This window comes from Carex rostrata, chromosome 28 (genome assembly GCF_964058835.1).
Source record: "Carex rostrata chromosome 28, lpCarRost1.2, whole genome shotgun sequence".
In the NCBI taxonomy this organism is placed as follows: Eukaryota; Viridiplantae; Streptophyta; class Magnoliopsida; order Poales; family Cyperaceae; genus Carex; species Carex rostrata.
In genome coordinates, this window is record NC_135945.1 from 816,895 (window position 1) to 881,209 (window position 64,315).

Consider the following 64,315-nt stretch of genomic DNA (forward strand, 5'->3'; position numbering starts at 1 on the left):
CCTCTGTTCTAAGTTGCATTGTTTCTTTTCTGTGTGATTGTGTTACTGGCCGTAAGAAGAACCAACATTTGGTATCAGAGCCGTGTTGAAAAAGAAATGGCCGGTGATACAGGAGATCAATCAAAGACACTTGCAGTGGTCAAGCCGACGGCAAGAGGAGCCTCAATCCCGATTCATTATCCAACGTTAAGCGAAACGAACTACGGCATATGGGCTGTCAAGATGAAGATAATCTTGCGTTCGCTAGGAGTATGGTCAGTGATCGAAGGTGAAGACACAGACGACGACAAAGATCAAGGCGCCATGGTAGCCATTTCTCAAGCCGTGCCAGATGACGTGATGATGGCAATCGCGGAGAAGCAGACGGCAAAGGAGGCTTGGGACGCACTCAGGGAGATGCGAATTGGCGAAGATCGTGTCAAGAAGGCACGTGTACAAGTACTGAAACGACAATTGTACAAGGTGCATATGCAAGATTCAGAAACCGTAAATGAGTATTCGATGAAGTTGACTGCTTTGGTTGGTGAGATCCGATCACTTGGCGCGAAACTTGAAGAAAGCGAAGTTGTTGAAAAGCTGTTCAGTTCGGTTCCAGATCGATTTCTTTGTATTTAGTATTACAAATATATACAGTCATAGAGAGAGAAAGAGAGAAAGAGAGTGATCCTCATATATAGTATTTAGTATTACCAATGCCGGGTTCTTCCTTCGATAACTCCCACAACTGTTTCCCGCCAAATGTTTTCTCAAACAGGGTGCATGTACCAGTATCTGTTAACACTTCGCTGAGACGTTCCCAACTTTGGAGGAAGTCTACCTGTGTTAACATATGCACGTAGATGCCCATGTTGGAGCCCTCAACGAGAAGGAGCTCTGAGATGGGGGTGAGCAGGTAGCCAGCTTCGGATTGCGCAAAGATTCCTTGGTGAACAAGAAGTGCCATGATGCGGCCAAGTATTGAGTCCTTCTCTGGTGGGATCGGTATGGAACGAGCGAGTTCATGCAAAGGCATGGGTTGGCCGTACACTTTAATGCGCCCGGAGATGTCTAGGTTCACAATACACTTGAGAGCGAAACTACTGATGTAAGCTAGGCATGAGTTTCTTATTATCGTCATCTCCATTTGTATATATGTGCTATATACTGAATATATGGAGAAGCCAAGGTACCAGTTATCTGTTTATATAAGCGACTCGGTGAAATATTTGCCAACCTGTAACATATAATTAATTAATTATGAATTATTAAATGATAAGCACTATCATTGACAGACTGTCGGCTGGGCTAGCTTTTGAATAAATTTGACCATAGAAGGAAAAATCGGTAAGAATCTGTTGAATCGAATAAGAAATGAATAAAAATTAAAGAAGTGAATCAGAATCTGCTGATTCTCTTCCCAACTAAATCTCTCAAACAAACTCGCACTACAATTATCTTTGAAGGACCAATCAAACTACCTCGGAGACCATAAACATTTTTAGAGGTGAGTATTTTTCTCTGTTGAATGTCATTCATATTTGAACGATGTGTGAGTAATTTTGCGAATCTAAAACAACGAACATCTTCTACGCAATTTTCTCCTTTAAATGAGATCGATGATAATATAATTTCAAGCTCTTCATCACAAAAATATATATACCTTAACGTACAAGTATTTATACATATACTTACAAGTATAGTTTACATATGACAATTACTGACGTCTGAAAGTATTAATATCAAGTATTGCAAATATTTATACCTATCTGGTCAACTATTTAAGTTAGAGGAAGGTTAACGCAGTGATGATCGGTTAAGGTTGATACGTTGATACAGGGTCCCCACTACTGCAATAGAGGAAGGTTGACGCGAGTACAATTGGAAGACTGAAAAGGGATAATCATAACAAGTTACACATTAAAGTATTACTATCTTAGTTTCAAGTATTAATATCTTGTCATCCAAATACTTATATCTTAGTTTTAGAGGTACTAAATATTTCCGAGGCGCTGATAATTCCGAAATTTTCTTTTATAAAATGGTAGAGACAAAAATTGGTAGTTTCGATCTAAATAAAAGTTTTAACTAATTAATGTCTCGTTAATCAATAATCAATTATAACATTTTAAAACCGGACCACTTCTCAAACTTGCAGTTTTTTTCAATATAACCATGGAAATTATTCAAAATTAATTTTTTTTGCATCAACGTTAATTTTCTTGAATCCAAATATTTTTTGAATCAATTTTTTTTCCCAAAATTAAAATTAGTTTTAATTTTTTTTTATTCAATTATTAATATATATGCATCTATACAATGTAAATTAACACTACACATACTGTAAAACATACATATGCAAACTATAGAACTTTAATACTGTAAAATTATCAAATGTAAACTGTAGAATCTCAATATTGTAAAATTCTCAAATGTAAACTGTAGAACCTCAATACTCTAAAATTCTCAAATGTAAAAAATCTGTTAGCACATGTAGTTTTTACCCGATAAAGTCTGCAGTTCTGTAGTAGTGATTATTGCTGCGTGCCTTTGATAAATAAATCGTTACAATGGTGGATAAACTAAACATTTCTGGTCACACTAAACACATCCCTAAGAAGACACATCCCCTCATGTATGCCAAAGGACATCCATTCCTGGTCAAACTAAACATTTCCTCAAGGGCCCTACTTCCAGAGTGGAGGCAGTAATATAATAAGAGCGTTGAGAAACAAAGACATTAATTTATACATACTAGTTAAGTGCCGGCCACGCGTTGCCGTGGAAATTAAAAAGATGTTTGATTATAGGTGCTTTGTTAATTACTTCACATATGTGCTGTTTTTTTAACAAAGGATGTGTACTTTATAAATTTAGAAAATTTTAAAAGAAAATGCAATAAATTGGGTAAATTTGGTGAGTTTTTGATATCTAGAAGGGTAAATATGATATTACAAATTTAGAGGGGAAAATATGTATCCTTTTCTTTTACTTGTTTTGGTGATACGTAATTATATACCCTTTTCTTTTACTTTCTTCTATACTTATTTTATCAAGTTAAACTTGTAGAACTTTGAATAATCTTGGTTAAACTTTGTCTATAAAACTGTAGTCAAATACTAACCACAGGTAAGTGTATTTGATAATAATCTTGTCAATAACAGCTAAATCTAAGTATTGAAAGGACAAAATCAACCAAGCGTCAATCCATAATAAGTAGAAGAAAAAGACAGATTCTCACTGTGATTGGATAAAAACCCAAATAAATGTTAGACCCAACTAATTTTATCAAATAATTAATAACCATAGGTAAGTGTATCCGATAATAATCTTGATTCTGAATAAAGAACGCCAGCAGTAAAATAAAATGCATGAAGCAAACATTATCTTATATTTCTTCCTGTGCATGTTTGAGGTAGCAGCATGAGCCAAAAGGGTATTATGGACAACAATATATGGCACAGTAGCTGAGTTCCCTGTTTTACAAAATAAGCGGAAGAAACCGGGGCTTGAAGCCCCACATAGCCTTGTGTTGCAAATGTGTGTGGTTCGTTAGATGTTATCTAATGCTTCACCCAATCACCAACGCATCAATTTATACAATCCAACACAATCAGTACCCATGCCAGTAAATTCTGATTTAACACATCAATTGTACCAGTAAAACAAAATCATCAGAAAATCACAAGAGAGCAGTTTATAAAAATTATGATTTAACACAATCATTAGAGAATCACAAGCAATTTTCAAAATTCTGATTGTACCAGTAGAACAAATTCTGACCTGTTCACAATTTAACACTATCCGCCTAATAATTTTAAATTCTGATTTAACACAATCACAAGAGAGAAGTTTATAAAACCCACCCAAGCCAAAATCATCAGTTGTACCGGTAAAACAAAATGTACCAAACAAAACAACCCTAAATTCATGGAAACCAAATAAAATTATCCACAAGAGAGCAGTTTCGGGGTCAGCTCTCCGGTGATGTAGTCCAGTAGTCCCCATACATGAAAGGGGAGCATAATAGTGACATTTCTAAGCTTAGTCTCCTGCATTCAACAAAAGTCGAGTACTGAACACCGCTGAAAAAGAGAAAAAAAACCATTAATTCATGTATACCTATAGGAGTAAATAACAGCCAGCTATCTCACAGAACTTCAGATAATTGCTAATTCCATAAAAAAGATCTTCAGATAATTGCTGATCCATATTGCAGTTCCAGAACACTAAACCTAAAATCCCATATGCAAGTAACTGACAATTTAATCCACATGGTCACACTGCAACAGGGGAGGGGGTTACTTTTTGTTTCTGAATCGTATCAAAATTGTTCAACAGACACTAATTCTCTCAGGTGCTGTATCAACCTAAAGGTAAACGTCAGTAGGAACTCCCCACCACCCCCCCAAGAATTAACTTCCCATGTACCACACAGAAGAATTAAAAAAAAAAGTAAATGGCACAAAGAATGTACAATTTGATTGCGTACCTGAGAAACAGTGGACTGATTGATACCAAAGAAAGTACATACATTGACCAGAGAATCGTTAGAGCTGAGACCCCTGAGAGCAACAACAACTTAATCTTCATGGCCATGGCGGTGCCATACACAAAAAGGTAGTGCGTGGTTTTGGTCATGAGGATGTCTCGCACAAGAGATTAGATGAATTGAAGGTTCTTCTCAGCATTTTTATAGTACCGACTCAAACTCCGACTTCTCAATCAGTATCGACAACTGACAGTGTCACTAAAAAACAATCAATCCCAGAATCTGCAATAAGAATGCAAAAAAGTTGGTATAAAATATTTCTAGTTAGAAGCAAAAGGTTTTATTGCTTAACTTTAATAGCAAAAATATCTAAATTTTCAATTTGTAAAGTTCTTTTTGGCTTTAATTTGATAACTGTTATCAAAAGTGTCAATTTAATGATCCCTAGTCAATGTTATGAACCCTGCATTTCATACTGCATACTGCTATCAACAGATACTTTCCCTATTTGTTATGAATCAACAACGCTTTATTAGTCCAATTCGCTACAGGGATGCTAATACAAGAAATACTGCATACTGCTATCACAGTGACATAGTTGCCTCGCAACTAATTGGGCATATATTTTTTCTGAATTCTATATCCCTAGGAAATAGCCTGATTTAACCAAGGCATTTGCAAGCATAAGCTAGAAAATACCCCAGCTTTTGCGAGTTCATACAAATTAGAACAGAATAATGAACAAAAAATACTAAAAATTCACAGAGAAAATAGATAGATATACCTTTCGAGTTGTAATATTGGTTCACAATGTCAACATCCTGCTCTTCAGGTTCTTTTTCTGAGTACTCAAATCCATCACCCTCCATATCCAGATCTTCCATCAAAAGATAAAACACGAAATTAACAACAACGATGCCAACAGTTTAAGAAAACATCAACGAAATAAAAAAAGGATGAATTCGCGGAGAAAACACATACTTGTACAACAAGTATGCAATATAATTTAAAGTGATTAAGGATGACAAAAAGTGTCAAACTTACAACTGGACAAACCCAAATCCTCGGGGAGAGTGAGGAAGGCAAGGTGTTATTGGCCGTCGCTGTCATTGGCCACGTCACCTTTTTCATTTATCTTTCTTTTTTTTTTTCCATTTGAGAGTCGGGGAGAGGAAGGGAGGAAGGGAAGGTGTGGTTTACTGTAGGGTTTAACAGGTGGAATCGAGGAGCGAGGAGAAACGGGAGATGAGCGCTAGGGTTAACACTTCTGGGCACGGAGAGGAGAGGCGGGGAGCTAGGGTTCGCGTCGGGAGGCATAGAGAGGCAAAGAGAGGCAAAGAGGAAGCCAAGAAAAGAGTGGGCGTGGGGAAGTTAAAAATAAAAAGAAAATATGTGTCTGAATGCGTTGGGGAGCAGGTCATTAGGGAAAGGAGAGAAGAAAAGGCGAGTCGGTTTAGGGAAGGAAAGAAGAAAAGAAAAAAGTCGGAGCGGAAAAAACGCGTGCAAAAAGATACAATTTCTGTGTAGTTTTCTATGTGGCGAGTTAATGTATAACTAACTGTAGACTTATACACACATGGATACATAAAAAATATGTATAAAATCTCATATTCAACACAATAGTTTATAACTGTTAGATTTACTGGATGGGAGGTTGAGATCGCCTCTGGACAGATACACCATTCAGTCCTCTTTATATCAACGTGCTATTATAGGAGTTCTGATATACACCTTTCTGTATCTCTCAAATGCATGCTTCGCGTGACATTAATATCTCTCTCTCTCTCTCTCACCCCAATGCGTGCTTCACATGCATTGGTCTCTTACCCATCGACAGAAGAGGTGCTATATATGTTTTTTATATTATCTTCCATTGGTATGACTTAAAATTTCTTCTAAAAAAAATTGATTTTCATCTACCACTAAATATAAAGATTTAAATAATATATAACACAATTACATACATTATCGGTTCATACCATATGTGATTAAATTTAAACCATTATTTTGTAAGTTGTAGAGTCTAAATATTCAACAAATTTAACATTAGTTACAAATAAATAAGGTGTATTGATATTTAAATTGTGTTGATAATGTTGACAAATATTCAATGATTCTTAACTAAAATGTTATCCATTTTTTTTATAAAGTAAAAAAATAAAAATAAAAATAAAATGCTATCCATAATTTTGGTAGGTTGTATATATATTTAATATAATTTAAAACCATTGATTATATATCAATTAAGTCACTAACAATTTGTAAAAAATTATAAATAAGATGCTATAATATTTACAAATAACCTTATTTCAATAAGAAAACATATATATTTGAATTCAAAATGGAAAAAAGTAAATAATAAATTTAAAGTCTAAAATCGCAGGCTTCAATTAAAATGAATATCTATTACGTCTTTAGTTGAAATTTAATATTTTAGTGTCATTTCTCCAAAATTAATATGCCCGTATCGCTACCTACTAATCATCATTACAGTATTGTTTTGGTTTCATTCAGTTTGCATATGATTAATTTGTTTGCTTCAAAGAGAAAATAGAATGGATTGGAAACAGACAAAAAGTAACTAAATAGTATTTTAACACAGAATTAAATTATAATAAATCCCCACTTTTAGTCTTATTTGAAGTTTAATCTTTAAAGTGTCATCTCTAGAAATTAATTATCCCCTCATTGGGTATTAGATAATGAGTGATGAGCAAGAGATGATGAGAAATGGGAATCGAGACAATTAGTCAACGAAACACCACTTTTTTTATTATCAATAAAATAAGTCCCTCCATCCCTCCCTCCATTGCTCTTGCTATATATCCTTGTTAAAATTTATCAAATGCTACCAACTTGAAGACTGACCCTTGAAACCCCAGACCTTAGAAACCCTATAAATAGCTAGATAATTCCTCAACATGGAGAAAAAAGTGAAACCCAGAGCGATGAGACTGTTAAAACATGAAACTCCCTCCCTCCCTCTCTTTTGCTATCCTTGATAACATGCATTATTTTTTCTGTAATTTGAAAACCTCTACTCATTCATATATTTTTCTAGCTACCTGTTGAAGACTAATGATTTGTAAATTGAATTGAATTTTATACACAATTTATCTAAATTATGAAGAACATTTTATTCTAACAATCATCGGATTTGTTGTTGTTATTATCAAAACAATTTAATTAGTTATTTATCAATATGACATACTCTTTTCTCAACCTTTAATTAAATATTCGCTATATGTTATTTAAACCGTTATATTTTATATAGATGAAAACGTAGTATCGAATTTGTTTTTATAGGAAGAAATTTTGTGTCACCAATGCAAAATAATATAAAAATACAAACTATATATCCTAGTCGATTTCATATGTTGAAAGAAAACTACAAGAGACGTACCTCTCATCTGTTATGGGTGAGGACACATGCATCATCTGTACAGTTTGCGCTCCCTATTTAAATATGTGTTTAAACATGTGTTTGTCAATTAAGAAAAAAAAAAAGACTATAACTGTTAACATAAACGGCTACTTTCAAATTTATTTGTAACGGTTAGTTTTTTGGGAATAGTGTCTTGTAATTAGTAAACTAGGAAATAATGTTTGTAATTAAATAGAAGAGGGAATAGTCAACAGCTAGTTTTTTTTTTTATTTCTTTATAAATAGATACCCATGTAAAGCTATAAATAAGATTGAAATAATAAGTTATTTTCTTATTCTCTCTTCTCATCTTACAAAATAACATGGTATCAAAGCGAAAAATTCTGTGACCGAAAAAAAAAAAAAAAATTGCAACAAATTTCAGCAAAAGAAAATGGCTCAAGAAGAAGCAATAAAGTTCTCAAAGCTAACAAATACTTTGTTCAATGACAAAAATTAATTGTAAATAAGGAGATGAATTTTATGGATATTTATTTGAGTGTTTATGTTGCATGCACATGGTAACTTTTATATCGATTAATTAATTGTCACATGTTCATTACGACACTGCCGAAGACTTGGAATGAAAACATGATTTATTATTCAAAACATGTTTCATTAGTTGAAAGTTAGTTTGACCCATTTCTTTAACCTAACCAAGATAATTGATAATGATCTTATAAATTTAGTGTCTAATAAAATATAGTTAATTAATTAGTCAAATCAAAAGAAATTGTTGCATATATATGATGTGTTGTAATTGTAAATAAGAAGATGAATTCTATATATCGATGTTTATTTGAATGTTTATGTTGCATGCACATGGTAACTTTTATGTGAATTAATTGCACAATTAGATAAACTAGTGAATGTTGCTTGCATGTACAATTCGATCGGTGTCATCAAGCTCCACGTGTTGAATTACAAATGGTAAACTCCAATAGAATTGGCAAATCACTACGAAATATCAACAAAACATGTTCACATAATATATAATCTTCACACAATCTTTATGATTCATACATATATATATGTTGTTTACCCATTGCATGCACAACTAAGTAATTTTTATGCGGATTAATTGCACATTTTGATAAATTAGTGAATGTTACTTGCATGTACAATTCGATCGGTGTTGTCAAGTTTCTCGTATTGAATTAGTGAACTCCAATGTTATAATTGGCAAATCACTACGGAATATCAATTTATAAGAAATATCAACGAAACATGTTCATATAAGGAGGGATCCACTTACAATTAACATTTGTTTATAATTATTTACCTATTGCCTCAGAAATATCAATTTATAAGAAACATGCATCAACAAATGTTAATTGTAAGTGGTTCCCTCCTCATATATTGTTTACCAATATTAATTGCATGCGCAACTCGTTAGCTTTTATGTGGATTAATTACACAGTTACACAAATTAACAAGTAAATGTTGCTTGAATTTATGTGGATTAACTCGAATTTACATCCTCTTCAATACTACACAAGGGAATATTTTACAATTAATGGATCTAGACCATTCTTTCTAACTTGGCACGACTCACAAAGCCCAATAATACTGCTAGTCTGAATTCCAAAGCAATGAGATTAATCTCAAACCGTAAATGAGGCCCATCCTCTATGGTATCGGAGATGAGTTGAATCCGACATTGCTATATTAATAAATACACGCGTACTCTTTGCATTTATATATCCACCGTATTTATCCACATACCGTCATCGATGAGACTACTAACCATCACTACGTAGCCGATGGCATTACAATTAAAGGGGGAACTAGGGTTTCAAAATATATATATCCAACAACACAGAAGTGTTCTAAGTAGCTCGCTTTCTCCGCCGCTACTCCGTCTTGATAATAGCACTCATCGCCCGCCACCTCAACAACATTGATCGAGCGCTCTCCGTCGTAAGGTTCCTGCAACTGACAATCTGTCTATATCTTAATTTATAGGATTTTCTAGTTTGGAGGTTTTTAGGATGATATGGTTATAGGATTTAGTTTTAGATCTTTAATTTTTTTTAAACATTAATTTGTAGAAAAAAAATTGAAGCACATTCATAACTCCCACCGAACTAATTAATGATAGAATCCTCCAAAGTTGTCATTTTACTAGCATGCCAAAAATGCTCCTACATATGAAGAATGTAAAAGATTTTTAAAATATTATAAATTTTTTTAACAAAGTCTGAGAGAACAAATAATTAAAAGAAACATGTAGAAAAAATTTGAATTATCTCATAAAAATTAATTACACCAGTATCAGTCAATTCACCAAAAACATAAGTATACAAAATTTAATATCGTCATTGTATTTAACTATAATATGAATTTGTTATGACATAAAAAGTGATGAATAAAAGAGATTGATTAATGTTTCTTTACAAAAAAGTAATTACCGAAATTATGGTTTGAATTGGTCCTTCCTATGTTACCGAACCATATAGATTTGATCCCCCCTTACCTCACTGTATACACTAGATCACAGAAAATCCAAAAACAAAGGGATTGAACAAAGATTAAGTACCCATGGGTAGACCAAATTCGTTCGGTCCTCCTGTTTTCGTTTTTTAAAATGATTGTACAAAGTATGGACGTGTTATCGATATTTTTACAATTAAAAACAATGCACCACATGAAGAAGCAAGTCTATGAATCGATACTTGTATTTTCTGTGCAACAAATTAACGAAAAATCATTTTTTTTTAATTACAAAAAATAAAAGAGTTCCCCATATTTGGAGCGAGACTATGAGAGTCTGACAGAGAATCGAGGAGTAGAGAGAGAGAGAGATAGAGCGAGCGCTCCGTCAGTGACAAATTAATGATAAACCAGAGGAAACAAATTATGTGTTCCAACACGAGCATAGCAACTAGTTAATTTGTGATCTGAAAATAAATTGTATAAATAAATAGATATATTAAAGATTTTAAATAGAAACACAACGTTATGTGTTGAGAAATAAACATTAGGCCTCAGAAGATCATCATAGGCCTGTTTAGGAAATAGATCAGCTAGCATTCTATTACAGCTGCTAGAGCTAAATTAGGTACCTAGCAAATCAAATCCTTGTAATTAGGCAACACTCAGAATCCAACATATTAGGAAATTGTATAACGGCTATATTCACAAATAGCCTATATATGTACAGCCATGTAATAGAGCAGAGATCAATATACACAAATTCTTTTCATCATCTCTTTCTAAAACATTTCATGGTATCAGAGCAGAGAATCCGGTACCAGTAACTGGTACATAACCACAACTCAGAAAAAACTCAAAACTGATAGAAGTTACCAGAGGCAACAATGGCAGAACACGGGTCAGCCTCGATGGAAGACAATACCACAACAAAATTAACAGGTATTATTCTCAATGGCAAAAATTATCTACCATGGGCTAGAGCAGCAACAATAGCTCTCAAAGGTAGAGGTGCATATGGGTATGTCACGGGTGATAAAAAGAAACCATCTGCAAATTCAGAGGCATGGGAAAAATTTGACAGTAATATCATGACCTCAATCTTGAATTCCATAGAACCCAAACTTAGTGAACAATTTGTGTACTTGGATACCTCAGCACAAATGTGGCAAAAAATCAGACAAAGGTTTGGTAAACAAAACAACTTTGCACACATATTTCAAATCAAACAAGATATCATCCAAAACAAACAAAACCAGAAACCAATTACTCAGTTCTTTGGAGAAATACAAAAACAATGGGATGAATTAGACATCCACCAACCTGAGGTAACAGAGGCTGACAAAATCCGAGAAAGAAAAGAGCAAGACCGAATTTTTCAATTTCTTGCAAACCTGGATCCAAGCTTTGAGCAGGTCCGGCAACAAATTCTTCTCGGGTTCTCCCTTCCTCCTCTTGAGGAAATTGTGTCACTGTTAGAGCAAGAGGAATCAAGGAGGTCAGCAATGAACTCAGACACACAATCCGGCGATAAGGTGGAGAACCACGCCTTTCTGTCCAGCCATCAAAACCAAACCCGAAAACCTAACCCTAGAGGCGAGATGCGGGGAGCACACAACACGGCGGCCAGGTGCGACCATTGCAAGAAAGAAGGTCACGACCGCAGCCAGTGCTGGTTCCTCCACCCACACCTCCGGCCGAAGTGGTGGAAAGGTGACAAGGGTGCTGGCGGCGTCGATAAAGGAGAAAGAGGGAGGGAGAGAGACAGATCGCGTGATTCAGATAGAAGGGGCTTCATCTGTGCTAGCGGGTCCGACTCTAAAACGGGTTCGGGTCCAGTAACCTCTGGCGGGTCCGAAGCAGGCCAGCCCAACTCTCTCCTTTCCCAACAGCAATTGGATCAAGTCTTGGCCCAGATTAAAGCTTCATTTGGACAGCAAGGTAAATTCACAGGTATCGCATCAAAACTATGTTTAAATTCATACAAAAATAATAATTGGATTATCGATTCTGGCGCAACTGACCATATGACAGGAAATATTAATCTTTTGACTTGTATAGAACAAACCAAAAATAATCAAAGTGTTATTGTTGCAAATGGTGCCAAAGTACCTATTAAAAATATAGGAAATACCAAACTATTGTCAAAAAATATCTCAAATATATTGCATTTACCAATCTTTAACTCTAATTTAATTTCTGTAAGCAAAATTACTAAAGAACTAAATTGTGATGTTATTTTCTCATCTGAAGCTGTGATATTTCAGGACAAATCAACTCGGATGACGATTGGTGAAGGTCATTTAGAAAATGGGCTTTATATTTTAAATATTCCAAATAAAGCATTTATTGCTAATAATGTAGAACAAAATAAACTGTGGCACTGGAGGATTGGACATCCTTCAGATAAAGTTTTGAATAAGTTATTTTCTTTCTCTAATTTAGATTCTAGCAACTGTGATATTTGTCGATTGTCCAAAAAAACAAGACTGCCTTTTCCATTATCTAATAGTAGAACCTCAAAAATATTTGAACTTATACACTCTGATGTTTGGGGACCTGCACCTGTAGACCTAACTTATAATGGTTTTAAATATTTTGTTACATTTATTGATGATTTTTCACGTACTACTTGGATTTATCTCCTTCAATATAAAAGTGAAGTTTTTTCTATGTTTCAAGAATTCACAAATTTGGTTGAAAATCAATATGACACAAAAATTAAAATACTTAGGTCTGATAATGGAACATAATATATTAATAGGAATTTTTCGGATTTTTTAAAACAAAAAGGAATTTTACACCAAACAACATGTATTAATACACCCGAACAAAATGGGATTTCAGAAAGAAAAAATCGTCACATATTAGAAGTTACTAGGTCTCTTCTTTTTCAATCAAATGTTCCAAAGATTTTTTGGTCAGATGCTATTCTCACTGCTATATACCTTATTAATAGATTGCCTAGTTCAGTTTTAAATAATAAAAGTCCACTAGAAATTTTAAACAAAAGAAAAATGAACTTAGATCATCTTCGTGTATTTGGATGTACATGTTTTGTATATATCAAAAGACTAGATAAGTTAGGTAAAAATTCCATAAAAACCATGTTTATTGGATATTCATCACAAAAAAAGGGATATAAGTGTTATGATCCTAATAATAATAAATTATACATTTCTAGAAATGTGTCCTTCTTTGAAAAAGAACCCTTCTATAAAAACGAAGAAAATTCTACAAGTCAATCTAGAAATGAAAATATTCTCCCAGAATTAACATTTTTTGAAGGTACAAAAACACATAACCATTCGGATGTAGAGGAGCTACATTTGGAGGGAGAAAATCAAGAAGATTTGCAGTTGGAGGGAGAAGTTCAAGAAAATGCAAATCAGGAAAATGCAAATGAAGAAGATTTGCATCTAGGGGGAGAAGATCAAGAAAATGCAAATCCTAGAAGAAGGTCAACTCGGTCAAGACAACCACCATCAAGGTTACGTGATTTTGTTACATATAATGTAAGTTATCCAATTCAAGATTATGTTTCTTATAATAATATTTCCGCTGACCATAAGGTTTTCTTGACCTCCATTTCTAAAGAAACCGAACCAAACCATTTTGAAGAAGCAAATAATAATCCAACCTGGTCCAAAGCAATGGCAGAAGAGCTTCAAGCTCTTGAAAAAAATAATACTTGGACTATTATGCCATTACCAAATGGAAAAAAACCAGTAGGATGCAAATGGGTGTATAAAATTAAATATAATAGTGATGGAACCATCGAACGATATAAAGTCAGATTGGTTGCAAAAGGTTTCACACAAACCTATGGTATAGATTATCAGGAAACTTTTGCCCCTGTTGCAAAAATGAACACTGTTAGAACATTACTATCGGTTGCTGTAAATTCGGGATGGAATTTGTCACAAATGGATGTGAAGAATGCATTTCTTCAAGGTAATTTAGAAGAAGAAGTGTATCCTACCACCTGGATATAAAAATGGAATTGATCATAACACTGTTTGCAAGTTGAATAAATCAATTTACGGACTGAAGCAATCTCCTCGAGCCTGGTATGCAAAACTCAGCCACTCTCTTTTATTTCTTCATTTTGATAAAAGCACAGCAGATTCTTCAATGTTTGTTAAACATTCAAATAACACAACAACCATTGTTCTTGTGTATGTAGATGATATAATTATCACAGGTAATAATGAGAAAGAAATCAACAATGTAAAAAATTATCTCAAAGAAAAATTTGATATTAAAGACTTAGGAAAACTTAAGTATTTTCTAGGTATTGAAATTGCTCACTCAAGTAAAGGTTTGTTTCTTTCTCAAAGAAAATACACCCTTGACCTATTAAAGGAGACAGGTAAACTTGGTATAAAACCTGCAAATACCCCTATGGATGCCAACAATAAACTTGAACCAGAGAGTGGTGAACCTTTAAAGGATATAGGACAGTACCAAAGATTAGTTGGAAAGCTAATCTACTTAACTGTTACTAGACCAGACATAGCTTTTGCTGTTGGTACGGTGAGTCAATTTATGCATGCTCCAAGAACCACTCATCTTGAAGCAGTAAACCGAATTGTTAAGTATCTAAAGGGGTCTCCTGGACAAGGGTTATGGATGAAGAAAAATAATACTAATAATATTCTCGCCTACTCTGATGCAGATTGGGCTGGAAACTTTGATCGAAAATCAACCACAGGATACTGCACATTTGTAGGTGGGAATCTCGTGACTTGGAAAAGCAAGAAGCAGAATGTGATTGCAAGGTCCAGTGCAGAGGCTGAATATAGAGCAATGGCATCTACGGCAAGTGAGCTAGTATGGCTCAAGCAGTTGCTACGTGACATGAAAATCTTATGCGAAGGGCCAATACCAATGTATTGTGATAATCAAGCTGCACGACATATAGCATCAAATCCTGTGTTTCATGAAAGAACTAAGCATATCGAAGTGGACTGTCACTTCATATGAGAAAAAGTTCAAGCTGGAGAAATAGAGACCCCATTTGTGAGAAGCCACGACCAACTAGCGGATATATTCACCAAAGCTTTAGATAAAGGGAATTTTCAAAGAATTTTGCTCAAGTTAGGTTCTATAAATATATTCGAACCTAACTTGAGGGGGAGTGTTGAGAAATAAACATTAGGCCTCAGAAGATCATCATAGGCCTGTTTAGGAAATAGATCAGCTAGCATTCTATTACAGCTGCTAGAGCTAAATTAGGTACCTAGCAAATCAAATCCTTGTAATTAGGCAACACTCAGAATCCAACATATTAGGAAATTGTATAACGGCTATATTCACAAATAGCCTATATATGTACAGCCATGTAATAGAGCAGAGATCAATATACACAAATTCTTTTCATCATCTCTTTCTAAAACATTTCATTATGTAAAAAGTTTAAGGATGATTCTGGAACTTGTTTAATTTGTTCATATCTACGTGCATAAAACTAATAAATCATAAACTATTATATATGAATTATATGTAAATTTTGTTACTATGCTAATTATAAATCATGACCATTCTAGAATCTAAATACAACATGCATGATAAAAATAAATAAAACAGTAAATATATCGTTTGATTTATTGAGAATACCAATTACGTACAATTAAACCACTTAATTTACTCAAAAGTAATACCAAATACAATATAATTAACACACTGGTCCATAAATAACAACACACACAAAAATAGGAACATAAACAACAAGGCACACAAATCCACCCAAAAAAAAAACAAAGAAAGGCGAATAAAATAAAAGAAGAGAGTGAAAGCTGCATTTCAATTAACTATATCTTTATCAGTAATATGCTCCAAATTGGGAATGTTCTCGAGCTTGCAACATTTAACAAGACGCAGTTTGGTAAGTTGTGGCATAGCCATTGGATTCGCCTCCCAAATCTCCAAGTTCTTCAATTCGGAAATTTCTAAGAAATGCAACTGTGGAAACTCATTTGTGGAGCAAACCATTTTCTTCCCATGTATGCTCCATCTTTTAAGCTTAGATATTTCAGTGCTTGTAGTCTTTCTAGCCTGGGCATGGGGTCTTCCTTCAAACCAGATTTGGCTAGGATGAGTTTTGTAAGATTTGGTGGAAATCCATTATTGTCTATGGTGAGTTTGAAGTAATTCCACTTTCCCTCTAATTTAATAGACTTCACTGTATCGAGGTTTGGAAATGCCCTCGTATCGGAAAATTCTGCCGGTACAATGTCGCCTGTAATTCTCATTGAGTGGAGATTAACCAAGCGACTCAACATTTTAGCAATAGATTCCCAATATGGATTAGGTTTGCAGGTTGGGTTGTCCATATTTGAAAGTGCTAACTTTCGAAGATTGGTCATAGAATATGGAAAGGTTTTGAGCCATGACTTCGGAACCACAACAGTTTTCAAGGTTTGTAGATTCGGTAAATTTGCTGTTGGGGGTAGGCCTTGAATTTGAGGACTAGGATTGGTATAAACATGGCGGAGTCTTAAGATGTTCCATAGAGATTCAGGTAGGGTTTATACTTTTGTATCTCTAACATCTAGAGTTTGAAGATATTTCATGTTATTTATATTTTCAGGAAGCGTACTTATGTTATTACCCCTCAAGCCCAGATGTTGTAGGTAATATAATTTTGTTAAAATGGTGTCTCGGATTGTGGAGTTTCTCAATTCCAATACTCTCAGGTACGGACATGTTCCTAGTACATCTCTATCCAAATCAGAAGCTATAAAACAACGTAAATGGTCAATTTTAACCTCTCTGTATTGATTGTTGTTATCAGGAAGGATTACTACACGATTCATGCCGTTATCATTAGTTGGATTGACATGTAAAAACTCGGTATCACATGTTACTTGGACAAATTCATGAATAACACGAGGTACTTGAAAATATTTGATTGTGCCTGAGGATGATCTCCTGGAGACCCAAACCAAAGACCTGCAAACAACAATTACATATTTATAAAAAAGAACAAAGTTTCTAAATGAACAAGAGGACATTTTTTATCTTTAAGAAATAAAGGTCAGTCAAATTTTGCAGAAATGAATATATAAAACTGAATCGAAACCCAATTGTGAACCGTCATTAGTCTTCTTTATTGATGCTCTATACTAATTCCTTCAATTCACTAGATTACTCTATAATATACTAGTTTGTATATTTAGGAAATGCATAGAGACGTACAATTCTAGATTACACTAACTAAACCTATGTAAGAACATTCTAGAAGTTTCTTGAAAAACTATGGATATTGTAAAGATACCTTGTAAACTTAAGGATGAATATTCTAGATATATGTACGTTGTAAACTCTTACAATAGGTGCAAATAGAAACTCAATGGCTATAGAATTTCTTGTAAGATGCATACGGGAAAGAAAATAAATACTTGTAACCATTTCCCTTGTACTCCTCTATTAGTAAAAGAAAGATTATAAATCATTTCTTCTATATCTACGATTCATTAATTTTCAACACACCTTAATTCTGAGTTTACCTAACAAACAAACAAAAAAGGTACTTTAATTGATCAAGTAGGCCTTCTAATCTTTATTTTTTAGCAAACAAACAAAATTCAGTTTTAGGTCCGAATGCCGGAAGGGAAAATCCTGTTGACCTCCAACCTTTAATAAAAATAAATAAATTCAGTTTTATTGATGACTTCATTGAATTATGAGCTAACGTTTGAAGTGGCAGTTATTCTATTAGTAAATGTGATCTCATATATCCCCCAAAGGAATAACTTTGGAACTAATAGGCACGCATAAATTATAAGACTGAATGCCAAAATATATCTAAAAAAATATAAAAATACCTTTGAACAAATTCTTCCAGATACTTATTTGCAGTATCCTCTAGAGTTTCTCCCTCAGCAATCCATATCTTAGTTAGACGGGTTGCAGGAATCTCAGAACCTATAGGGTAGAATGCTGAAAAATAAAAGCACGATTGGAGATGTGAAGATAAATCATCAATGCAGTAGAATAAAATGCGTCTGTGTGTTTTAGAATGAAAATAATCATCTTTTACCAACTTCGCAAGACCTTTACAAACCTTTCCCCATGTGTATTGGTCGGGTTGTTTGATCGAAAGGAGACTACCTATAAGGAGAACAGCCAGAGAACTTTCTTTACATAATTTGCATATCATTTCGATGGGTTCGTGTAGTAGGTCGATTACCTCTAATAAGAAGTTGATCATTTGAGAAAATTCTGCGAGCTCACCAAGAGCTGGAAATGCTTTTAAGAGGAGGAGTTCTTCGTTCTTCAAACGTAACTCCAAATCTGGTGTTATGTCCGATAACTCCAATTTTGGTAGTATATTATTTACATCGTAGAGAGGGTTTCTAACTACATCTATGACATTGGACATTGACTGCCTTCTAGAATTTTGATCCACTTTCCACGAAAATTATAGCTCTCCGACCTGGGGAACTTCTTTCCAGATCATCAAATACACTCTGCCTATCTTTGTCACTTTGCACCCTGAAGGTTGTTGTTGGCAGCAATACCTCAACATATATAGTTTAGAGATATTTTCACATTATCAAGAGTACACTCCAAGTATCACCAATGCTAAATAATATAAAAATATAACATATATCCTAATCGATTTCATATTTTAAAGAATACTACAAGAGACGCACCTCATCTGTTATGGGCTCCAGGCCCGGCCCTGACCCAGGGTACCCAGGGCGACGGCCCTGGGTCCCAAAATCCAACAGGGCCCTCAAATATAAAAGAAAAACTTGTATATGTTAAATTATTATGGGCTGGACTTGATGCAAACAAAAAAGCCATTTTGGGCTGAACTTTACAATTTATTTTTGTCGTGGGCCAAACAAAAAAGGCATTTCTTCATTCTTTATGACATGACAAACGAGAAGGAACAGAAAAGGCATTTTTTTTTTTTTTGCAATTTAAAGCCCGTAGGCATTCCATTCAACAAACTGGATTACATAAGAGTGTTTCGTAGACTCGTAGTAAAAGACTCTCCATCTTATACTGACAGACAAGAACCATTAAGGTCGCATGTCATTTTACCCTTTCCCCCTTCCTTTAATTGAAATCTTAAAAAACCTCTATAGTAGTAAAAATTTAAAACTAAAACCTAGAAAACATCCAAAAGGAAAAAACCAAAAACTTCTATAAATCAAAATTAAACAGGGGATAAGTGTATGCTATGATATCCCAACCCTCTTTGGTTCCTTTTCTTGCCAGAAGGTCAGCCAGCACATTGTGGCTTCTAGCAAGGAATTCGCATGAGTACTGTTGATTCCTCTTAAGTCTTTACTAGAGTGTGGGATGGTTTAGATTCAAAACTAAGATATTTGCTTGTTGAGAATGATTCTATTAGAGATTATGATATTAATTTTTCTAAGGATAAGTACAATAGAAGTTTCTCCCATCAAAAATTAAGAAATAAAGAACTTATTGATAGAAAATGGTTGGTTTACTCAAAATATTTAAATAAAGTGTTTTATTTTTTTGTAAAGTTGTAAAACATGTTCGTTCTAAAAGTAAAATAGCAACTAAAGTTGTAAGACATGTTCATTTTAATAAAAAAAATATTTACATAAAGGGTTCAAATATTTCTCCCGCCCCGGGCCCCAAAATCTTCAGGACCGGCTCTGATGGGCTCCCAAATTAAATATGTGTTTGAATTTAAAATTAAAGAATTTATAACTTTTTTAAGTATGTATGAAGTGAAAAATAAAGAATATTAGATTAGACAATGATTCGAAAGATTAGTAAGGTAATTAATCATTACTTTATCAAGTTAGGTAATCGTAAGGAGCAAGCACAAGATTGGATGCCAGATGAGGATGCAATAGAGGCTATTCCACTTCGAGTATGGCTGCCTCGAGACGATCAACTGTTCCCTTATCAACCACCAGACCCCCAGAGGGACCAGCCACCCCTTGAAGAATGACCTTGGAGAACAAAATTTTGTGTTTTGTGATACCCCGATGGATGCCAGGGATAGGGCTGTAGACGTTAGTTTAGTTCCTTGCAGTAATTGCTAGAAGATCCAAAATGGGCTTTAAAACATATTACCTTTTGTTAAATTGTATGTGGAGTATGCCAACACTAGTTAATGTCCTTTTTGCTATAGTATGTCATATTCTGCTAATAGGTGATGCGCTGATGCTGATGTAGAAGGAAAACAGTTGCTGTTTGTAACTTAACTTGGTTTCTTAATAAAGCTGGGCCTAGGCCTTTTAATCAAAAAAAAAAATATCGTCAGATATGTTTTCCAATTGATATCCTTTATTTCAGTTTTTGGACGAGCTACATTATAAATTTCAGTTTAAGACGTAACTTTCGTTTGCGTCCCAATCATTTGGTTGTACATATATATAAGCATTGTTTAAATCTCCAAATAAGATGAAATGCAAACGTACTTTTAGTAATTTACTCTTATTAATTTACTCTTATATATATATATATATATATATATATATATATATATAGAGTTAGGCTGGGGTGCTATGGATAGCATACTGGCCTCTATGCTACGGCTCAATATTCGAGTTTTCAAAATCCAAACGGTCGATCCGAACCGTTCATCTTATTCTCCATATTAATATCTGCTTGGAGACCAAATTTTATAATTTTCTGAATTTTTTTACTATTTATTAAGCCACTTTGAAAATCGCTAATCCAACGGTTTTACTGTTTTGTGCAGCCACCGTTGGATCAACAATTTTGTAAAATACTTAATAAATAGTAAAAAAATTCAGAAAAATGTAAAATTTGGTCTCCAAGCAGATATTAATATGGAAAATAAGATGAACGGTTCGGATCGACCGTTTGGATTTTGAAAACTCGAATATTGAGCCGTAGCATAGAGACCATTATGCTATCCATAGCACCCCAGCCTAACTCTATATATATATAGAGGAGGGATCCACTTACAACATTTGAAAGTTACAACATCTTACAACAATTTAGTTTTGTGATTTTTAAAGTCCAAACAATCAATCTAAATAGTTCAACATGTAATCTATATTAAAATGTTCTTGATGATCAAATTTTACTTGTTTTTTTAATTTTTTTACTATCTATTATGTATTTTACAAAACTACTGCTTTTAGATAATTATGGACTACTGAAAAATAAAAGTTTTGTAAATACTTAATAAATAGTAAAAAAATTCAAAAAAATTTAAAATTTGATCATCAAACACATTTTAGTATAGATTACTGTTGGACGGTTTGGATCGGCTATTTGGACTTTAAAAATGGCAAAACTAAATTGTTGTAAAATGTTCCAACTTTAAAATGTTGTAAGTTGATCCCTCCTCATATATATATATATATATATATATAATATGGCTAAATTGCTACCGGTAGCACTTCGACCTAAGTGCTTACGAGGTCATATTTTAGTATTTGATATTCAAACAACAAATCCAACCCGTTAGATGTTCAATCTATATTAAAATGTGCTTGGAGACCAAATTTTACATTTTTTGGAATTTTTTTACTATTTATTAAGCTGGTTTGAAAACCGTTGTTTTCAATGCTGCAGAAATTTAATAAAAACATCGGTTTTCAAACCAGCTTAATAAATAGAAAAAAAATTCCAAAAAATGTAAAATTTGGTCTCCAAGCACATTTTAATATAGATTAAATATCTAACGGTTTGGATTTGTTGTTTGAACATCAAATACTAAAATATGACCCCGTAAGCACTTAGGTCGAAAATCAATGTTTTTTATGGTGCAGATTTGTCTGAAAAATAACGATTTTTAATAAATCTAAAAAAATAGTAAAAAATTTCCAAAAACTGTAAAATTTGGTCTCGAAACACATATTAATATGGAGAACAAGATGAACGGTTTGGATCGATTATTTGAATTTTGAATCCGTTGATTTATAGTCCAATGTACAAAGATACATATGCATTGCAATGTATGGTAGCCTTGCACATATATATATATATATATATATATATGAGGAGGGTTCAAATGCACCCAAAATTTTTTGCACCCAAATGCACCGTATTCTTTTTCTCCGTTTTCAAAGTCCGAATAGTCAATCACAAAATTTTTTGCACCCAAAATTTTTTGCACCCAAATGCACTATATATATATATGTGATTTATATATTAAGATGTACTTGGAGACCAAATTTTACATTTTTTGGAATTGTTTTACTATTTATTAGGCCACTTTGAAAATCGCTGATCCAATGGTTCAGAAAATGTAAAATCAGCGATTTTCAAAGTGGCTTAAGAAATAGTAAAAAAATTCCAAAAAATGTAAAATTTTATCTCCAATCACATCTTAATATATAGATCGCATCTAACGGTTCAGATTAACTATTCGGACGTTGAAAACAAAGAAAAAAGATTTGAAAGAAGAGGTGCATTTGGGTGCACAAAAATTTGGGTGCATTTGAACCCTCCTCTATATATATCTCCCTACCTTATTAATGAGCTTAATGTCTAGATCCTGCAAGGGTTGTGATTAAAAGTTAAATTTTCAGAATTAATATCAGCCATTCAATTTTCAGATCAGATACAGCAGAATTTTCTAAATTTTACTCTTCAACACTTAAGACCCCACTGTTCGCGCCACATAAGATCCCTAAAAACCTAAAACAATTCCTGACGCTCCATCTCTTCACCAGCGAAATTTCTCTCTCCAGCCCCGACCCTCTCTTTCTTTCTCGCCAGCGAAACTTTTCTCCCCAGCCCCAGCCCCGGCCTTCTCTTCCTCTCCCAGTCCCGACCTAACCCTCTCTTTCTCTCTTCCTCACGCAATTTCACATACCTCGCCGCCACCTCCAGCCTGACCCCTCTCTTTCTCTCTCACGAACCCCATGCCCGAACCTCCTCTCACTTGTCAGATCGGAAGAGGAAACCCTAGATTCGGAAGAGGAAATTTAGAGGCGCAGCACAGTCAGATCGTTCAAAGAAGAAACAATCCCTCTGCCTTGCGATCAGGAAATCAAGGAGGCTTCTCAGTTTTCTCTCAAGAAAGCCTAGATTGGATCTGTACAGGTAATCTTTTTGTTGATTTTTTCTTTTCTTTTTTTCCGAATTGACAGGTTATCAGTTTTTGAAATAGAAAATAAAGTGATTTTTCATTGAAATGTTACAGGAGCGGAGGCAGCACCAAAGAAGGTAAGAAACAGTCAATAGCTACTGACATCGAAGCCAAGAAGGTATTAATAAACCAAAAGAACATGGTAAGATACAGTCAATAGGTACTGGCACCTGAACCTGGTGTGTCTATATCTGTAATTATTTTGAATAAGATAATCTCCATGTCTTCACAACAATAAATAATTTGAAACATAGATATATATGGTGTAACTGGAGAGGATCACTGGTCCTTTGGCTTTGGCTGGTACAGTAGTTTGATTTCGTGTATTCTATTTTAATTTTGCAAACTTAAACACCCCTACTTACTGAATTGCAACTTAATATCTTTTGTATTATTTGCAAAAGTTACCACTATGTTTTAGAAGATTGAATATCTTGTACATTGTCCTTGAAAATAATGTGCACTTGAAATTAAGGTTTTCACCCATCTGATTGGCCTTCTTCTAAGATTTTTGCATTTATTTGAAGCTAATTTAATTCATTGTGCAGATAATTGGAGTGTGAAGGCAATCAGGAGGAAGACAACTGGCACGGGAAGGATGAGATACCTTCGTCATTTGCCTAGGAGATTCAAGAGTAACTTCAGAGAAGGTAAACTCCATATTTTTTCATTGAGGTTTTGTAAATTGTGCATAATCAAGTACATGAAGACTTGACCAAGTTATTGCCGCTGTAAAGTGGTCTTCGTTTAAGCTGAAACTGAAGTGAATTGAAGCCAAAATATTTTTCAGAGTTTGCATTAACAAATCTGGGGCAATTCATCTTGTCAATATGAACCCAAATTCCAAGTCATTTTATTTTAGACTTAATATTAATTTAATTAATTGTCACATGTACAAGTTTTTATAAAAAGTGGGATCCAGTTGGCAAAATGTGAGGTTGCCCTAATGAAGCAATATAGTTATTAGAATTGTCCCAGAAAATTTTCCGAATTGAATTTGATAAAGCACTTAAATTTCTTAAGCAAATTTAATTTGATAAGATTATTCCATCTTAATCATATTTTTTGTTCTTATGTCTCCCCGTGTATTTTGTAAAAGCTTTTGCACTTAGGTGACAGGTTATCAGTTTTTGAAATAGAAAATAAAGTGATTTTTCATTGAAATGTTACAGGAGCGGAGGCAGCACCAAAGAAGAGAGCTGTTGCAGCTTCTTCAAGTTATATTTTGGATCTATATTGCACAAAGCTCAGAAGCATTTTGTTTTGATTCTGTTTGGGATTTGCGAAAATCTGTATTAGTTTTTTTTAAGATGATAGTAACTATCATTTTTTTTCTTTTTATGCTCCATCCCAAAAGTTTTGACTTGCATGAATTTGGGTGAATTTATTTCTATGCAAGTGTATGTGTTGCTGTTATGCCAACACTTGGTTTGTTGTTTTGCCACCCCGAGTAAGTACTCCACTCATCCTCTGCAGTTAACTATTTAAGTGAAGATGCATGATTTGCTCCCGTTGCTGTGCACGGGCACGATTACTAGTATATATATAGGAATATGCTAGCATGCTATGCATAGCATAGAGCCTCTCCATGCAACGCTTTGGATTTCGACTTTTCAAAATCCTAATGGTCGATCCGAACCATTCATCTTGTTCTCCATATTAATATGTGTTTGGGGACCAAATTTTACATTTTTTGGAATTTTTTTACTATTTCTTTAGATTTATTGAAAATCACTGTTTTCAACAAATCTGGACCATAAAAAAACAGCGATTTTCAATAAATCTAAAGAAATAGTAAAAAAATTCCAAAAAATATAAAATTTGGTCCCAAACACATATTAATATGGAGAACAAGATGGACGGTTCGGATCGACCGTTAGGATTTTGAAAAGTCGAAATCCAAGGCGTTGCATGGAGGGGCTCTATGCTATGCATAGCATGCTAGCATATTCCATATATATATATATGAGGTTGGCTACTCTACTTACATAAGCATACGAGGGTATATGCTGATAAGTCATTTTTTCGTTTTCAAAATCCAAAAAGTCGATTTGAACCGTTAGATGTGATCTCTATATTGAAATGTGCTTGGAGATCAAATTTTACATTTTTCTGAATTTTTTACTATTTATTAAGCCACTTTGAAAATCGCTGATCCAACGGTGGCTTCTGATTTTACTATTTTGTTAAGCTACCGTTGGATCAGCGATTTTCAAACTGGCTTAATAAATAGTAAAAAAATTCAGAAAAATATAAAATTTGGTCTCCAGACACATTTCAATATAGAGATCACATCTAACGGTTCAGATCGACTTTTTGGATTTTGAAAACGAAAAAATGACTTATAAACATATACCCTCATATGCTTATGTAAGTAGATTAGCCAACCTCATATATATATACACTGTAAAAGTACAAATGCTTGCAATATATTTTTATTGAATATATAGAAGTTTCAGAAAATCGAGCGGATAATAATAAGTCTAGTTTTTATAACTACCTCATTGAAAACAGGTACAATATAGTTTTTATTTGTATCCTTATCCATTAAGCTAATGGAAAAAACTTTATTCCTAGGCGTACCTAATAAGTTAAATGAAAAAATCCTTACCTCTACCTGTCTTATTGGATATGATACGGTCGGTAAACAGATAAATGGATGTCATTAACAGCCCTATGAGGACCTCTTAACCTATAAGTACATAAAGAATCAAGTTGGAGAAATGCATATAAAATTGCTTTGTACTAGAGTCTAGAATTGAAAAATAGCATTGCACCATCGAAGGAAGTAGAATCACCTTAAAATATTCCCAGTTTATTCAAAAAACAAAAACAAAGGTGGTTTTATCGATCATAAAGTAGATCAGAGAAAATTATGTACTATTCTGTAATAAAACAAAACAAAAAAAATCTAGTTTTATTCATGACCTATAAAGTTCTCAGTTTACTATTTGGACGTCTTATATGCCACACATACGTACAAAAAAAAACAAAAAAAATGTCAATTTTCCAAAATATAGATATACCTTTGAGCAATTTGATCCAGGTACTTATTTGCGGTAACAAAATCTCATATCCAATTCTACGGGAATAAGCTCCACCAAGTGACTGAAATGCAAAATAAATATTTAAAAAAAGTACTATTAATGGTGCATAACTGCAATCTCACATTATGGAGTTGCTAAAATTGATCAAATGCTACCAACTTGAAAACTGTTGAAACTTGAAACTCAAGACCTTGCCCCTGTCAACCGATCAGGCTCCTCCATGGAGGCTGGAACAGGATAGGATGGGCAGGAAATAGAAGATTTGATCTGGTGAGAGGTATAGAAGTGAAATCAATAGAAAGGAGAGAGTTGACACTCACCCTGTGCGGTTGCTGTTTCAGGTTGGGAATATATTCAGTTTAGGAAGCAAAGTATAAATAACACTGGTTAACGAAATATTCCATTTTCTAGTATTAAAAAACACGATATACTTAATATATTAAACTGAATCTAAAAAAGAATCCAATCATTGTTAGTGCATAATTTTGATATATATATATGGTGAATTAAAATGTCAAAATGAGAAAAAGAAAAAGGTGAACTCTCCAATGCTGATATGTTTCAGTTTGAGGTGATGGCCAATTGGCCATGGCGAGTAAATAATTTTCTTGTTGAAGTAGTTAACATTTGGAATTAAGTGAGATGTTCAGGAATTAAATTTCCTTGTTGTCTTTTCAAAGTAGTAGGCAATAACATGGATGTCTTTATTGCCTTAACCTCATGTTTCTAATATTGATACTATCATTGTTGTTGAACTCAAAAACACAATTGTCATGACTAGATCACTTGTTAAAAGTTAATAAAAAAAAATGTGACAAGAGAAGTAATCCTGGTGAGTGTTTTTAATGACCGATTGTCTGTGTTTGTGTTTGAGAGAGAGAGAGAGAGAAAAGGAAGAAATTAAAGACCTTAACGAAGATTGGAAGTGGAGCATCATTTGGGTAGTGGTCCTTGGCTTCAATCTCAAGAGCTAATGCAGGCTCCCTTGCTTGTATTTCCATGGCATGGAACTTTTTTGGATTGGGTGCATGGTGGATCAATATGCAGAGACAAACTTAATTAGATGCTCTTCTTTCTATAGCAAGGGATGGTTTGCATGCATAGTCATGTTCAACTAAAAGCAACCAATATTTTGCCTAAATTCTCCCATTATCCCCATCCCCATATAATTTTGGTAGCCCACAACCTTTCAATGAAGCACTTAATTTTAGGAACCTTCCAAGTTCCAAACAACAATAATATAGAACCCCTCCTAGCAAGCTCTGGACCATCCAAAACAGGGATTTTGAACCTATCTAAACAAATAGTAAAAAAAAACTCAAAAAAATATAAATTTGGTCTCAAGTACATTTTAATATGGAGATCATGTTGAGTGGTTAGAATTGACTGTTCAGACTTTGAAAACAGAGATAAAAATATAGAACATATTAAGAATAAATCAATGATATATTTTAACCTTACCCAAAATAATATTTTACTTCTGAAATAATTATGAATTATACTCACTAACTTCACTAACTAAATATGATTCGGTTTGGAAAAACAGAAACTATAATCATTCTTGGCAAAATGCGAAGCAAAATGTCGTGATTCGTACATAATATTTTAGCAGGAGCAGAGTCCAAACTCTCAAGTAAGATGATACAACATATTTAGAATAAGACATAATTTTATAGTTATTTTGAATATTAATTTTAATAATTAAAAAAAATATTAAAATAGAAGCATATTTTGAAGAAAAAATTTAGGGTAATATATAATTTTTTATTTTTCAAATCCGAAGTATATATTTTTCTAATTTTTCTTAAATAAATATAAATAGCAACTTGGTTCAACTGGAAGGAAAAGAGATAGCACCAGATTAGAAACAAGAACAAACAATGGCTGCCTTAGGTTGGTATTCCATATGTTGCCGATCGCTTCGACCTTGTGTCGTTCATTGGTTCTTATGAAAATTTTAAAGTAGTGTATTTTGGGGTACACATTGATTGGGCCGTTTTTTTATTAATGCAAAGTAAGAGTCACGTGCAGAATTATTATGAATTAAAAATTGTTCACTTAGGAGATTATAGCAGTAAAAGCAATAGAAGTGGGTAGGATGTGGGCTAGGCACTGTGGTTGACTGTATAGTTTAATTATTGAGGGGTGGGGTGGATCAATTAAATCAAGATTCACTGTCCTCTTGGAGGATGCTGTAAGTACTATACTTTATTCAATAAATAAAATTGGCAGTCGCTGTCAATTCTTCAAAAAAAAAAAAAATTGTTCACTTAGATAAGGTTAATTTGTGAAATAAAAAAATAAAAAAAGAAGAAGAGGAAATTGAACCAACAGAAGAAGTAATTTTAGATACTAGATACCAAATTAGATGCTAAAATATAATTGTTTTTTCCACTTGTCTCATATAATGATATAACGCATGGCCACACTAAAGACAAAAACTGAAAATCAATTAGTTTTGAACTTTTGATGGTGGTGGAAAATTTGTGGATGGAATTTGAAGCGTGGTGAAGATGCAAAATCTTCCCGGATCTCATCTCCACCTATCATTGCTAACTTCCCTTATCCAGAAAAACCCTATGATGCAAATTATAACCTCTGTCCTGGGGTGTCACTTTTCACTGTAATCCTAGCAATTGTTACCAAATGAGGTTTGCTTTCTTTAAATCGACAATGAAAGTGAAATTGGACATTTTTTTTTTTAAAGGATAAAGATTCCAGCTTAAAGTCCACATAATAGAAACATTTAATATCAGTAACAGTACATTCTCAATATTTGCAAAAGCTAGATATATGTATATATTAGAAAATATAGTTTATATTATTATGTCGCTACTACTATATTTATAATTTCAAAATTCCTTTCTAATTTTTCAATTTATTTGATATTATTTTCATTCCTATAATAAATTGTAATTCTAATCAGAATAGTAATTTATAATTTTAACTTTTTATCAATATTACAAATTAATTATAAGCTGATGAGACATTTTTAACAAAATTAATTGTTACATTTTGGCAAAACATAATTTTCTGATTTTTGTGCTGCATCAAAAATTCAAAATTAATTACTACAAAAGATTTTCAGTACGATGTAACGTTTAGTACGGTTTTGTGTTGCATCAGAATTTATGGTGTACAGTAATATAGTTTGGAGGAAATGACACATCTCATTGAATTATATAATATAATAACGAAAAACAATAATGAAGTAAAGCATCTAAATACTATATTTCTTACGTATGAATTTTTGTATTATCAAAATAGTATTAACCTTTTTTTATTCAAAAATAATATTAACTTGTTCTGGTAACAAAAATAACCTGCTTCCTTCACACTACATAACACCAAACACCTAGCAATAAGCAATTCCACAGCGTAATTAATTATCTGACATTAAACCAAAACATAAAGAGAAAATAAACAAACAAACACAGCACTTGATTATGAAAATTCCCCCGCCATCTATTTCTCATCTGCATTCCCCGCCACAAGCGCTCGCAGATTCCTCTCCGACGACCCGCCTTCCGCCACCGCCACTTGAGCTCTCTCCTTCCAAAACTCTGCCATCTCTCTAATCTTATCTCCCATCACCGCCTCTAAACACCTCTTCAACTCCTCCCCATCCATCACCCCATCTTCTCTCATCTCTGCTCTCACTCCAATCCCCCATTCTTCCATCAACCTCGCATTTGTCGCTTGATCGGTCCATTGTGGCAATCCTACTGCTGGTACCCCACATGCTAGGGTTTCCAGCGTTGAATTCCATCCGCAGTGTGTCACGAAACAACCAACCGAAGGATGCCGCAACACTTCAAGTTGATTGCACCACTCCACCACCAATCCATCTGTCCCCGATACCAATTCTTCCAGCTGGCTACCGATTTCTTCTTGGTTATCTTTTCTTACCACCCAAAGAAATAGCCGCTTTGTCTCTTTTAAAACATGCGAGATTTCCTCCATTTGGTGCTTATTCATTACGGACATGCTGCCGAAGGAGATGTAGATGACGGATTTCTCGGGTTTTGTATCGAGCCATTTCAGGTAAGTGTCATCGTCTGTATTGAATAAATCTTTTGATTTCTTACCGGTTCCTTCTTTAGAAGAGAGCACCGGTCCGATCCCCATCAGGTCGACCTCTTTCTCCACCGATTTGATTGCATCGGCTTCTAGTTCATCAAATGAGTTAACCCATACTTTTGGCTTCTCGCCAGCAACTAATCCTCTCTCAAGAGTTGCAAATGTATCACTAACATAATTACGTATTACATAGTAAGGATCGTCTTTGTTGGTAATGGTAAGGAAGGATGGTAAATCTCTGATTTTAAGAGGTGGCAAACATGGTAATTTCACCATTGCCATAGGATCATTTGCTTGACAAGTAATTGTATCCTTGTAACCATGAAAATAGTGGTAGTATACTGCCAGAACAGTAGCTGCCTGGATCCAGTAGAGCGCGCAAGGGATATCATGATTCCTCGCTACATCAGCGACCCACGACATGAGAAATGTATAAATAATACATGTGACGGGTCGACCATCATTTGCTAGCCGATTGATCACACTTGTAAGAGTCCTCGATCCTATAACCTCCCTATCGGTCATGAACTGGTTATGATCATGCACATCTTTCTTAAATCCTTCGTCATACCCGTCTGAGTAGGGTAGGTAATAAATGAGACCGTCGTGATATTCTTCATCAAGTGAGGAGAGGGAGGTGAACATTTTTCGATGGGCAGAGATGGCGGTGGAAAGTGTGACACGTGCCCCGGTAGAATTCACGAGCTTTCTAGCTAGGTGACGGGACGGGTTTATGTGGCCCTGTCCCGGGTATGTTACGATCAGGAAATGCTGCTGGTTTTGGAGCTGTGGTTCCATGTTAAAATTGAAGATAACAAGCTAGTTTATATGTATATATGTCTTGAATGAATGGTGAAACACTGAAACCTTTGGAGGAATTAAAGTGTCTCTTGTTGGAATTTGTATTAGTTGTTGTTGTAGCAATTGAGTGGGATTGAGAGTGGATTTATAGGGGGAGCTAGCGAGGGAGAGGTGGCTACGGCCACGGCACAACATTTTTTTGTCTCCAGCTTAGCTTATTAGGTGGATAATTAATTCAACAATGATGCACTTGGCGCACGGTTGTATTAATTGTTTGCTTGCTAGTTGAAGGTTTTTAATTGTAAGGATTTTGTACTATATGACATAAATTTTAGAAAATATAATATTAAATGACTAAGATAGAGTATGTTTTTTATCGTCTTAAATTTTACTTAAAATTGTGGAAATTTTAGTAATGAAATAATTGGTACACAATAAATCATGTATGAATATTAGTCTAGTTACAAAACAAGAATATGCAAATAGATTCTGATTTTTTTATTGGATTGCAAAAAGAAATTTTGGAGCAGAGGAAAAGTCCATGATGTTCAAAGAGTAATAGTGATCATTAATTATATGATATTTATAATTTAATAATGGAGAGATTTTTAAAATGATAATACAATAAAATGCTTCCTTCAAGAAATTACAATTTCAAAAAATATAAACTGTTAATTCAAATTATAATTCAACCTAATTAAACTATGAAAGGTAGTTGAAGGGTTGGAAACTATCACTTAATTAGAAAAAAAAATTATATTTATTTTTATACTTCATATAACTGAATGGGCAAAAGAATATATAACCAAATTAACGCTCCAACTAATATACCAAATGTTTACCATGAAATTAAGGTCCGAACTTTTACTGTTTATTTTATATAAAATTTATTTTTTGTAAAGCTGACACTGAGTAGTACAACTGTACATGTGTGGTATGGTCTGTACGCAGTGCTGCCTGGTGGGGCCAATTTAGCCCAGTTAAGGAGTTTAGAGATTTTAATTGCTAGGCTACGGACTACACTGGACCTGGTCTATGGAGTAATGGCTAAAGAAACCAAATAAATAGATACAAAATATTTATTTATTTTTGCTGACGTTTGTAGTGACGTATGTTGGCATGAATTTTCTGTCCACGTGTGGGCTGTAAAGATTTGTCAACATTGCATGATTTTGATAGTTTCATTTGTCAACCTTTATTAATTTCAATCAATGTTTTTTTTTTTTGAAGGTTAGTGGAAAAGTCCACTAAGATATGTTGATATATAAAAAAGTATGTACAATAGAATTACATGAACCAAATGAAAAATGCAGTAAAGTAAAAAACCCTCCCTCCCTTCCCCGCTATCACATGGTAAAGAGTTGTGCCAATAAAATCAAAAAAGCCCCAATAAATCCTAGCTCTCTATTTTCCCTGTTATATTTAACTAAATACCACCCAGTTATGTACATCAATTGCTGCTTCATTAATTAGAATATGCTCTGGTTTACTCTTGAGGCTGAAGGTCCTCCTGTTCCTTTCCTTCCATAGAGCCCATGAGCCAGCTGCCCATGTCACATCCCAACATTGTTTGCTTTGGCCCCTCAGTTGTTGTCGGCCCTCACTCCAGATTTCAGCTGAACTGTTACCCAGAACCCTTTGTAGATTATGCTGTGCATATAGACCATTCCAGAAGTTTATAGCATATGGACAAGTTCTCATCAGGTGGTCGCATGTTTCGCTTTGATCACTGTTGCACAACTTACATCCCTGTGTCACCTCGCATCCTCTCATTTCTAGCACCTCCTGAGTTAAGATCTTGTTATTGATCATCAACCATAGGAATATTCTTACCTTTGTTGGGATTTTCAGTTTCCACAGGGTTTGATGGTGTTCGGATCTGACGCCTGAATCGTGCATTACCCTGTATGCCGATGCACAGGAGAAAGCTTTTGTTGGTGTCCATCTCCATTGTAGTGTCTGGGTTGCTAAGTCCATTTTCACTGAGGCGAAGAAGAAGGGTGTGAGTGGTGCTAGTTCTTTGAGGAACCTAGATAAGTTTGTATTATCAACCAGTTGAGAACAATCTGTGATGCTATACAATTGGCGTAATGTGGTTGCCCAGAGTCCATCACCGTCATGCTGCAATCTCCACAGCCACTTTGTCAGGAGTGCCTGATTCTGGCGATCAAGATCAATTATACCCATTCCTCCATTGCATTTTAAATTGCAAACTGTTTCCCAATTAGCCAGACAGTTTATTCCTTTACAAGGTGCGTTGCCTCTCCATAGGAAACTCCTTCTCATTTTATCAATTTGCTTGATGGTCCCTTTGGGTAGCCTGGTTGCTTGCATGAAATGGATTGGCATAGCCGATAACACTGCTTTTACCAGAGTGACTCTACCCCCATATGACAGGAAATTAGACTTCCATCCTTCCATCTTTCTTTGGACTGTTTGGATCATTGGTTGGAAATCAATGATCCTTAATTTCTTGATTGATAGAGGTAGGCCAAGGTATGTTATCGGGAGCTGTTCTACCGGAGAGGAAAGGATATTTTGGATAGTTTGGTTCAAGTGTGGGGGAATTGAGATCGGGACAAATGCACTCTTTGCTCTATTTATCTTCAGACCCGTGAGTTCCTCATACACTTTGAGCACTTGTGTGATGACCTTCAGAGTTATCGGATTAGCCTCTGCAATAATTACCGTATCATCCGCAAATTGAATGGTTTTTGGAGGTATGTGTACATATGGCGGCATGGCTTGCTCCGCATTGTGCATGAATCTATTCAGTGTATCCGCCACTATGATGAAGAGCATTGGGGATAACGGGTCGCCTTGTCTGAGGCCTCTACCATGCCCGAAGGATTCAGTTAAAGCTCCATTAACCTTGACTGCTGAGGTTGCTGAGCGAAGGATGCCTAGTGTTGATCCTATCCATTTTGGCGGGAACCCTCTCTCAATGAGCAAGTTAGTAAGAAAACACCAATCAACCGTGTCAAAAGCTTTCTCAAAGTCAACCTTGTACAAGATTGCCGGTAATTTTCGAGTTTTACAGAAGGTTAAAAATTCACGCGCCACCAGAAAGGATTCCATCATTGAGCGGCCCTTAACAAAAGCAGTTTGGGTTTGGGCTACCAACAAAGGAAGGTGTGTCTGTAGCCTATTAGCAAAGACTTTTGTTATGATTTTAACCACAGTGTTGATGACACTAATTGGGCGATAATCAGATAATGTAATAGGTGCTCTTTTCTTTGGGATGAGGGTTATGGTTGCCTTGTTGATCGATTTAAGGTTTCTGTCTGAGTTGTGGAAATCCAATATCATTTTCATGAAATCTGTTCGTATTATACTCCAGAATGCCTTGTAAAATTCTACCGGCAGCCCATCTGGTCCACTTGCCTTGTCACTCGGCATCTCATTTATTGCAGCTAGAACTTCAATGTCAGTTATCTGATCGTCCAGACTCAGTAACTCTTGTGTGTGATTTGGCCCTACCTTTCCAGACAGATTAAAGGGTCTTCTACGTAAATCTCTTCTCACCAGTAGGTTAGCGAAGTGGGATTTAATGTATTGCGGTAGCATCGCCTCCGGGATTGTTGTTCCATTCCCATCCTGTATTGTAGCCATCGAATTTACATTTTTCCTCCCATTTGCTACCGCATGAAAATATTTTGTATTATTGTCGCCTGATTTTAGCCATGCACTACCAGACCTCTGCTTCCATCTCAACTCTTTGTCACGGGCTAGCCCGAAAATGTGTTCCCTTATTTTTATTCGAAGCCTAAATTCAATAGTGTTGAGGTGTCTGAGTTCCTCTACTCGATCCAATTGTCTGAGCACCCACTTTGATCTTCTTAGTAAGGTGTCTCTTTTGCAAAATTTTCTTCGTGCCCAGCTGAGTAATTCTCTTTGTACTGTAAAAATCTTTTCCTGGAAGACCCTAACTGGATTTGGTGAATGAGATGTAGTTGCCCATGCCGCTGCCACTACACCATGCACTTCCTGATGTTTAAGCCAGAAATTTTCAAATTTGAATTTTTTCCTGCACAGGTTAGCATGTGGTTTTATGTTGAGAAAAAGTGGTGTATGATCAGAAGCACTCGCTGGGAGATCTTGCAGCGAGTGGGTTGCACCAAATGAGTTCTAGTGATAAGATAAGAGAACCCGGTCTAGCTTGGAAAATGTTGGATGCGGTCTTTTATTAGACCAAGTGTACATTCGGCCCTGTAATGAAATATCTAACAAATTTGTGTCAGCTATCAGATTATTAAATTCAGATAGCAAGCCCATATTTCTTATACTACCCGTGGTGTCCTCTAAATCTCGATAGAGATTAAAGTCACCAGTGATTAACCATGGAAGATTATTCAGTTCTCGAATCTTACGGATTTCATTCATAAACTCCATTTTTCTCCTATCCTCTTGCGGTCCATATACCGCAGTAAACATAAATTTAAAATTATTAATTTTGAGTGTGGCTGAAACAGTGAAATTGAAAACATATGAATCCAAAAGAGTGAATTTTGAGCTCCACGCGAGCAAAATTCCCCCTTTTGTTCCCTCCGCATTCAACACCTCAAATTGATTAAATTTCGCAGGGCACACTTGCCTCACACGAAATATCGAGCATTCACTCCATTTAGTCTCTTGATATGTAATTAAATCCGGATTCGCATCTATAACTATATCTTTTATGACATCACATTTTTGTGCATCTCCAAGACCACGCACATTCCAATTTAATATACGCAAAGGAAATTTAAAATATAGAGCTTGATCATTCATAAGGATTGATTACACAAAAGTTGCATACCGCAAATGTAAATAACATCACAGAAATAATAAATGATAGTATCCAGCTAAATCTAAACAGTTAAGTCACAAAAACATGCTGCTCACTATCTAAAATAAATAAAAGGCCTTAGTTGCCTCCTTCACCCGACTCCTCCTCATCGGTGAATTTGTCATCTTCACTATTGAACTCAAGGTCACCAATTATGGATTCACCATAATCCTCCTCATTTCCCTCAAAAGCAATCTGTGTTGCACCACTCGGGCCCTCCCCGTGAGGCAATAGAGTCCCCAGATGAGCAATTCCACAGTAGTGGTCAATCGCATCAGACTTACCTTGATCCAGTGGTGCTGCCTGTAAAGTTTCTGTCTGCAGTGCCCTTAGTAAATCAGCCTCAGAAATTGGCGACTTGAGTGTAGGCTTCTTCTTCCTTCTTGATCTCTTTGGTGAATAATTTTTTGTGTGACCTTTACCAGAAATTCGCGCACTACGGCGCAGAGATTGATTGTCAGTCTGAAATGGCGGATTGGGGGGATCTATCACTTCCTCTTGCATGGGATTCGCTAAGAACTCCATTGCCCATTGCTCTGCCGCCTGTATGTCTGCCAGATCCGGTTCTTGAACCCCCTCTACCAACCCATCCTCTTCGTACCCTTCCTCTTGTTCCGCCTCCTCACATCCTACCGCATAGCCCGTGTCCACCAGTGGCTCGTCTTCCGCCTGCGCCGCGGCTAGTGCTGCCTCATAGGCCTCGTCGGCCTGTAGTTCCGCCTCTGCTTCAGCCAGAGCGGGGTCCTCTTGTTCCTGAGGCTCTCCATACGCTGCTTCAAACTCGAGCAGATTCAAGTCTGATGCCGTTGGAGTTGCATATTCCCCAATTACCTGGGACTCACCATAGCCAATTGAGCTCTGTTGGTCTAAGGCACTGAGATCCGCCTGATGGTTTGCCTCAAAGTCTTCATAGATACGATAGTCATCCTCTTGCATATCCTCATTTCCAATAGGTTCCTCATTTGGGTCGGGTTCAGAGAACACTTCCTCTGGTTCTAGTTCGGGCTGGAGGTTCACTTCATGTCTCGGATTTAACTCCATTAGCATAGCTGCTGCTACAAAGGTGTTGGGTTCAGAGATTTGGGCTGTCGGGTTAGGTTGGAGAAGGTTTTCTGGGCTTTGATTGGTGGAACTCTGCTGGGTTAATATAGGAGTTGTATTTTTCGGGCTCACAGGTTTAGATTTGATTGGGGTGTCAATTGGAATTGGGCTTTTAGGTGCTGTGTTCGGATTGGGAAGAGATTTTATAAGGCCTATTGCTCTATCAGTTAATGGAGATGGACTATGATAGGTGGGCTTAGGTGGACTGTTGGCAAGCGTGTTTGCCATGCTTTTAATTCCCTGGAGTAGATTGGAATTTTGTTTTGGGTTCGAAATTTGAACAAGTTCCCCCACTTTTGGAGTACTAACAGGTTTGTTGGCAGAGGCATGCTGATTGTACACTGGTCGGTAATTAATGACTGGACCCGAATGATCTCCCTTCTCAACAGGACTGGAGATGTCCATAGGGGTATTTTCGTAAATTCTCTTACCTTTCTTCTCTTCCAGTAGAATTTGTTGAGGTGTTGGTTTAATGGCTGCTTGTAGCCTCTGTTGTTGTATGGCCTCAAATTGGGGTGAGGCCCTCAAGGTTTTTTCTAATTTTTCTTTCTCCTTGCCTTCACCTAGGTTCATCCAAACTGAGAGAAGTGTATCATAATCAATAGACAGCACACTGCTGCCCTGATTGTCATCCCTTTGAATAGTTACAGTTTGTTTGTTCTCCAGCTTTACCTTTTGAAAAAATTCCTCTTTGGGTGTTGTGTCTATTGGGGGTATGAGAGGGACTGGTTCTTCCAACCAACTTAGGACTCTTACCTCTACCTCTCGCATTATGCCTTTAAGCCATAAATGCAAGTTGTGTGGGATCTTGCCGAGATCTGGAAGAGCTACCACAGCAAACATGCTCTCCAAGGATGGGGCTTTTGTCATCGAGGCATGTTCAAGAACAATGCCAAACGAACTAGCTCCCGCAATTAAATGATCTATTGTCCATGCTTGGGGGGACATCCTTTTCAATTCTATCCAAACTTTATATTTTAATCTCAAAGGATACCCGTTTATGGCAGGGGTCCAAGGGTAGGACACATACCCTAAGACTTGCAATGGCTTGTCATAGCTAAGAAGAAACCTATGACGGTCAGAACCCATAGGGAGCAATAAAAGATATTGTGATCCCGACATATGCGTTAGAGGGAAAGGAAAATCTGACTTACAAACATTCATGAGAACCGATTGCACGATTTCGGTTGAATGATTATTCTTGAGACGAGCATCAATCACTATAGCTCGATTGAATTCGATCGCATCGACCTTCATGAGGTTAGTCTCCGGGATGAAAACTGAAACCGATTGAGGCCGGTTCGGTGGTAGCTGCGCCTCACCCATATTTCCTCTTGGTTGCAACGGGTCAAAGCAAATTCTCTTGGCAGCCGGAGGTTGCATGCACGTTTTCGCCTCATGTCCCGCGCACCAACACTTAGCACAAACTCGCTCTCTAGCACGGCACTCATTTTGTTCATGTCCATATTTTAGACAGTTATAGCATCGTCCCTTCCATAAGTAATGGTTCGGATCTGGTGGTACAGGAAGTTGCACTTGGCTTTGCAGAGTTACAGATTGGGGAGATGGGTTTTGGATGTGTGAGAATTGCCATGGACTGTGGTCAAGATAATGTTGCCATGGAGGGCTTTGGTATCGTTGGACAGTTGGTGGGTATGTAGGTACTTGGATGTTTTGGGGAGGGGTGGTAATGTGTGCGTAGGATGGGGAGTTGTGAGTTATTGCATTACTATTTTGGTTCAGGTGAATATGTGGTGGCTGTTGATTGGGAATGTTGCGTTTCCTTGTCATAACTGAAGGTGAGTTAATGCAGGATTTAGGAAGAGAGGAGTTAATGGAGTTTAAAGCTGTGTAGTTGCTGTTTGGTTTGGTGGGTTTTGTAGAGAAATTTAGGCGTGGGATGCCATTAATGCTTGTAGGAGCATTAATTAGAGGAGACAGCTTGGGTTGTGAGAAGGACGGGAATAACCCCTCTACTCTTCCCCAGGAGCTGAGAGATGGGGGTGCGTCGGCTCTGTTGAGAGCACCGTGACGTTGATTGTACTGCTGACTTACCTGACGATAATGGCGTCTCCCAACAACTTTGTTTCCCAATGCATTATTCACAGAAATGTTACCTTGGGAGGAGCTGTTTGTACAGCTGGGAGCCATTTGCTGTCTCGTTGAGAAAGCTCCATTTCTTTTCCACCAGTTCCGTCTTGGTCTCCGTTGAGCATGTTCGAAGTCACCTCTATTTCTTCTTGCCAAGTCCTGACGTTGACGGCGAGTGAGAATAGTATGCCACCCATCTCCGGTTGAAACAGAAGCTTGCTTCATTTTCCAATCGCCTTAGAATCGCCTTCTTAAGGGGTCCGCCTAATTAGATCCGATTCCCTTCCTCTCCTTCAATTTCAATCAATGTTACGTGTGAGTTTTTAAGTTAATTTTAATACATTCATTTTACAACATTTTTACTGCTTGAATTTGATACTAAAATTGCATGTAAATGCATCACTCATAAAGTAAATCGGTTTGAACGGTTTAAATTAGTCGTTTGAAATTTATTCAATCAATTTTGAAGTTAGTGTTATATGACACTAATATCATACTAGCTGGATTCTATATAAATATGTGTAAAGATTTGGAGAATGATTAATTACTTCAGCTTAGACGTCATACATTTTGGCTTAATTAATCAAATAAAAATTGATGGAACAATGAATAGTTATTTTACAAGTCAACATCTGTGATTGCACTGCGTCATGCCTGACTTAATTTGTTAATTCAAACAGATGACAGTTGCAACAGAAGGAGAACATAATGTCGTTGCCTCACCTGTGACGTCTTCTCGTTATATATTTAAAGCCCATCACCAAAACTCTCAAAAATCAAATCTGACTTGCTAACCCCAGTAACAAATTAACACTTTTAAAATAATATCCGTTGTAATCTCCTTTAACATCTCAATATTTCTGAATTTGTTTTAATATCAGATGTTAATAGTAAAATTTACATTTTCCTAAAAAAAGTAAAAATAAATTGTGTATATATTATTGAGTGAGACTTTGGTACATACTATGCATTGTGCGGATTGGTCCGTACTATAGATTAATATCTCTATTTTCAAAATCTAAACAGTTAACCTGAACCATTCAACATGATCTCAATACGGAAATATACTTGTTAACCAAAATTTACATTTTGATATAAATTTTTTATTATCTTTTTAGATAGGTAAAAAAATTCTAAGAGCATTTTCATGGAGATCATGTTTAACGGTTCATATATATCAACTCTTTCGAACTTTGTAAATGAAGGTATTGATCTAAAGTACAGATCAATATGCACTATTCATAGTACCATAACCTCACTCTGTTAATATTATAAAATAAGTGAGGCTATGGTATTATGCATAACGCAGATTGATTTATATTATGGATCAATATCTTCATTTTCAAAGTTCAAATAATCGATATGAACCGTTTAATATGATCTTTATATTAAATTGTACTTGTCGATTAGATTCTACATTTGTAACTTTTTACTATATTTTTAGATAGGTAAAAAATCACTTGATTCAAAAAATTTACACTAATTCGAAAATAGTGATTTTCAAGCTACTTGGAGTTTCCAAGTTTGAATTCGGTTTTTGAATAAATTTTTGAATGAAATGTGAGCTAGACCCTTGGTGTAATTAATGCATATATGACTCAGCGTTCAAGATTAGTTACGTCACAATTCAGGGACGGAACTAGAAAATCTTAATGGGGGGCTAAAAATTATAATGAAAAAATTGTGGCTAGTGGGAATTAAACCCAAGCTCTTCCCAACATTACCCGAAATTTTTAAATATACCATTCTTCAAAAAATAAAAAACCAAAACACCATTTTTTCGTCAAAATTATAAAAATGACATGGCCGCATCTAGACAAAGCGGCTACTGTTTTGGTGGCCGCATCTACAGAAATTGGCCAGTATTTTGGGCCGCTTCTATGGGCTGCGTCCCTGGCCGCCAGTATTTTTGGATGACCTTTGACTTACAGGAAGGGGTGTATCTTTTGGTGGCATGGAGGGTTACAGGAGGTGATGTGTCATTGATTTTCTATCTTTTATTTAGATTTTTGTTCCCTTCTTTTACTAACTTTTATTTTTAAAGAATTTTAAATTCACCTAAACCTTAAATTTGGCAACAGCTGGGACGGCGTCCGGAACGTTTGGGAAAATTTTGGAAAATGGAAACTGGGGATGAAATCTTTTCTTTACAAAAAGATTATGAAAAAAATGAGATAGTTTATTTACCAACTTATTTTGGAAAATTCTTCTAATAACTATTAAGATTTCTTATTGGAAAGCTACCTAATACGGCCTACGGGGAATTTTCCAAAAATAAAAATAAAAAAAGTTATCTAATCCGACTCCAAACAATTAAATTTTTAAGCAGGTACATGTTCATCTGCATAAATTGCTCTGTCAAATTGTTTTAGTAAAATATAAAGTAGATCTAATCATTCCAAATTCATATACAAATCTTAAAGCGTCAGTCGGGCCGAGTCCATATCCTCTGAATTAAGTAACAATATGGTGTGTTATTGGGCCGTTCGATCAAATTCAAGAGTCATTCCTGACTTTTAACTTATTCGAAAATTCACAAGATGCTTTAAAATTCTGCTGAGGCCTGAGCCAGGCCTGTTTTAATGAAGCGGCCCACATAATAGTCCGAAAAAACCAGGTCCACAGACCATTCAAAGATGAGACAACTCAGACCCCAATCAAATAAGCTCAAGTCATCATTCATTAATGCATCAATCTGTGTAACGCCAACGAGTATATCTCTCTAACGTTACAAGCATAGAAGGAAAAATCGGCTGAATCAGACTGAAATCGGTCGAGTCGGATCAGAATTGACCGTCGGCGATTCGGTTTTGGACCAAGTTCCCCAGTGCGCGATTTTTCATCGAATAACTGTTTCAAATTGGCCGAATCAAGCGAATCTTAACGTTGATTCACGATTTGGAGCGAATTTTCACAAAAAAACAAAGTGCTAAGACTTCAAATTTGATTTGGGGGCAAAATATGCAATTTTGACTGGGTCAAAATGCTAATTGGAGAAGAAGGATTATCGAATTGTGGTGTTTAGAGTAGATGACCATCAGACCTACCTTGGTTCAATGGGTGTAGACACCATTCGATTACATCAGAATTCGTCGCTATGTATTAAAATCCGTGCGTGTCTGTATCAGTTTCCGTGTGCACAGATCATAATGCTAATCGTATGACGTTAGAGCTAATTGAACCTAAAAGTAGGTCCAATGCCCATCGGACCTACTCCTATCCCCGGATTGTGATTTGTGAAGGGCTCATCGTCATAATGAAATGGCCCACCTGTCTGGTTTAACAAGGGAAACGAAGAGCTTGAGTGGGGCCTATTCAGCTGAAGGGTTAAAGAGAAGGTGGGGTCCGCTGGCAGAGCCACTGATTAAGGGTACTGTTCGTCAGTTTCAGTGGGGAAAATGTAGGGATTATATTTTTCATTTGGGCTTGGGCCTTGGGCCATTAAAGATACTAATTTATGCACTCAATAAAGAAATTCTTAAATCTGATTTTTTTTATAGCTTAATATTATTACTATTATTTTTATATATCATACTTTTCTTTATTTTATAATCCAATAACCCGTTTGGCGGTTTTCTAAAATCACAAACAAAACCTTATAGTTTTAAATAAGCTAAAATTAAGTCTAAATCTAAATCTCAAATCAAACCGAGTACAAAACAAACTTCTGTCCAAAATATCTGAGTTTTCGATTCGATTCAGTCGATTCTGACCGATTTATTCGATTCCGATTCACCAGTCCAGTTACCGATTCTGATTCTGATTCTGATTTTTCCTTCTATGGTAACAACTTATAAGCTAGCATTTAACCAGCAAAATCTCACCACATCACTTGCAAAACCAACCGACTAATGGACAGGAACCAAAATGCATTGGCAGACTCTTTGACAAAACGAGGTAGAATAGAAGGATGAGACATCCAAAGATGCACTTACCCAATTCTGCCACTGCACACTTGATGGTTTAGAAATAGGAAGTATTATGTAATTTTGTGTTACTGTTGTTTTTTAACAAATTCTTTTTCACAGTAGATGTACTGGCTGATGTAAGAATGCAATGCGGCCTAGGGGCATGAAACAAGCCCAAAAAAAAAAAAAAACACAACTGACTAGTGACTAATAATAGCTATAGTTTTATTGCAAAAAAATTATCAAAAAATGAGATAATTTATATTGCAACTAATAATAGCTATAGTTTTATTTTGGAAAGCTACCTAAAGAGAAACAATTCTATTTTTTACCTGCTTTTATGTTCATCTGTACAAATAGCTAGATCTAAAATCATTCTAAATCAGGCTTGGGTCTCCAGAACAAAATGGGCAAATATTTTAACAGAGTAGCTTTCACTTCATGCAGGGCACGTACTATAGAATCAAAACTGAACAACATATGGTTTTTGGGCTGCATGAAGCTAAACCATCTCTGTTAAAATCATTACCCAACAAAATGGGCACAATCAAAAGATGAAGTTCCAACCGCAATATATGGGCCCAATGAATTAATCATTCATTAATCATTGTAACGCCAAAAGTACTATCCAGAACGAACATATAACACAAGATATTTACAGGAGAGGGGTTAAAATGCACCTTCCCTTTGTGCTCCTAATGTGCACCATTTTCTTATATTTTCATTTTCAAAGTTCAAATAGTTGATTCGAACCTTCCAAACGTGTTATTCATATTAAAATATGCATGGAGACCAAATTTTACATTTTTTTGAAAAAATTTTACTATTTTTTTCAGAATTTTTGAAAATCATCACTTTGCTGAATTTTTTTATTATTGTTTAGTTTAATAAAAAATTCTGAAAAAATAATAATAAATTTTCAAAAAATGTAAAATTTGGTCTCCAAGTACATTTTAATATGAATAACACGTTGGAAGGTTTGAATCGACTATTTAAACTTTGAAAATGAAGATATGAAGAAAGGGTGCACGTTAGGAGCACAAAGGGAGGGTGCATTTTAACCCTCCTCTTTCTAGAATTAAGAAATCCAAATTATATCTGTATCCGTATTCGTATCTGATAATATCCAACATGTATCCATATTCGATTAGTATCCAATTCATATCCGTATCCGTATTCGAAACAGATCACACTAGTGGAAAAACATGAATCAGGATCGGCCTATCTGGATCGGTTATATGAAACAACCGATACTAATACCTATCTGGATCGGTTTTCTGAACAAAACCGATCCTAAAAACTAGTTAGATCGGGTTTTTTAGTCAACCGATCCAAATTTGTGAACTATCAGGATCGGTTGTTCTAAAAAACCGATCCTGATACTATCAGGATCAGTTGTTCTAAAAAACCGATCCTAATAGTTAAACTATTAGGATCGGTTGTTTAGAACAACTGATCCTGATACTATCAGGATCGGTTTTTTTATAAAACCGATCCTGATACAATTTTTTTTTCAAAATTGGTTCTGCAAAAAAAAAAAAAAAAATCTGGGTCAGTTTTTTATTAAAAACCGACCCTATTTTTTTTTTTTTTTTTTTTTTTTTTTTTTTTTTTTTTTTTTGCAGAAATTTTTTTGAAAAAAAAAATTGTATCAGGATCGGTTTTATTGCTAAAAACCGATCCTGATAGTATCTGGATCGGTTTTTAGCAATAAAACCGATCCTGATAGTATCTGGATCGGTTTTTAGCAATAAAACCGATCCAGATAGTTTTTTTCTTTTATTTGGAAAATCTTTTCATATGGTTATGTTTAAATAAATATAAAAAATTACATATTAGAAATATAAGTTAATTATTTAATAGAAATTTTAGAAAGCGTGCATTTTTTTTTCTCAATCCAAAATTAATGCATGTATCTAATAATCATGACTCATGAGAGATGAACCATATATATTATACGAGTAAGGCTGGGTGCTATGGATAGCATAGAGGCCTCTATGCTACGGCTCAATATTTCATATTTTAAAATCCAAACGGTCGATCCGAACCGTTCATCTTATTCTCCATATTAATATCTGCTTGGAGACCAAATTTTACATTTTTATGAAATTGTTTACTATTTATTAAGTATTTTACAAAATTGTTGATCCAACGGTGGCTGCACAAAACAGTAAAACCGTTGGATTAGCGATTTTCAAAGTGGCTTAATAAATAGTAAAAAAATTCAGAAAATTATAAAATTTGGTCTCCAAGCAGATATTAATATGGAGAATAAGATGAACGGTTCGGATCGACCGTTTGGATTTTAAAAACTTGAATATTGAGCCGTAGCATAGAGGCCTATATGCTATCCATAGCACCCCAGCCTTACTCATATTATACTTACCACTATATGTATATGAGGCTTACATCATTTGTCATATATATATATATATATATATACATTAATTAAAAAAAATGTAAAAGTTTATTGTCTTATTATTAATGATATTTGAGAATCTTAAAGTCATTTTGGTCGTTCTTTTGACGACCAATAACAATTCTAGTATAAAGAGCAACAATATTGGTCTTTGCAAATCTGATCATTTCAAACCGGTCAAAATATACATAGAAATTAATGAATTTGACATTGGTCGTCAATTGTTATAAATCAGAGAGAATCTCCTACATAAAAATCATATAAATAGCCATTGTTAATTTATTAACCCGATAACTGTTGTTTTAATAAGAAAGTTTCTTCCATAAATTATTATTGTAATTATACATATACCACAATATATATCTAAAGATAATCAAATTAAACATATAGCTGAAAAAAAAAAATCCCCTTCCTTCATTTTATTTAAGTGTTGAAATGGAAAATAAAATATATTATATGACACAAGTCATTGATGCATAACCATATGAAAAGAAAATATATTATATGCACAAGTCATTTGAAAATTAAATCAAATTTTTATTAAATAATTAACTTATATTTCTAATATGTAATTTTTTATATTTATTTAAACATAACCATATGAAAAGATTTTCCAAATAAAAGAAAAAAACTATCTGGATCGGTTTTATTGCTAAAAACCGATCCAGATACTATCAGGATCGGTTTTTAGCAATAAAACCGATCCTGATACAATTTTTTTTTTTCAAAAAAATTTCCGCAAAAAAAAAAAAAAAAAAAAAAAAAAAAAAAAAAAAAAAATCAGGGTCGGTTTTTAATAAAAAACCGATCCTAATAGTATTAGGATCGGTTTTTTATTAAAAACCGACCCTGATTTTTTTTTTTTTTTTTTTTTTTTTTTTTTTTTTTTTTTGCAGAAATTTTTTTGAAAAAAAAAAAATTGTATCAGGATCGGTTTTTTATAATAAAAAACCGATCCTGATACTATTAGGATCGGTTCTTTATAAACAACCGATCCTAATGATAACTTTCTATATAACCAGCTTAGCTAGGGTTCTTCTTATTTTCATTTCGCGCCTCTCATTTTCAATTTAGCGTCTCTGTCTCTGTCTCCGTATCTCCCTCTCAAATCCTCAGTACTCTCTCTCTCTGTCTCCGTCTCTCTCTCTCCTCCGTGTGTCTCTCTATCTTTCTCTCCGTCTCTTCCTCTCAAATCCGAGCATCTCGCACCTCCGGCTCAATTGTGCCAATTTTTTATTTTTTTTATTGTTTCAAAAATGAATTAATGGTGTTTATATATTGTTTTACAGTTTTGAGGACATCTCTCTCAAGTTACTTAATCATCCGGCCGATCAACTATCATGGTATTAGCTTTATCTAATTTTCTCATTATTATACTTTTAAAACACATTTTTTTGTATTTTTTATTGGAAAATGTTTTTCTATCTAATTGTTACCTTTGTTTTTGTTTTTAGGATTTTTTTTAATCTCAAGTGATGTGATTGCAAAAGAGGTAATTATTGATTTTTTTATTGTTGTGCTTTACATTAATTGCATAATTGTGTATATTGCATAAATGTGTGTTAATTGAAGAAATAGCCCAATTAGTCACTTGTATGTTTGTTAATTAATTTTTTTTTTGGATTTAAATTTCTTGTTATAATATGTAATGCTTCACAAAACTTTGTATGAAGTACATGAATTTTTTGTAATAGTTTAAGATGTGTATGATAATTAATTTAGAATGTGTATATGATATTTAATTGATTATTGCTTCTTACTGTGCAAAAAAAAAAAATTTAGGATGCTGGCCAGCAAAATATATATGGAAGCTGGTCAAATAAATAAAAATATTTTTTTTAGCCTCAATAAAACATCAGGATCGGTTTTATATAAAAACCGATCTTGATAGTACGTATCAAGATCGGTTTTTATTCAAAAACCGATCTAGATATGTAATTTAAAAAAAAAAAATCGAAAATACTATCAAGATCGGTTTTTATATAAAAACCGATCTTGATATGTAATTTTTAATTAAAAAAAAATTCGAAAAAAATATCAAGATCGGTTTTTATATAAAAACCGATCTTGATAGTACTATCAGGATCGGTTTTTAGCAATAAAACCGATCCTGATACAATTTAAAAAAAAAAAAAAAAAAAAAAAAAAAAAAAAAAAAAAAAAAAATCAAGGTCGGTTTTTAATAAAAAACCGATCCTAATACTATTAGGGTCGGTTTTTTTATTAAAAACCGACCCTGATTTTTTTTTTTTTTTTTTTTTTTTTTGCAGAAATTTTTTTGAAAAAAAAAAATTTGTATCAGGATCGGTTTTTTTATAAAAACCGATCTTGATAGTACGTATCTGGATCGGTTCTTAGTCAAAAACCGATCTAGATAACAACTATTAAGATCGGTTTTGTTAAAAAACCGATCCTAATAGTTTCTATTTGGATCGGTTCTTTAAAAAATATAAAACCGATCCTGATAGTATCAGTATCGCCTTCAACAGGATCGGTTGGATTCCGATACTGATATGTGTATATAACCGATCCTGATTCCATATTTTCCACTAGTGAGAAAATTGGGGTTATTGGTTTTATTGGTCCCTTCGATCTAAATCAGAGACATCCTGACTTTTAACTTATCTAAAAATTCACAAGATGCTTTAAATTAATGGCAATATTTAACGAACAGGCCGATCGAATTCAAACTCAAACGGGTGAGCTACCTTCAGAGGGATATAAATTCTTCGGAGCCAGACCCCTTTTTAATGGAGCTCAGATCCAGCGAAGTAACCCAAAAATTGGGTTTTAAATCTGGACCGTCTGATTCAAATCCGCGATAATCCATATGAAGTGGATTGCATGCATGCATCCCAAAAAATGATTTTGAATCACGAAGCAATCTCGAGCAAAGAATTTGAATAGGACAATTATCCAAAACCCAGAAATTGGGTTACTTTAGGAGATCCAGACCCTTTTTAATGAAGGGGTCCATATAGTAGTTGGGACAGAGGCACAGACCATTCATAGATGAGACAACTGTAACCCCAATCAAATAGGAATGAACTCTGCTCCTTTACTTAAGAAAAAAATAACTCTCTTATTCTTCAATCTGAACCGTTCAAAATTGATCAAACGACTTCAATTATATCTGATTTATTTTAATAAATTATATTGATATAAAAAAAATTAATTAAAGTTATTTAATCAATTTTAAACAGTTCAGATTAGAGAACAAGAGAGTCCTCCTTTTCTCAAGAAAAGGAGCAAATTGGCTTCCAATCAAATAAGTCGACCAAATATTTTATTGACCAAAAGAAGAAAGCAAAGCCATCATCAGGTCATCATTCATTAATGCATCAGTCGTTGTAACGCCTAACTGACTGATACTTACCTCAGAAAATTAAATTGCCTAGACAAAAGAGACTGAGATATTAATCCTGAAGTGATGCTCCAGCCATTTGATCAATCCATATCCTTTCTAGAAGACACAAAATCAATAGTGCATTTTAACTTTTCTCTAATTTTATAAAAAGTGAAGAATGTTGCAAACATGAATAATAACTTTTACTCTCAAAACATGGTTACATGAATGCACAAAAAAGGAAAAAAAAAATTATTAGCCAAAATTTAAATATGTATTGTGTACTGGAGAATATTTTTACTCAAAGAAAAACAATAAATTATACTTAATAGGAAAATAATGAAATTGCTTGAATAGTTCAAGTGTTCAAATCGAGCCGAGCCAAATTTGTTCATGTGTTCAAATTAAACAAGGTAGGCCGAGGTTGATTAAAAACCCATTAACAATTATCAAGGAGATGTCATTATTTTTTTTTTTAAGCTTATCAATCCCATATTCCCATATTCCCAATATTATGTTATAAAAGAATGCCAGTGAAGTTAGAAATCGTTATACTGGTCTAAGTTTTAACTGTTTATTTTATTATTTGTGATACAAATATAATGAAAAATCTATAAAATAGACTTATCAAGATTTTTTAATTGATTTTTTTTTCTGATATTTTAGTTTAAATATTTAGAAAATAAGTAAAATTTGGAATATAATTAATCAAGTTATGTTTCATCAACTTTTTTCATAAAAAATAAATATTAGTTTATTTGTTGAAAAGTTTTAAATCTTTTGCACAATAAATCACAGCCAATATTATTTATAGAGTAGAACTGGGGTGTTCTTAAGCTCACCAAGGTGTTTGGTGACCTTAACTCCAAAATCTATTAGATTAGCTTCAAACAATAAATCTAAACTGTTGAAACCAATTTACATGTAAAGTTTTTAGAATTTCAAATTAATTTATAAACCTTCTAATTTTGACCGCTGAAAGTCAAGCGGTCAAAAAGTGCTAAAAAAAATGAAATGCACTAAAATTAATTTATAAACCTTCTAATTTTGACCGCTTTACTTTATACTAAAATAATTCGAACACTTAAAATCTTTGCATGTAAATTCATCACTTGTGAAGTAGATGGATTTCAACGGCTTAGATTTGTTGTTTGAAACCGATATAATAGATTTTAGAGTTAAGCTCACCAAATACTTTAGTCAACTTAGGAACACCCTAGTTTTACTCTTATTTATACATAAGGAGGGATCAAGTTATAACAATTTTTGAGTTACAACAAGTTACCACAACCGTTTTCTATATTTTCAAAGTCCAAATCGTCGATCCAAACCGTTAGATGTGATCTCTACAATAAAATGTGCTTGGAGACCAAATTTTATATTTTTTGAAATTTTTTTACTATTTATTAAGATGGATACAAAATTCAATAGTCTGAATTTGACTAGTTTTTAGACTCATCTTAATAAATAGTAAACAAATTTCAAAAAATGTAAAATTTGGTCTCCAAACCCATTTTATTGTAAAAATCATATCTAACGGTTTAAATTGACAATTTGAACTTTAAAAATGTAAAAAATAGTTATAATAACTTGTTGTAACTCAAAAATTATTGTGATTTGATCCCTCCTCTTTATATATTCAAATCTTTTCAATTAAATGTGCTCATCTGTTTTTTTGGTTCCAATCAGATCCATCATTATTGCTACCGATACTCGTACCAAAAAAATCATTATTGGTACGTACCAACGGTACTTGTACAAAAAATGAAATAAGCAGCAATTTCAACGTGCATTGATATGAGAGCAATGGAATCTTTATTAATAAGTGTGGTTGGGGCGACCAATGCATTTTACATTTTACATTTATCTTATTGACACTAATTTTGTCAGGTTCCTCCATTTGAAATAAAAAAAATCATATAATATATAATAAGCCACTCAGTATGATATATATGTTTCAACCGTGACTGCGTTAATAACGGATCCGTATCCTCCCAGGTACCTGACTCAACACAATTGAAACGGACGGCTCAGATTTGGATCCGTATCCTCCCAGGATCCGTATCCTCCCAGTCGAGATTCGATCAGGATGACAAAGGGGGCATGATTATTTGTGCTTTGAGATGCGCACCAATTCATTTTAGGACCGTCCGATTCAATGATACGAATTCGTTAATTAATAACCCGGAAGCACTAAACGTATTACAATTATTGCCAATTTGGAAATGAAATTTGATGTTTTTCTTTTGAAAAAGAAGAAACCTGTTTTCCCATATCCAACTATTCGTGCATAAAAATATTTGACCGGTTGAATGTGGAAAAAAACAGGTTCCTGTTCTTCCAAAAAAAAAAAGCAGCCGAGTCGTAATCGTCAATTTGTCACACCGCAAATTTTCTTCCGCTCTCTCTCACTTTGCCGAAACTTTTATTAATATTCAAACAAAATATTAAATTTTAGAAACTATTCAGGTTTTCGTGTTTTCTTTAAATCTATCCCAACCGTAATATTTTTTTTGCAGTTTTAAACTGAATTACCACAAAAAAAGAAAATTGCGGTTTTGAAATTCCAAACTGCAAAAAAATAAAAACGCTCTAATTTTTACTTTTTTCCATTTTTTTAATTTTTTTTAATTCAATAGAAATATTTATAATTTATTAATCTTTTGTATTGAAATATTAGAAATATTTTATATATTTCTTTCAAAATAGATGGGATATTATATAATTTGATTTATTATAAAGACTGCTACCTATGTTGCATGGATACGGATACGGGTATCGTATCGGATACGATACGTATACAACGATATGCTAATTTTCAAAAATCCTAGATACGATACGTCTATTAAATATATTATTTTTTATTATTTTTATTATATTATTAATTTAACATTTATATTATATAAATTAAATATCAAAAATATGGTTGAAGATGATGCAAAACCCAGTCATATATTAAATATCATAGATGCTTAATTTTAACAAGAAATTTGATTTGGTACAGTGGTAAAAAAGTACTTCTCGAATCTAAGGTTTGCCCGTACGTTCGATTCTCACGTGCAAGAAGCGCAAAAAATTTCAATTTTAGTACTTAGGTCTATGAGTGCATGGATTGGAATTTCCGCTGGTGCATGTGTGGTGCACGGACACTCCAGTGCAGAGTGTCTAACGCATCTCAGCCGTATCTGTTACATAAATCTGTATCCATGAGTTTTATAGGCGTGTCCGTGACCGTATCAAATTACAAAGGATTACATAAAGGTATCCGATACGTGTCGGACACGGGTACGATACCCAATTTGAAGTATCGGAGTAACATAGACTGCTACAAATAATCCGAATCAATACTTTTAATGCCGGATTTAAGAAATATTAATATATTTCTTTATGAGTTATTGGAAAAAAAAATATGATTTTAATTTGAGTTATTGATCGCGGTTTAAAAGTCGCTTCTAGGTAATACAAAAAATATTATGATTCTTCTAGTACATTTAATTTCTAAAAAAAATGTATCTATTTGGAGAATTCTTTTTGAATAAACATTAAATAACTTAATTTTTTTTTCAAAAGTAGATATAACTTTTTAGAAATTAAATGTACTAGAAGAATCACAATATTTTATGTATTTACTTAGAAGTGAATTTTGTACCGGGATTTATAACTCAGAATCCAAATATTTTTATTTTTTTCCAATAACATATACAAAAATATATTAAGTTATTTTACAACTGCAAAAAATCCCGTATGAAAAATGTTGATTTGGATTATTTGTAGCAGTCTATGTTACTCTGATACTTCAAATTGGGCTTCGTACCCGTGTCCAACACGTATCAGATACCTTTATGTAATCCTTTGTGACCTGATACGGTCACCGACACGTCTCGGCATGAAAAATGCGAAAATCTGAATAGTTTGTGAAATGTAATATATTTTTTTTGGATATTAATAAAAATTTCGGCTCTGTTTGAGTGTCCTCTCTCTCACACTCAATTTGAAGATGTAATTACTTGTGTAGTTATGCATCAAGAGTTGCTCTAAGTCATAAATCGGTTCAAATTTAAAGTAGAGAGAGAGGGTAGTCATGACGAGACGCCGTTTCAAATTATTAGCTTCAGAGAGAGTGAAGAGAAGCTTGTAGTAGAAAGGTTTAAATATTTCAAATTCAAGCTAATTCTATCGGTACCTTGCTTTGAACCGATAGCAGAAAGTCAGCAAATTCAAATTTTGGAGATCAATACTCTATAATCTACTATGAGTATTAGGGATGTTTGAAACTGAAAGTTAAAAATATAAAAATAAAAATGAATCTTGCATAAGGTGACTCACTCGATAGAAGATAAAGAAGAGATAAACTTAATTGTCTTCATGATGCTCAAGCAGATGGTAACTCACTTAATAGAATATAAAACTGCATGTCATAAACAATAAAAAATGTAAGTTTAATTTTGACAATGAATTATTTTGTATTTTCAGATCAGATAACAAAGCAGGTACAAAATAATTATCTTCTATCAGTTTAAACCAGTATTCTGCTGTGAGAACCTTACCCCTTTTGAAATTTGGCTAAGTAACAAACTCTTCTTATATCAGTACCTTAAGCATAAGGTACTGATATAAGAAGAGTTTGTTAGTTAGCCAAATTTCAAAAGGGATTAAGGTTCCCATTGCAGAATACTGTTCCAAATCGATAGAAGATGGTAATTATGTACTGATTTTGTTATCTGATTTGAAAATAACAAATAATTTATGTTTAAAATATAACTAAATTTTGTATTTTTTTACAACATGCGTGTTTTAAGTTAAATTGACTTATTCACATTCTACATGAGTGATTTTTATTTACAATTTTTATATACAATTAACGTGCATGAATGTTAGTATTGAGTTAGTTAAATTTTCCATAAATAAATGAACGGTTTAGATTCACTGTTTGAAATTAATTCGATAGGTTTCAGAATTAGTGTTATATAGGCTGAAATAATACTGATGTTATATTAGCTAAACTCACAATTTAGATGCAACTAGAGGAATTTCCCATTTATTTATCTAAGACTTATTTTAAGTAATAAAAAATTGACTATGTTTTTTTTTTTTTGAGTAAAAATAAGAATGAAAGTCCTTATTTGTTTTATTAATGGCATAAGGTGGTTTTGGGTTTTAAGACCAAACCCGATAAAAGAAATTTTACAAAGATTGATTCAACCTTGTTGAATCTTGTTAAAGAGAAAATTAAAAAGAAAAACCAAAAAAGTGATCAGATCATACACACACTGTTGATGCTAAAATCGACAGAAGCTTTCTAGAAGGTCACGAAATACTGAATAGAAAAGTTAGGTCGCAGATCCAACGGTAATACGTACTAAATGTCAATTGCTGATCCACACAAAATAAAAACTAATAAATAACAATGTTAGGTTGTATATGAAAGATGTAAATCCTAGTTGCATGGGACCAGAGAAAAAGAAAGTTTGTCAGGTATGAGCATAAGGACCAGAATGCAAGATACATGTGCCTAGTTTTATGGGGCTAGTAACTAGGTCAAAAAAGATGGGAGGGTTAGATATAAAAAACGTGCAGATACTGAACCAAGCATTCTTGGCCAAAATCATCTGACAATAAATGCAGGTTCACAAACCAAGGTGGATGCAGTTGATGCATTTTGCACACCAAAACGGTTAGACTATGGGAAATAGCAGCCATATAATTAAGCTTTTGGTCAAACCTGAAGCAGATAGGTGAGCTTTATGCAAACGTCAGTGTCATTCCACAAGGGGATGGTCATCCACATCAGATTTTGGAAAGACTGTTAATTGGTTGCCACAATCAATCGAATTATCAGAGGCAGATACCCAATACTATAAACATATATCGGAAAATCCTACCTTGCTTGTTATTTTCTTAAATTGATTTGGGTTCAAGTCTTTGGTGAAAATATGGTGTTTATATATGTTTCATTTGCTCGAAAATTTTCTCTAATAAAGTGACAATTCACTTCTATATATTTTGTTCACTCATGAAACACAGGATTTGATTCTATGTGTCATGTCGAGATGTTGTCGTAATACATTTTCATATGTTCTTGAGTTTTAAATCCCATGTCCAATAGGAGTTGCTTAATTCGCTTACGATTGATGCTATGGCACAAGATTTTGCTTCGACACTTCATCATACTACGATATTTGTTTTTTGCTTTTTCATGTGACCAGCATCAAAATTGCCACAAATATTATTATAATTATTGTTTTTCATCCAAATGACCCTTACCGGCATTGCTTTTTAGATACCCCAAAATTCTAAAGAGCAATGGAGGAATGACCTCACATTGGCAGCAACATCAGAAATGTTTGGAAGTTAAATGCACTACCAAGGTAACACCTATAATATTTACACTTGAAATAAATACTTGAAATATTTGATATTAATAATTTTAGACGTATTCCAGTAACATATCGAATAACAATTAAAATTTGATAGAATATGTTAAATACAAATATTTAATATATGAGCAATTTACACATGCATGACGAGTTATAAATATTTGCGCGATTACAAACTCGAAAATAATTCATCATGGATTTTATTTGGAAAGAAAAAAAATACGTAGAAAACGTTTGTGTTTTTAAATTTGCAAAATTTCTCACAAATTGTCAGATATATGGGCAAGATTCTACGAAGATAAAGATTAAAAAATATATATATATATATATATATATCTCTAAATGATATATGGGTGATGAGAAAGATAAAAGAAAAAAATTGATATGACTAGGCTTTTTTAGAAATGCTAAGTATATATGTTAGATATAAATATTTGATATGGTGTATATTAATACTGGTGCATATAATTATCAATACTTGCACACATTAGTTGCAAAATCGCTGATGATTTTTGTAAGAAGTGGTCCTTATTATAAGATGTAAAATCGCTGGTGATTTTTGTAAAAAGTGGTCCGTATAAGATAGAAAGAGTGTGGTATCAGGAAGTTAGTTTTGAGGAAGTTTGAAGAATGTACCTTGTGAGACAATTACACTTTCCTAATAAATTGGATAGACATGCTAGCAAAGTTGACCTCATTCTTCAATTTGAATCCGGCAGCTAAATTGGAACTTAGAAACCAGTTCTAGTACATGTCTTCAAATCATCCCACGAATGCATGTAATTTGGGCTGTTAAAAATAATTATATAGGAGTTAGTTAAAGCTGATGGAAAGCTATAACTTTGATCAAGTCAATGTCCCCCTTTCATTTATAAATTATAATACTGACAATGATAAAGTGATTCAGCCATCAAGATATAGTTTCTGATAGTGAAAGGGTGTGGTATTTTATTTGTAATACTTGTATTATATTGAATTAGTGAGTTATTGAGTGTAATTATTTATCTAAGCAGAAATTGTTGATAAATTATTTTTTAAACATTTTTTGTTTATTTTGTTTAGTACAAAACATGCATATGGCAAAAAAAATCAATGTTTCTGATCCGTTTCAGCCGATTCCGAGTGATTCACCTAATTCTAATTCTATAGTCAAATGACCGATTCCGATTCTGATTTTTTCCTTCTATGATCCTGTGTCCTTTGCAAAAAAAGAAGAATATTTTTTTTCGATAGAATCTGCTAGGTACAAAACCTAACACATGTAATCTTTACACTTGCATGATGAGAAATAAATACTTGAAATATTTGATATTAATATTTCAGATATATTCAAATGCAAAAAACAATTAAAAAATGAGGGTGCTCCACCTAAAAAAAATAAGGATAGAAAAGGAGCAGATTTGGATCCCATGTCCCATTTGCGCTTGCTTTGGACCCGGTTCGCGTAATGCCAACCTGACGAGTTTCTGTTTAACAAGGGCTGTCTACGAATTGAAGTATTGTAACTGGGAAATTTTGAAAAACTTTTGGAATTTGGACAACAGAAAGAGGTGGGCAAAGGTATTGACAGAGCAGTTTTTTTATTAGCACAGTGCATGGACCACAGAACTACAACAACACTGCATTTTTTTTACTTCACGGTGAAACTTTGTGATTATTACTTTTCTCTGTTCTCAAGGAATACCAAAAATTGCCAAACTTTAATTTACCACGACATTATTTCCTCTTCTCTACACATTAAATTTCTCTTTGTCCAATAATCAGTTCACTAATCAGTTCGATAAGTCGTAATTTTTTTATTTTTTTTTTGAGTAAAGGTTAGAGGTCAAGCCACTAACTATTTAATACCTTTGTTATTATAACAAATAATTTCCCCCATCCAGATTTCGAACTCATGACCTCTCATATAGAGGCCATGTACTTTTGTCACTAGATCAAATGCTAGTTCTCCGATAAGTCGTATCTTGATAAGCTTGCTAACTCTTGCTTCTCCATCTATCATTTGTCTATCGGAATTATGTTTCGACCTTAATCATTATATGACTAGGGGTGTCAATGTTACCTTTTATCTTTTATCTGTTTATCTGATCCGTATAGTATTCGGTAAGACGGGTACAGGTAAAAAGAAAAAATTGGTAAACTTAACGGATACGGATAAGGATAAGAAAAAAAAATTGTTATCAACGGATAAGGGAGTGGGTAAAGCCTACTTTGTACCTGTTATTGGAGTTACAAGAGTTCAATAGTTTCTTGGTTCGAGTTACACAAGAAGCAAAAAAATTGGAGAGTGGTATTTGCTCATTTTTGCCAGAATTTGAATGGATTGGACCGTTTAGGTCAAAATTTGACTAGAATTGCACCATTTTGGCTGATATTTGATTAGAATCAGATCGTTTCGGTCGAAATTGAATGAAAAATCACCTACTGTGTAACTCGGTCTGAAATCGGATCGGTACAGCTCGATTCCAATCCTGATCGGCCAATTCCGGTCCTTAATGACCGATTTTTGCTTCTATGGTTTAAATGTTTTATTTAGTAAATAAAATAATAATAATTATAGTAGCATTGCTCGTTATTTATCTACTACCGTTTCGTTATCCGACAACCATAATTGAAAAGAGAATAATACAAGTAAGATAAATTGTAGTGGTTAAGAGTAGAAAACGGAAAAAAAAAATTGTAACGGATACGGATACAAAAATATTTCCACCCAACTCTAATCGTACCCGTTGACATCCCCATCTGTGACCACCTGTTACGATGTATTATATATAGTGAGTCTACGTCAAACAGGGCAGTGTGGTCCTGAAATATGAAGACTATGTTTTCGTGGAAATATTTGAATAAATTGATATAAACGTGTAATGGGCAGAATTTTTTTAAAGGAGTTTCCTGTTGGACGGAGATTGCTTTGGGGCTTTTTTAAACGAGTTTCTTGTGCCAAACTTTACCACGAAATTATTTCCTGCTCTTCACACATTAAGGACTTGTTTGACGTGTATATAGGAATAGGAATAGGAATACAAAATTTTTAAACTGATTTTTACTGTTCATGTGGGAAAAAAAAAATTCAGTCTGACTGAATTTTTTTTTTTTTCCACGTAAACAGTAATTTCCGAACAGACCCTAAATTTCTCAACAAAATTTTAGTTGTAATAGTATTGCTAGCTTTTTGTTTGATTATTCTTATGCCCTCTCTCCAATAATCAGTTCGATAAGTCGTATCTTGATAAGCTTGCTAAGTCTTGCTTCTCCATCTGTCATTTGTCTTTGGACATTCTGTGATTAGGGGTGTCAATGTCACCCTTTTATATTTTTATCCGATCCGTACCGTGTTTGGTAAGATGGGTACCGGTAAAAAAATAAAATTTGATAAATTTATTGGATATAGGTAATTTTTTTTTTGTTATCTAAACAGATAAGGAAACGGGTAAAGCCTACTCCGTACTTGTTATTGGAGTTACAAGAGTTCCTTGGTTCGAGTTACACAGGAAGCAAAAAATTTCGGAGAATGGAATTTGCGCATTTTGTCCAAGGCTTGGACCATTTCGGTCGAAATTTGACTGGAATTGCATCATTTCGATTGAAATTTGACTGCAGATAAAAATCACTGTTTCGGTCGAAATTGGATGAAAAATCACTTACTGTGTAACTCAGCCTGAAATCAGATTGGTACATCCCGATTCTGACCCAGATCGGCCAATTTCTGTTCGAAACGGACAATTTTTTCTTCTATGGTTTAAATGTTTGATTTAGTAAATAAAATAATAATAATTATAGTAGCATTACCCATTATTTATCTACTACCGTTTCGTTATCCGACAACTATAACGAAAAAGAAAAAGATACAAGTAGGATAAATCGTAGCATTTCAGGGTAGAAAACAGACAAGAAAAATTTGTAAAGGGTACGAGTATGTAAATGCTTCCACGCACCCGACCCTAATAGTACCCGTTGACATCCCTATCTGTGACTGTGACCACCCATTACGATGTATTATAATGAGTCTACGTCAAAGGGGGCAGTGTGGTCCTGAAATATATATCATGACTTTGTTTTTGTGGAAATATTTGAATAAATTGATATAAACTGGTAATGGGCAGAAATTGGTTTATATATGAGTTTCCTGTTGGACGGAGACTACTTAATTTGGGGCTTTTAATTGTTTTAAACGAGTTTAATTCCTGTTGGACGGAGACTGCTTTGAGGCATTTAAGCGAGTTTTTGGTTAAAAAAATAAAAATAAAAATACAGGACGTCATTCCAAATTGACGGTATTGAACTACAGTTCGGATCTTGATCGGAATGAAGCAGGATTTTTATGTATCAGAATTTTGTCAAATAATGCAGAAAAATATTCCAACAATTTGAAAACTTTCGTTAAAATTTCATTTCATTTTTTTTGTTTAAATTGTATTTGCTTTTTGACATAAGACAAGTGATTTTTAATTATTATTGACTTACTAGACTGTTCAGTACTATATGGTATGGCTCCTCTAGAAACTTTGATATGTTGACACGGCACGTATTTCGGACACATCTAAACACGGTACACGACACGTTTGATGTGTTTCGGATGTGAAAACACAATACACGTTCGAAGCACAAGTCTACAAATTTTAACGTGTTAGTACGGCATGTGTTCCTTCATGTTCTCGACACACGTCTAAATCATGGTATAGCATGACACGTATATGGTGTGTCATGTTTCGTTCAATACCAGGCAACTATAAGTGTAACACTGTGAACTTTTAAAATTCAGATTTAATTAAAATAATAAGTGGTTAAATCGAATAATATATATATTCGTATATTCGAAATTAGTGACGTGGATGGTGAACAATAATTATACGATTAATTGTGTTAAGAAAGAGGAGCAATAGGTGTTATATAAATCATTTAATCAATATCGAACAAGTGGAGGGTTTATTTTGCAAAAGGACCACTTACAAGTGGGGGCCCTTGTCATTCCCTCCTCTCCCCTCCTTCCTTTCTTTTCCTGCGCCCCCTCCCTTTTCCTTTGCTTCCGCCAAGAGAGACCGAGAACGAGAGAGTGAGAGAGAGATCTAAACCCCCCTGGTGACCGTATTGCACGAAAACGGAGATTTAGGAAGAGGAGCTCAAATCTCGTACATCCATCCGTTCCATTGGTAATTCCCCTTTCTATTTCTCGCTCATTTCTCGATTCCGTGTTTTTAGGGTTTCGGTGAAAACCCGTAGAATCGTACCAAACTGATTATTCCGTGCCTTTGTTGTTTCTATAGTGTAAATTGACTGATTCCGTGTTCCAAAGTGCAACCAAATTTCCAATTTACGGATTTTCCCAAAAATTGATTAGGGTTTAAATTGTAAAAGTGCCGGACTTTAATAAATTGACCTATGTATAGATCCTAACGAGCACGGCTAGCGGGATTGACGAGCTTACCGAGTCGCGAGATCGCGGACCCTCTACGTGCCCTACGTAACCAGGTGGGGGGGTTCATGGGATCTGTTTTGGGGTTTATTCGTAGAACTAAATAACGGTGCATATTATTATATTTATGTTGATTGCTTGATTTAAATAAACTGTGCATAGCATGTTGAATCTCTGATTGAAAGCATTTGTTGTCGCATTGCATTAATTGTGATATTAGTGTAATTGAATTGTATAACTGTTATGATTCTCATGTTGGTACGGTTTATCGATTGTTGATCTGTCGTTTTGAATAAGTGAGTGGAACCACAGTATGACTTGGATTGATTGTGTGAAGTGAACAGTGTATCATAGTGGAAAGTCTAGCTAGCTACTAGACTTTCATCCAGGACCCTTATGCGCATCTGGAGAATGGCCCTAGTGAACCCAGTACCGGTTGGGTAAGGGAAGTGCAGTGTAATTTTAGGTAGAACTGTGGTTCAGTGATTCAGTGAAAGTGTCAGTGATTTCTTTTTGAGAAAAGTAATATTCTGTTGCATATTCGCGGAATATGCCCGTGAAATTTTAAGTGATGAATTGATGTGATTGTATGACTTGAAACCAGAACAATAGAACTGTTAAGCCGGAGGTGATCGATAGTTGATATCTGTACCTCATAACCAGACCTATATATATTATATCTGTGAAACCAAATCTTTCTGGAAATTCGTTGATTGATATTGATGAGATGTGAATTGAAATCCGTTTGAATCTATTCCCGGTACATGTGCATTTATTATTAACGGTGAATAAATAAATAGATACCCTTTTTCTAGTGTATTTAGTTCTGGTGATGGATTTCTCACAAATCCAGTAGCCCTTTAAATTCCGCACTGAGAAAACGGATGACAGGTTTTCTCACCCCCTCCCCTCGGGGAATTTTTCCCCTTTGAATTGATATGTGCAGGTAAACGCGAGTGAAGTGGGACTCGGGCTCGACATGTGAGTATAGGCCGGGCTAATAGGTTATGCCAAACTCTTTTTATGCCATTTTGAATGTGTAGTTGAACCCGTAGTCGGTTATTTTGATGTATAGGTTATTATCGAACCGTATTATGTTATAAAACCCTAACGGTATGTTTTAAATGGTTGTTATGATTTAAATGTTGAAATTGCATGTTAAATGTCATTAAAATCTCTAGTGAGTGGGGAATAATTGTTTAATTATACGGGGATTTGATCGGGTTTGAAAACGGGGTGAAATTTCACGAAAATGGGCAAAGGAATGAAAAACAGTACCCTTATTGCGGGCCGCAATAACCCTATTGCGGGCTGCAATGAAAGTAGACAGAGGGAAATTCGCAGATTAAAATCCAACCAGGTCATTGCGGGCCGCAATAAATTCATTGCGGGCCGCAATGAATGGAGGCAGAGGCGATTTGCAGAGACTGGAAACGTTGGGATACATTGCGGGCCGCAGAGGATAGGTTGCGGGCCGCAATCAATGAATAAAAATCAAAGTACTGCGCAAAATGAAATCTGAATGGGCCTTGCGGGCCGCAACCATTTTATTGCGGGCCGCATGATTCAAGTCAGACACTTTGTGAAACCTGAATGGACCTTGCGGACCGCAACCATTTTATTGCGGGCCGCAATAGGTCATGCAGAAGTGTTTATTTAATAGTAATAGAGTCAAATTGAATTGGAATCGAATCGGATTTGTTTTAAACCTAAATTAAATAGTAATTGCATGATTTAAATATATTTGTGAGTATATTTTAAAAGTATATAAATCATATTTGTATAAATATGATTTTCAGACTAATTAAATGGTAAGTTGGATTGGTTGTAAACCGTTATTATGTTAAGTTTACATCGTACTTGCCTTGTGAGTATATAGGAGATTATATATTCACGGCGGGACTGCACGACCCCCCTGTTCCGGGGTGTGACAAAGGTTCAGCTCGAAAGAACATCTGTAATTGCTACAAGCCCTAATGAACTGAGTTATGAATCGAGTTAAGCCAAAATATATATGTTGTGTTTGAAATTCATCTTGGAAATTCCGTAAACTGTGTTGCAGGTTCAATTAACTGTTGTCGTGCATTGGCATTCTGTTATTTATGATTATATGTATCTGTTTGCATTGTTTATTGTTTGGGTTTCATTTTTGAATATAGAGTTTGATTGCAAGTCCAATAGTCTGAACTGTGGCAAATTCGCACTGAGAATTTATTCTCACCCCCCTCTCCCGATTATTTTCAGGTTCATTACACGGATCTTGAAGCAAATGAGGATATTGGTAATGCATATAAAAGATCCACTGCCTTGCGTGTATATGTGACGCCTGATAGATACACGCGGCAGGCTGTCAGACCCGCGGGATTTGGGGTGTGACAGTCTCAATTACCTCCGATATATGGACTGCTGGTAAACATGGCCTTGGGTACTCTTATGTTACTGGGCATTGGATCGATAATCAGTGGGTATTACAAAAGAGGATATTAAGTTTTCGAGTGTTAGATTCCCCGCACACCGCAAATGTAATTTTCAAATCTATTATTGAGGTTTTACAAGAGTATAACCTTAAGAGGGATATGGCTAACAAGGTTTTTTCTATATCTTTCGATAATGCTAGCAACAACATTGCTTCCATTGAAATTTTTAAACGGTCACTAAACCCGATTATGAATGGTGAAATGTTTCACCAAAAGTGTGCTTGTCATATACTTAACCTCGTCGTGAAGGCGGGACTTAAAACAGAAGCTATAAAATTATTGATAGTTAAATTTAAGGATGCCCTCAACCACATTGTTTCAAACCATGAAAGAAGACAAGAGTTTGCAAAGTTGTGCGTAACCTATCGACTAAGCAAGTTGAAAGTACCTTGGGATATAGATACCCGTTGGAACTCAACCTATAGGATGTTGAACCGATGCCTTCCTTACAAAGCTGTCATAGGGGAGTTTTTGAGGGGATCCACCCCTGAGGGAATGCAATTGGAACCCACCGGCGGGGAATGGGACCAACTAGAAAGGCTTTCAACATTCATAGGAACCTTTTTTGAAGCAACCGTCAAACTATCCTGCTCGTATTCACCGACGACATTTGAGTTTTTGGGGCAAATCTACCAAATTTCCAAGGTGTATCGTAATTTGGAACAAGCAGAAACACACGATAAATCTCTCACAACGATCGTAGAGGCCATGAAACTAAAATTTCTAAAATATTGGAAAGATGTACCCCTCCTGGCCATTATCGCAAGCTACCTCAACCCGGCATACAAGAAATATTACACGATCAAAATGGTTGAAGCGTACAAAGATAATCTACATTTAGACGCAACCAGAACCCCTCTTCGTCCCGGGCTGGTCCTAGGTATGAATAAATATACATTATGTTTTTAATCTTTATTATTTATAATATATGCATTATTTGTCCACTAAATTTTTTTTTTTTAATAGTTCCACTTTCAGGAGCACTAGCAGTAGTGGATTGTTAGCAGATTTTCAGTCAGATAGCGAACCGCAC

At 34.4% G+C, this 64,315-nt stretch overlaps 2 protein-coding genes, 1 long non-coding RNA gene and 2 pseudogenes across 10 annotated transcripts in view; 1 reads left to right on the forward strand and 4 right to left on the reverse strand.

Annotated features, from left to right (window-relative positions):
* Nucleotides 1-1,117, reverse strand: part of LOC144545468 (tabersonine 16-O-methyltransferase pseudogene) — a 2,367-nt pseudogene extending 1,250 nt beyond the window's left edge. Inside the window, exon 1 of the transcript XR_013508532.1 lies at nt 691-1,117. The product of XR_013508532.1 is annotated as a tabersonine 16-O-methyltransferase pseudogene (transcript). The remainder of the gene's footprint in view (nt 1-690) is intronic.
* A 2,385-nt stretch (nt 1,118-3,502) lies between these two features.
* Nucleotides 3,503-5,878, reverse strand: LOC144545911 (uncharacterized). The gene is made up of 4 exons (XR_013508627.1): nt 5,513-5,878; nt 5,253-5,345; nt 4,469-4,750; nt 3,503-4,061 (listed from the first exon to the last, which is right to left on the reverse strand). It is a non-coding gene; the product is annotated as an uncharacterized LOC144545911 (long non-coding RNA).
* A 5,334-nt stretch (nt 5,879-11,212) lies between these two features.
* LOC144545470 (uncharacterized) lies at nt 11,213-12,130 on the forward strand (the record flags this gene model as incomplete). Its single annotated transcript, XM_078294042.1, has 1 exon — nt 11,213-12,130. A coding segment is annotated over exon 1 (918 nt), but the record flags the coding sequence as incomplete, so codon positions are not given.
* Nucleotides 12,131-15,957: 3,827 nt separating this feature from the next.
* On the reverse strand, nt 15,958-27,701 carry LOC144545440 (disease resistance protein Pik-2-like). 6 transcript variants are annotated; one of them, XR_013508527.1, is made up of 5 exons: nt 27,350-27,701; nt 26,601-26,708; nt 26,421-26,502; nt 18,155-18,269; nt 15,958-17,279 (listed from the first exon to the last, which is right to left on the reverse strand). XR_013508527.1 is itself a non-coding variant. In XM_078294017.1 (4 exons), the coding sequence occupies exons 1-4, from the start codon at nt 27,440-27,442 to the stop codon at nt 16,856-16,858; spliced, it is 714 nt and encodes a 237-aa protein (XP_078150143.1). In that variant the 5' UTR covers nt 27,443-27,701; the 3' UTR covers nt 15,958-16,855. The 6 variants fall into 6 exon arrangements, 2 of the variants coding, with proteins under 2 accessions (XP_078150143.1, XP_078150142.1); XR_013508526.1 differs by having other exon boundaries at nt 26,601-26,773; XR_013508525.1 differs by having other exon boundaries at nt 26,421-26,708.
* A 1,944-nt stretch (nt 27,702-29,645) lies between these two features.
* LOC144545941 (UDP-glycosyltransferase 75C1 pseudogene) lies at nt 29,646-31,448 on the reverse strand (annotated as a pseudogene). Its single transcript, XR_013508641.1, has one exon. The product of XR_013508641.1 is annotated as a UDP-glycosyltransferase 75C1 pseudogene (transcript).
* Between the last annotated feature and the right edge of the window lie 32,867 nt (nt 31,449-64,315).

Bases quoted from the DNA above. Each gene is read 5' to 3' on its own strand.
- LOC144545440 (XM_078294016.1), bottom strand. From the start codon at position 18,711: ATGTCCAATGTCATAGATGTAGTTAGAAACCCTCTCTACGATGTAAAT. The intron at 17,280-18,154 runs GTATTTTTATAT...TGTTGTTTGCAG, and splicing joins CTGGAAGAATTTGTTCAAAG to GTCTTTGGTTTGGGTCTCCA.